The 65,963-nt window shown below is 39.8% G+C and overlaps 1 protein-coding gene across 1 annotated transcript; it reads left to right on the top strand.

Annotated features, from left to right (window-relative positions):
- The first annotated feature begins 17,237 nt into the window (after positions 1 to 17,237).
- Positions 17,238 to 54,572, top strand: TMEM236 (transmembrane protein 236). Its single transcript, XM_027073543.2, has 4 exons — positions 17,238 to 18,459; positions 30,594 to 30,666; positions 34,364 to 34,505; positions 50,691 to 54,572. The coding sequence occupies exons 1-4, from the start codon at positions 18,203 to 18,205 to the stop codon at positions 51,272 to 51,274; spliced, it is 1,056 nt and encodes a 351-aa protein (XP_026929344.1). The 5' UTR covers positions 17,238 to 18,202; the 3' UTR covers positions 51,275 to 54,572.
- The last annotated feature ends 11,391 nt before the right edge of the window (positions 54,573 to 65,963 follow it).

The raw sequence follows: 65,963 nt of genomic DNA on the forward strand, positions 1-65,963 counted from the left end.
TAGAGCTGTGAGAGCACTGGTGTGTGGGGTTATCTCCCTTTCCCTCTAGGGCAGGAATCACTTTCCTGGGGCACTAGTCCCTGCTGGGGCTGCTTGAAGGGTGTGGCAAGGCAGGAGTTGCTTTGCAGGGATATCTGCTAAGATGGGTGGTTTGGATAGGGCAGGACCATAGGGGAATGTGAGGGCAGGACGTGCAGTGCCAGCAAGATAGGCGGAGAGAGTTTGGACTGGTTCCCGCAAACGTATGGCTGTCTAAGCTGGGGGGAGGCAAGAGAAAAGGTGCCAAACAGCACTTTTATTCTTGGAGAAGTCTCCTGAAGATCTCGTCTCCTCGAAAGTATGTTCTGAGATTGGTAAATGAATCTCCTTTATGTAACACCCCATGTGCTTTTCAAATTGCTGTTTCTATGCTGTGTCTCAGCAGAGCTATTTAGTATGTTGGCTCTGTAAGGGTGGAAACTCAGTTTCCTCTTGCCTTCTGGCCCTCCCTGAACTAAGCCCACTGGTTTTTAAAGTACCTGGAATTAAGCTTCGCTAATTCTGAAAGCTCAGGAAGTTAAGCTTCCCTGGTTTTCAAACTAAATGTTATGGGGATTTGTCTTCCCAGCATAGGTCCCCAGTGCCTGGGGTGCCTGGGGTGGGTCTGAACCTCCCCCTTCTCCTAGCTTGTGGATTCCCTCCTATCTGTGGTTAGTCTCACCATGGGTGTGGTTCCCAACCGTGTCTCTGCCCCTCTTACTCTTTTACACGTGGCCTCTCTATGATTAACTGTGGAAGTTCTGTTCTGCCAATTTGGGTTGTTTTTTTTTTTTTTCCAGAGTTAGTTGTACACATGTAGCTGTTATCTTTGTAGGCCCATGAAATGAAGTGAGCTCATCCTCCTCCTCCTCTGCCATCTTCCTCTGAACTCTCCTTGACATTTGATTGTCTTGATGTTTCTTGTAGGAGGAAATTATTTAGCATTGGTCCTCCTGTGATTGAGTTATTTCACTTCACATGTTTTCCGGGTCCACCCATGTGTTGCAAACAGTAGGGCTTCCTTCCTTTTTCAACACTGAATAATATTCCAGTGTCTGTTATACCACGATTTCTAGACCCATTTCTATATCCATCCATCTGTTAATGAGCACGGGGGTTACTTTCACAACTTGGCTGTTGTGAAATGCTATAATGAACATGGGAATGTAGAAATTTCTTCAAGATCCTGATTTCAGTTCATTTAGATGAATACCCATAAGTGGGTTTGCCCCATCATGTGGTAGTTCTATGTTTTAATATTTTGAAGAACCTCCATAAGATTTTTCATAGTGGCTGCACCATTTTCCATCCCCACTAACTGTATACAAAGGTTCCAGTTTCTCCATATCCATCGTAACCACCTTATTATTTTGGAGGGTGGGTATGTGGAATAATAGTTATCCTAACAGGTGTTGTCTTATTCCAGATTTTAGGGGAAAAGGTTTTGGCTTTTTACCATTGATCGCAATGTGGGCTGTGGGCTTTTCATATATGGCTTTTATTGAGTTGAGGTAAGTTCCTTCCATACTTTTTATTTATTTTTCGAGAGTATCATGAAAAGATGCTGAATTTTGTCAAGTAATTTTTTTTTTACACTTACTTTAAATGATCATGTGATTTTTGTCTTTCATTCTGTCAATGTGATGTGTTACCTTGTTTGATCATGTGTATTGGTCCATCCTTGTGTCCGAGGGATAAATCTCACTCGATTAGGGTGTATGATCCATATACCATTACTGTGCTGTCGGGTTAGGTTTGCTAATATTTTGTTGAGGATTTTTACATCCATGTTCATCAAGTATATTGGCCTGTAGTTTTCTTGTGGTGTTTTGTCTGGTGTTGATATCAGGGTGATGCTGGCCTATACAATGAGTTTGGAAGTGTTCCCTCTATTTTTTTGGAAGAATTTAAGAAGGATTGCTATTAATTATTTTTAAATGTTTGATCGAATTTGATGGGGTCCTTGAGCAAATGGCTAAGATAGAATTCTTGAGATGTCTTTGGTGTAAAAAGGTAATTTTATTAAAGCACGGGGACAGGGCCCGAGGGCAGAAAGAGCTGCATTGGGGTTGTGAGGGGTGACTGATTATATACTTTTAAGTTAGTGGGGGTTAGGGATTAAGTCTCTAAGGAGAAAGCTCTAAGGCTTTCAAGACCTTGAGGGGCTAGCTGCTGTTAGGATAAGGTAACTTTTAGTCTTTAGTAAAACAGAAACACTAAGACAATGAGGCAGCCATGATTTCCCTGAGCAAGGTGACACTCTACATTTTGGGTGTCTGTCAGTGGGCCGCAAGCTGTAAGGAGATGGAATTTAAGCTACATTTCTCTTGCTTTTGTGTCCCTCATCATTTCCGCCCTGAACAGTTAGACCCTTAAATCTTTAAGGTTGTTGAAGGTGGAAGATCTCATCTTCTGAATCTTCTTCCTGCCGACTTAGGGGTGTAGAGATATCCCGTACCTATGGGTCAAGGTTGGTCAGTTGAGAATTTAATAGGAGTTAGAAAAGGCTAAGGCAGCTGTAGCTAGAGTTGATAACATATGGGAGTCTCCTTGAGCAGAAAGGATTATCTGTTGGCTTGAAGTTGTGGCAGCAAAGGAGTCTTGGCACCAGGTGGAGAGACATGGGAGAGAACAGCAAAACATGATTAAAATAACACAAAGAAAAAGAAGCCCACATAAGAGTCCTTTGATAGTTGACACAAATCTTTCTTTTGTCCAGGAATTGAACTCATTATTAAAGGAAAAAGAGAGATCATTTAAAGTGCCAATCTGAGTATTTGTCAGTTAGAAACTCGGAAATATTTTTGCAGCAATCTGGACTGTATACACAGCATTCTGTTTTTATGAGACCATAAGCTCTACCTTGTGCAGCAGCAAAAACATTAATACCATTTTATTTTGTAGAACTGTCCAATGCATTGGAGTTATTTTCGTGTTTAATAATGCAGTGTTATCTTGAGAGTCATTTAAGGCCTTGATTATGTAACAGGTGGTGTTAACTATCATACTGATTTCATTTTGCTTAGTAATTAATCAGGTAATTAATAAGAGGCACTTTTAGAGAAACAAGAAGTCTATAGGTTAATGGTTAGAGCAAATTACCAACCCAATAACTGTCAGAAGACTTTGAGATGTCTGGCCTGCGACATTCTCAGATGGAGTGGGGTTGGGCAGTGGGAATCAGATGGGTTTTGGTTGGTTGGTTGGTTGGTTGGTTTGTAACTCAAATGCCTGTGATGTTCCTTTTTTTTTTTTTTTTTACTGGTAGGTCTTTCATAGTTTTTATTTTTTTTTTTAATTTTTTTAAATTTTTTTTTATTATTATTTTTTTTAATATATGAAATTTATTGTCAAATTGGTTTCCATACAACACCCAGTGCTCATCCCAAAAGGTGCCCTCCTCAATACCCATCACCCACCCTCTCCTCCCTCCCACCCCCCATCAACCCTCAGTTTGTTCTCAGTTTTTAAGAGTCTCTTATGCTTTGGCTCTCTCCCACTCTAACCTTTTTTTTTTTTTCTTTTTTCCTCCCCCTCCCCCATGGGTTCCTGTTAAGTTTCTCAGGATCCACATAAGAGTGAAACCATATGGTATCTGTCTTTCTCTGTATGGCTTATTTCACTTAGCATCACACTTTCCAGTTCCATCCACGTTGCTACAAAAGGCCATATTTCATTTTTTCTCATTGCCACGTAGTATTCCATTGTGTATATAAACCACAATTTCTTTATCCATTCATCAGTTGATGGACATTTAGGCTCTTTCCATAATTTGGCTATTGTTGAGAGTGCTGCTATGAACATTGGGGTACAAGTTGTGATGTTCCTTTTGAATGGCCCATTGAGCAGCAGGCACAAAGATGTCTATACATGGGTTTTGTGACAATTTCTCTGAAGTTTACTACTAGTTGTCTAGTTTAGGCAAACAACAAACATTTAAAGACCATCAGAACTAGAACTTAACATCCATAAAGGTGTGTTATTGAAACATAATTTTTCTCTCTAATTAACCCTCATTTCCTGAGATAGCCAAATCAAGACTAATTCATTTATAGAACGAGTCCACTTTTAACAAAGAAGACCTAATTATTTACATAAGTTCAGCAAGAACGGCAATTGGTCATAGAGATCTTTTAAAATTTGCTCGGCTGGAAGTTTTTATAAGGAATCTCTAGATTGAACTTTTAGTAGCTTCGCCAGTCCAGGAGCCCCAAGCCAAGCACTTGCCATCAGACATGCCCGCAAAACCTGTAGCTTTGGGTGAATTTCTTTTCACAAGGTCCCAAAGATATTCTGAGGTTCCTGCACCTGCCAGGAAGTGACGTTCTTTACTCACCTGGTAAGGCTGCTGGGAACTCTGTAAACAAGGTATCAGGCCATCATTTCCAAGGGGGCTCTATGGCTCCATGTTTTATAAAGTCAACCTTCGTTCCTTAAAACTGGTTATATCTGAGTCTAAGCCTGTCTCTCTCAAATAGGACATCCCAGTCAAAGCCTTGGTAAAGTAATTAGTATTTCCAATGGTGACCTGTTACAAGGAAAACAGATTCTTACTGAACTTTTGCAAATACCTGTATTTGCCATGAAAGAAAGAATACTCAACTGAGAGCTTTTGAATTTCAGCGGGTTCAGGTAGAGAGAAAAGTGAAATGTCTCAGTTTGTTTACAAATGAATACTTTATCACATTTCTGTATGTTATGGGTATCTTAAGAGAAAGTTTCCCTAATCTGAGGAAGCAAACAGAGAACCAGCAATATTTCCAACAAGAGTCACAAAATCTATAATCCTTCTCAATTTATTTAGTCCCATGTTACTAATTTTTGTTCAGTTTGAATGCAGATTTTTAATTCTGGAAATTTTTACCCATTTGTTTTATGATCTTAAAGATGTGAAATACCTGTACTTGTCCTAAAAATCCTTTTTATAAATCTCCTTAAACATAAAACATATTTTGTAAGTGCATCAGAACAAGAACTATAAATGACAAAAGACTCAAAAATGGACATGGTCAACAATCTGAGGGGAGTGTTCATTATGATGCAGTTGACAAGGAAACTCAGTTATTTCTGTGACACATAGCACTCTGATAATTGGAATATCTGGTGATGACCAGTTATTCTGGTCATCTGGTGATGACCTTATACCAAAACATATTAAAACTTTAGGAATTATATATATAATTATATTTGAGCAGTTATAGCATTTACTCAAGCAATACAACCTAAGGTTTTCCATTATTTGTTTGACAGGGTTTTCCAGGTAACACATCAAATAAAGAGGCCCATTTGGTCAAAAAGATTTCATTGACAATTTAAATCCTGGGAAGTTTGTTAAAACCTTAGGAAGTTATAAAGCACATCCTAAATAGGATTATAGATCATTACAAATCTTATTTATATAACCAAGGTGGCAATAAGAGATTCTCAAGGCAAATATGTAGGGTATATAGTTGTTAGCAAAGCCTAGCTCCTTTAACATTGAGAAGTTTTAACTAAGTGATCAAAGACCTGACAAAGACAAAACATAAAGCTTTGGTTTCTCTGACAGACAAAAGAGAAAAGACTTTTGTTTACTTTTTTTTTTTTTTTTTTAATCAAGAGCAGATCCACAATCCAAGAAAACTGTCCTTTGAACAGAGAGAAAAGCAGAATTTTAATCTTATACCAGTGTATTTTAAAAATCCATTCATTTCAACCTTAGTCCACCCTAACCACCCAAAATTTTCCTTTCAAAAGATTTCCCTTCACCAACCTTCTACAGTTTTCCTTTGCATTCACATTTTGTCTCAAGCCATGTCTCTCTGAACAACCAGTTTCATTTAGGACAAAACTACTTTCTTTTACCTTCAACAAAAATGTATTTCCATTCCTTATATATTTTTTGACATATATCCTACTTTTCTACATACAGAGTTGTTTTCCTTACTTCCATCAGTCTTAATTACGTTTAAAAGAATTTTAACTCTTAGAAACCTTAGTCTCCAGTGAAAACTAAGTAGTAACCAATTGTGAAGTGTGACACCAGAATATTTTAGATGGAAAATTCATGAATCAACTAAGCACAAAGCAAATTTTCCAACAGCCTCAAATATCCTTAGTTTCTCTGCAATAAGTCAAAAACACAAACCTGTGTTTAATAACATGTCAGCATTTTATCCAATTTGGAAAAGACCTAGATGTCCAATGAATTCAATCCAGTTTATCATCCAAACAAAACCTTAAAGTTTTAGGTTACCAAAGCTCTTGAAAGCTATCTTAACAATTACCCACAAAAACTTTGAGAGAAACAAAAGGAACCATTATTCTCAGCCATCTTTTTTCTGACAAATTGCAACAGAGATATCCACGAGCTTATTTGACCTTAAAGAAGCCTAGGTAGAAAAAGTTTTGTATTTAATGCTGCTAACTCTAAAGACATGGCTATCTTAATTAAGCCAACAAACTTAAATTAGTTCAAATACCAAATGTGTTCCATTTGGGTCCACTTAAAAATTCCATCACTTTGGGGGCACCTGGGTGGCTCAGTCAGTTGAGCATCTGACTTCGGCTCAGGTCGTGATCTCGCGGTTGATGGGTTCGAGCCCTGCATCCGGCTCTGTGCTGATGGCTCACAGCCTGGAGCCTGTCTCAGATTCTGTGTCTCCCTCTCTCTCTGCCCCTCCCCAGCTTGCACTCTGTCTGTCTCTCTCTCTCAAAAATAAATAAACATTTAAAAAATTAAAAAAAAAAAAAAAAGTCCATCACTTTGTTCACCATGCCACTTTTTACCTCGGGCCCCAGTGAGGAAATCTGAAGTGGGTGGTGTAAGTCCATGACGGTGCCCTGCCCTCTTTGACAGCGAGGGGAGGAGGAGGAGCTGATGGTGCCAGAGGCTTGGAAGATACAGGCTGCATCCAGAATGGTGCAGAAACAGGAGGAAGGGAGGGGAAGGCAGAAGAGGCGAGGTGTCTTCAGGGAAGGCTGGAGGTGTTTATCCAGAGAACACAGGACAGAGAACGTGGTCTCCTTGTCCTAAAACCTGTCAGTTCAGACAGATTAGCAAATGCAGAATTTTTGTCCACCAAATGGAAACAGGCAGTCCATGTTGGGCCGGAGAAGACAGGGAACTTCCCTGAAACAAAAAGGAGTTTCAGCAGGTGCTTGGGAATATTCCTTACATTCTCCTTCCGGAGGTAGACTAACCAGAGACAACTGACTCCAATTATTATAGTCATTAACCCAGGGAATGAAGGAAGGAGAAGCTCCCACATACAGGTAGAGTAACCTGAGTCTATTAGGAAGGAGGGACAGTGAGTGAGAATGTCAGAGTCCCCTTCATTAGGGATGGCCTGTGTCTCCTCCAGCAACCTGGGTTTATTCAGAAGGGCGTGTTTAGACAACCCTCCAAATATATCAGGAGGGAGTTTATCAGCCTGGTTAGTGGCCAAACACACTCTGCAAGAGGCCCTCCATTCTGGATCCTGATTTAGGACCATGAAAGCCTGGGCATAGGGTACCTCAGTCCACTTGTCCTGTTCATTGCAGAAGAGATCTGATAGATTGTATTAAGGCTATACACTGTTACAGAAGATCAGTCCTTTCCTAAATTTTGCAATCTGAATTGATTCCAGTGGCTTAAAAGGCATCCCAAGGGAGAGTCCTTGGGGACTGAACAAGAAGATCCATGTTTCTAGAAAAGTTGAGAAGGTCCATTACAAAAATCACCCGTGACTCCAGGGTGGCGTCCCACATGGGATATGTCAGAGGTTCCTGGTGTCAAAGCGACCAGTGGCATCCCTCAAACAAAATCGCTCTGATCACCGACCAGCCACTAAGGGCCCCTGGAGAAGGGATGCTAGTCCCTTTGCTTCCCCATTGTATCCTAGGCTACAAATGGGTGCCTGGCGTATGGACCTAAGTGCCGTGACATGCCATGACATGCCATAAGACGGTGTGCTGTAAAAGGTCGTGCCTTAGTTTACCTTGTCTTGAGGAGCATGCCAGGAAGGTCATGCCTTAGTTTCCTTGAAGTCTATGCCAATTTAACCCATGGAAAACACTAGAAAAGTTCTATAAAGGGGAATTACCCAATTCTGTAATTTAAGTAGTTAGTAGAGGACATTGACAGAAAACAGTAGAGAGAAATCCGTCATTATCTAAGCAATGTTCCAACACATACAGTCTTTATAGACAATTTCCCTAGGAAATGGTTCCTTGCTGGGTTTTAATTCAATTGGGTACTGGTTTTGGCCGGCTCCCAGTGGAGGTCTCATGGCCAGAAGCGGCTAGTCCAGAGATGTGGAGGGGATCATATTAGACCAATAAGGAGGAAACCTCACATGGGAGTCTTAAGATTAGCAGCCATGCTAGTCACTTAGGTGGTTGTCTCCTGCCCAAGACAGACAAGTTTGTATAAGGACAGGAATAAAGAGAGGGCATCAAGTTTCTGGGTCTTATTACCATTCTGGCCAGGGTACTAACTTTCAGCCAAAAGGCAGGCTTTCTCCTCCTCCGTAGACTAGCCATGGGCTAGAGGATTGCAGCCTGGGCAGCAACTGAAAAAAATATTCCAATAAGTGTTCCATGAACTTGTTCCAATAAGACCGTACTCCTTGAAAAGCCCCTGAAATGAGAGTAAAGGAAGAAAAGAGAAAATACTTACCAAGTCTGCACCAAGGCTCAGAGTCCAGATGGAAAGACTCAAAGCCCCATGTAAGCATGCCAAAATGATGGGGTTCTTGAGCAAACAGCTAAGAAAGAATACTTGAGACGTGTTTAGTGCAAAAAGGAGATTTTATTAAAGCACGGGGGCAGGACCCATGGGCAGAAAGAGCTGCACTGGGGTTGTGAGGAGTGACTGATGATACACTTTTAAGTTAGTGGGGATTAGAGAGAGCATAAGTCTCTAAGGAATTTGAAAGCAAGGCTTTCAGGACCTTGAGGGGCCAGCTGCTATTAACATAAGGTCACTTTTAGTCTTTAATAATTCAAAAACATTAAGGAAGCGTGGCAGCCATGAGTTCATTGACCAAGATCACACTCTGCATGTTTCAGGTGTTTCTCACTGGGCTGTGAGCTGTAAGGAGATTTAATTTAAGCTACATTTCTCTTGCCTTTGTTTCCCTAGAACTCACCTAGGAAGCAGTCAGTCCTTGGCTGTTTGGGGGGAGAGGTTCTCGATGATTGATTCAATCCTAGTATTTGCTATTGATCTGTTTAGTCTTTCTGTTTCATCTTGATTCACTCTTAGGTTTTGTGTTTCTAAAAATGTATCCATTTCTTCTAAGTTGTCCAACTTTTTGGCATTATAATTGTTCATAATAGTTTCCTATGGTATTTTCAGTTCTGTGGCACCAATTGTAATGTCTCATCCTGCATTTCTGATTTTATATATTTGAGTCTTCTCTTTTCTTCATAGTTAGTCTAGCTAAGGGTTTGTTGATTTTGTTTGTTTTTTTAAAAAACCAACTCTTAGGGGGCTCCTGGGTGGCTCACTCAGTAAACGTCCGACTTCAGCTCAGGTCATGATCTCGCGGTCCGTGAGTTCGAGCTCCGCGTCGGGGTGTGTGCTGACAGCTTGAAGCCTGGAGCCTGCTTCGGATTCTGCGTCTCCCTCTCTCTCTGCCCCTCCCCATTCATGCTCTGTCTCTCTCTGTCTCAAAAATAAATAAACGTTAAAAAAATTTTTAAAATTAAAAATAAAAACCAACTCTTAGTTTTGTTGATTTTTGTACTCTTTATTTCATTTATTTCTTCTCTTTTATTATTTCCTTCTCCTACTAACTTTGGGTTTAGGGTGTTCTTTTTCTGCTTATTTGAGGTCTAAATTTAGATTGTATGTTTGAGATTTTTCTTATCACTACAAACTCTTAGTACTTGTTTGTTCTATCCGTTAAGCTTTGGTATGTTGTGTTTTTATCTTCATTTGTCTCAATATTTTAAAATGTCCCTTTTGATCTTCATATTTGGGTATTGTGTTTCTATATCGAAACTAGTCTCTTGAGCACAGTATGTGCCTAACTTCTTTTTTTGTCTGAATCCCCACGTAACTCTCCTCTTTGCTTCCTTAATGACTTGGGTGTACATATCTCACTGAGTTTCTGTTGAAATGACTTATGGAAATGTCTGTCCATTCAACTAGACAGTAAGCCTGTAGGGACAAACAGTATGCCTTGGTCAACTTTGTTCCCCAGAATAAGTGCAGAAGCTAGCATAGAGAAGCCACTCAGTTCATCTGTGAATTCATTCTGCAACGCAGTCAACGAATATTTATTGAGATCTTACTATGCGCCAAGCACTAATCTAGGTTTGAGTATATAACAGAGATCAGAATTGGTAAAAGGCTTTGCCCTGAGGAAACTTATGTTCCAGTTTGGGGAGCAGACAGTTAATATTTTAAGTAAGTCAAATAAACATCATTATTGTTGTTAAGTACTAAGAGGAAAAATTAGAGGAGGAAGGAGAATAGGAAATTGCGGAGGGGGATGTGTTGAAATTTTGGATAAGCAGTCTCACAGTGAAAGTGTCATTTATGTAAAAACCTCCAGAAAGTGGGGTAGTTGGCTCTTGGGATGTCTTGGGGGAGAATGGACAATGGCTTCATAAAGGGTGAAGCTTCTATGCCTGGTGGCCTGGTGTGTTTGGAGAACGTAGAAGAGGACAGTGAGAGGGAAAGTAATGGCAAATTAAGAGAGAAAGGTGGTTGGGGAGAGATTGTGTAAGGCCTTGGAAACTCTGGTAAATTCTTGGACTTTTACTCTAAACAAGATGGGAAGCCACTGGGTGGCTTTTTGGACAGAGAAGAGGTAAGTGAACTTACTCATTAAATGTTTTTTTTAAGAAATAAATGGGCCAAATATACATAGTACAAGAAGACATATATCTTGTGTGCCTTTGTAGTCTAAGTTTTAAAAGGAGTAATTTAGGTTAGAAGATTCCAAACCCATGATACCTTTAACAATGCCGATTTAAAAAATCTGCAATTAAAACAAAACAAAACTTGCACCACCCAGTGGAATTAGGGAGCACTACGTTTAGGCAAACCAGTTGGAAATTTTATTTTTTATCTATATTAACAAAAATAACTGGATAGTTGTCATTTCTGTGTACTTTGCAAAGATGTGGCCATGTCTAATAATATTGTTTTCAAGTTATTTTTATCTTAAGTAGGAAAAAATTGGAGAGCCACCACCTTATCAAGTCCTTCGCAGTGAAGATTTGGGAAATATAGGTTAAATAATTTTTGTGACCTTTGGGCTGAATATACACTAGTTAGGGTTGTGTCTAATTTAAATAGGGTTTTTTTTTTTTTTTGCCTTAATTTGTTACTTTGGAATATTGAAAGGCCAACCCAGATTGTTGTAGTCCCCTAAAAAATAAATTCTGAGAGGCGCCTGGGTGACTCAGTCTGTTGAGCATCCAACTTTGGCTGAGGTCATGATCTCGCAGTTCGTGAGTTCAAGCCCTGCGTTGGGCTTTGTGCTGACAGCTCAAAACCTGAAGCCTGCTTTGGATTCTGTGTCTCCCTCTCTCTCTGCCCCTCCCCTGCTCATGGTCGGTCTCTCTCTCAAAAATAAATAAACATTAAACAAAATAAAATGAATAAATAAATAAAATATGAGAATCATTGTAAAGAATGAAGTGACTTCCTTTTTCCTTTAATCTATTTCTGATCATTAGCTCCCATTTATATGCCACTGTGCACAATTTGTGTGATGGGAAGTCTTAATTCATCTTTCCTTCTTGAAAATTTTGAGATCTGGACACTTTTAATAGAAACAGTATTTCAGGGAAGCATGATTATTTTAAAAAGTACAGACATTGTCCACATTTTGTTAATTTCAAGACTAGAGTCCCTAAATTCCAGATATTAAAAGGGTCACAAAAGTGAATATGCTGTTGTGTTTGCTCTTACAGAGTTGTTTATTTAATAGCCCGAGAGATGTAATGATACTTTTTTTCCTACAATATAAATTGAATGTTGTCTGGACTGTGATAACATAACATGGGTAAAAGGGGTCTAATCAGACGGTGACATGATCTTACTGAATTCACGTCAAGTGATTTGTTTGGTGACGCCTGCCCATGAGGACCAGTACTGTGTTTTGGAAATACTCTTTGGGAATTGTAAATAGTCAGTAAATTAGGCCCAGGGACATGCTTTCACTTCTTCCCTAGGCTCTCTGTAGATCCAGCTTGATCTGTAGAGCAGTTTCACTGCCAGAAGCTCCTGCCTTTCTGAACATCAACACCATACGATCACAGGAAACAAACCACGGATATGCCAGAACATTCCTGGCTGTCGGTCCATTTTGTTTCACAGACCCTACACGGAAAACAATGAACAAACCTTGAGATTACAAATGATCTTACTGTAACAATTTAAGAGACTATAACAATTTTTGACTTCCTGCCTGCAGGAAGGAAATGACAGTTGGAAGTGTGGAGAACAGGTGTTACCCTGAACAGCATGATATCTTCTGCTTACTAAAATAAAAAACACTGCATCAACATTCCTACGTGGAAGTGAGTTCTAACCACAAGACTCAGTCTTTCCACCACAGACCCAGCTCCAGAAAACCAGATCTGTTTCCTACCAGGAAGTTGTTAAACCCAGCATTAAAGAGCAGAGTAAGGGACAGAGTTGTCTGAATCAGTCTTGGATGAATCCAAGGAAAGAATGTGGGTGGTGTGTGTGCAAATGTCCCCCCCTCCATGTCCTTCCAGTTACTGGCAGTGCAATTGCACGGCGGCCGCGTCAGGGGAATTAGAAGGGAAAGAATCAGGATTGGCCTAAACTGCTGTCAGCTGAAGGGTAGGTGATTTCAAACCCTGTCTCATCTTTTGTCTTTGTCTCCAAGTTCGGGGTCTGGCATTATTTCCTCCCAGGAGCTTAATGTTGCCATAATAGCGTTCTTTTTCTTTGCCAAGCTAGCTTGTTGCTCTGTCCCTGGTGAGGGAACCTTCTGTGCCTCCCAATCCGCTATGGAAATTTTAGACAAATAGACACTTTTGAAGGGCTGAGGACTTGGAAATAATTGAGGCTATGCCTTGGTGCAGAAAAATACCAGCCAGGCATCTCCAGCCTCCATCGTTATTGGTTCAAATCCATTGTGGAATATGCATTTTTGGGGACATATGGGTTGGAAAAAGTAGGGAAAATGTCCACACTGGGACCTATCAAGTCTTGTAAATGCACGCGAAGAAGCATGGTCTTTTCCTAACATGCTTCTTGAGATGGAGAAGCTTTGCAGTCCCCAGGGCCTTTGTTTTCTCTCTTATCTAGAGACCTTAAGGAGCTATGGCTACAGAGGAAGGGAACCTGGGGGCTAAAATTGGGATCGCACAAGGAAATTGAAGCTCCGTAGGCTGAGTGAGCAGACTGTATTGGGACGGGTAATACATAATTTCTCCTTCTGCAAGGTCCATGTGGGAACAAGAATCCCCTTGGAATAAAAGATGAGTTGGCCATTCTCCAAGCCTGGCACATTCCCCTGCTGCCTACCATGTCTCTTAGCCTTCATCTCCATCCATTCCCTCCACAAATATTTTTCAAGGGCCTGTTATGTAATACACACTGTGCTGAGAAACGATGAGATGTGGGTGAAGGAAGGTGTTCTCTGCCTTCAGAGAGCTTCCTGTTTTATAGGGGACCCAGTGTGCCTACAACATAGGGAGACAAGTGCTACAGCACAAGAGGGGAGGAATTCAGAAGGACTCACAAGGGGTTTTGACTCAAAGGAGGAAATGCTTCCTTCTGCTTGGAGAAGGAGAGTAAGGAAGGGTCTCAGAGCAGGGCCTGCAGGATGAAGGCTACTCTCCTCCCGTCCTCATGTGAGACCAGGAGAAGGCGATAAAAGTCAGCCCTGACTACCCAGCCGGCAAATAGTTATCCAAGGCTCTTCTCATCTTCTGCTTGCCTCTTGGCTACTTTGCTGCTCTTTTGTGCCGCCATTTAAGGGATAAGCGGAAGTGGAATTTATTTATTTTGCTTCTGCTGAGAAGTGAGGGAAAACAAATTGGTGGAGGAAAGATTTAAAAAATACAGCGTAAACATTTCACTAAGCCAGAATTGCTTTCTTTAATTGATTTCTATTAATCTTAATTTATTTTCTAACTTTTATGCTGGTCAAATATTACAGCTATGCAAATATTAATAAATCAAAAGTAAAAACCCCTCCACCCTACCTCACCCGTTCCCCACAGGAGCTCTGTTAACAGTTTGGTGAGTATATTTCTGGATTTTTAATTTATGCTTAAATCCACAGCTGTGATTTTATTTATTTATTTATTTAATTTAAATGTGTATTTATTTTGGGGAGAGAGAGAGAGAGAGACCGAGTACAAGCTGGGGAGGAGCATAGAGAGAGGGAGATACAGAATCCAAAGTGGGCTCCAGGCTCTGAGCTGTCAGCACAGCTGTGCTGACAGCTCAGAGCATGACCCAGGGCTCAAACTCACAAACCATGAGATCATGACCTAAGCTGAAGTTGGGCACCCAACTGACTGAGCCACCCAGGCACCCCTATTTGTTTATTCACTTATTTGTTTATTTTTGAGAGAAAAAGCATGATCAGGGGAGGGGGTAAGGGGAGAGGGAGAGAATCTCAAGCAGGCTCCACACCCAGCATGGAGCCCCACTCAGGGCTTGATCCCATGAACTGAGTGGAAATCTAGAGCTGGAGACTCAAACGACTGAGCCACCCAGGTGCCCCACAACTATAATGTTTTAAAACAAAAATGCGATTGCACCATTCACATCGTCATACACAGCGTCTGCAACTTTCTTCACTCTCCTACCCCTCACTGCATCACGAACATTCTTAGAACTATTTTTTTAAGCTTATTTATTTATTTTGAGAGAGGGAGAGAGAGAGAGCAAGAGAGAAAGAAAGACAGTATACAAGTGGGGGAGGGGCAGAGAGAAAGGGAGAGAGAGAGAATCCCAAGCAGGCTCCCTACCATCAGCACAGGGCCTGATGCAGGGCTTGAACTTGCGACCGTGAGATCATGACCTGAGCTGAAATCAAGAGTCAGACGCTTAATGGACTGAGCCACCCAGGCATCCCCAGAACTATTTTTCAAAGAAAATGTCATTGTATGATACAGAGAAGTTTGCTGTAGTAATATATGGATATTGCTTTGAGTCAATACAAAAATCAATTTGGCCAAAACTCACCTCCTCTGAGAAGACCTCTCTGATCAACTCCGCTTTGATTTTTTTCAACCCTTTCTTCTGAATCACCCAGTAATTTTACGTATTGTTTTTGTGTAATATTGGCTCCTACACTCTTTTTTTTTTTTTAATATTTATTTATTTTTGAAAGAACACAAGTAGGGGAGGGGCAGAGAGAGAGGGAGACACAGAATCCAAAGCAGGCTCCAGGCTCCGAGCTGTCAGTGCAGAGCCAGACGCGGGGCTCAAACCCACGAACTGTGAGACCATGACCTGAGCCCAAGTCAGACGCTTAATGGACTGAGCCACCCGGGTGCCCCTTGGCCCCTACTCTGAAATCTATTCCTTTGTGTTGTACTCAAGCTCTTTCAGTTGCAAAGAACCAAGAGCCTGTTTTTAAGAATACATGTGAACTGGAATGTTCCACAACGGAGGGACTGGCATTTTTTGATGTGCTGGCATCTCCCTGTCTTCTCACCCTCTGTGTACTCACTCTTCTATTCTCTCACCATTTGGCTTCCATTTGTTCATTCAGCAAATGAGTCCTGAGTGTCACAACAGGCCAGGGTGACAAGCATGTATAGTCTGGGTTGTTTTAATCCTGACTCAGAGTCATGGCCTCCCTTCATTCCACTGACCAAATTCTCCCTATGTGTCTGAGTTCACATTTCCAAGCAGCAGCAAGTGGCCCAGTTATGGAGGGACATTCTGTAGCCCAGAGTTCCTATTCATCCAGATGTGGCTGGAGAAGCATCCTGACCTTCCAGGATCACACCTTCTCAGACCTTACCTGTGCATTTGTAACATCTCCCCAGTCAGAATGTAAGTCAGGAAGGACTGTGTCTCTACATGGTCTGCTCGTAGAAAGTGTTCCATGAACAGTGTTAACACAGGTGCTTGTTCCATTACATGGTGGTGGGCTTATTGTCGGTAGAGGGTGGGAATCACGGCCTCCCTCCTGTTCTGACAAAATACTGTTATCAGTGCAGTTCATCTTGTGGACAGCAACAGGTCCCGTCACACGAACGTTGTCTTTGAAGGTAAAGGTGAAGAGAGATTAGGAACCAGAGGAAAATTCTAGGTGAGACATACAGAGGGCGTGTCATTCTTACATTCCCCTACGTGGGCATAAAAATTGAGCATTTCAAATGGAATTATAGACCCAGGCAAGAGTCCTTTTGCATGGAGCCAGGCAGTTTTATTCAACAACTGTCTTCAGATGCTCAGGTCACAATTCCTATTAATGTACAAAGTCTGTGGAAGAAATTGCCCTACAGGATAGCACTGATGATTCGAGACAGAGGGCCAGGAGGTTAGAATATAATTTGTATCTCGTCTCTCTTTAATAGAAATTTTGTTCAAGTCCAGATAAAATAGCTGGAGGATGCGGCTGCCTAATTCTGCAGCGGGAAGGCAGGAGGCGTTAACCCTCAGAGCTGCCGCCAGCGTCCTGGGTTCACTGGGCAGCCAGGCGACGCATGGCCCCTTCTGCAGAGGGCCCGAGGGACCCAGAAAAATACTGGTTTGTGTCAGTCTGCCAGCAGGCACAGGGCAAGCCATCTAAAGAGGCAAGCATGTGGAAGGAATCAGACTCGGGGTCTGTTGGTCGGGTGCTCTCCTCCCCCCTCTTCCTTCACTGGTTGTAGCCAAGGCTCTCCCTCCGGGTGCTCTGTGGCTCCCCACTGCCTTCCCTCCTCCAGGTGGGCGCTGCTCCTGCCCTTTCCTCCACACCAGCACTCACTTCCTTTTCCAAATGATGGAGTAAGTGCTTCCTCTGTCCGGACGACGTTGCTTTTTCACTGCCTGCCCCCCCCCCCCCCCACACCACCCCACACCAAAACCCTTCATGGAATGTTTACATTCTGACCCAAAGCCAATCCTAACATCACCTGTCCCTACTTCCTGCCACATGACACCAGATTCTCAGAACCACTATGGCCTCCTGCCTTTTGTGTGTGTGTGTGTGTGTGTGTGTGTGTGTGTGTGTGTGTATCTGGAATGTCACTGATGCCCCCAAAACCTGCCTCCTCGTCCTTCTCTTTCCCTCCCCTTCACACAGCCCGAAGAGGAAGTTCTCTGCGTTAAGTTACCATAGCATTTACGTTATACTTCTGACCTCAGTTATTTTGGTTGTTCACGGGTTTCTTTTCTCCACTGGGCTGTGAGCATTTTTAGGGCAGAAACCTACTGTCCTTCACCTACCTTCACACCCCAGAACCTAACAAAAGCAAAGTGCTCGTCATAGGAGCTCAAAAGTTTTGGAAGGAAGGATATTCATGGAGATGATTGTTGCCTTTTAAATATTTGATATGCTTTTGGACTCGATATAGGCTGCTGTTAATATGTTAATCCTGATAACAGGTTTCTAACATCACCATGTTCGTTTCCTGACCAGCAAAAGAAGAATGTTAACCTGTGCCACAGTGGCAATTTATATGCAAGAATCAATAGTTCAAGTACCAGGAAGAAGTGTGGTTAGGAGGTTGGCAATGTGAATCCAAACTCCCTTCTCAAAGCACTTTGAAGGAAAGCGAGGGGTAGTCTTCTACGATGAAGACACAGGTTTGGAGTATCTCTTTTTGCCTGGATTTGCTTAAATATAAAAATAGGGGATTGGATTACAGCTCTTCTTCTCCTTTAAATCTAAAATTAGGTGATTCCGGTGGTTCTACTTAACAGGTGTTTAAATATTGCATAAATTTTTCTCTGTGCTCAAATTAGCAATCAAAGCTACAAAGACTTGCTTTTTTACCAGTGCCTCGAAAACATATTCAGAAGTTCATTTGACCCTGAATAATGGCTGTGCAAACACATTAAGTGGTCATTTCCACAACTGTTCTGTTTCTTTAAGAGACCTCACTTGTTAAGCTGGAAGATCATTGAACCATATGAGGGTCAATAAAAGAATAAAAAGTCACCGGTTGGTGATTTCGGTACAAGGAACTTAATCGTAGTTGAGTATCTGTGTCCATATGCTGCTGGCCATCAAAAGGGGAGTGTTTGATCTTCAGCAGCTTGCCCTTCCTCAGGATGGTTTCTGGAAAACTGATCAAGCTCCTGGTTTTTGAGCTTTTCGAGTTTGCTGCTTTCTCCATTCCCACGCTTGTGATTGTGGAACAGTTTGCCACCACCTATCAAACAACGACGGGGAGCCCTGAGAAAACACATTATTGGCTGATTGTTTCCTGTTCGATTGCCTATGTGGCTTCAGTGACTCTGCTGATTTGGGTTCCCATAAAAGTTCTCTTATACAGGAAGCATGCCTTTTCCAAAAAAATTAAAGGATGGTAAGTAAAAGGATTCTTAAAGCAAGGAATCTCTGTGATGCTTTCATAGAGAATTTCTCAGGTGCTACCTGTAGGGATGTTAGCATAGCACAAATGTACATAATGTATATGCACATTATGATTAATGAGAAGTCATTGTCACCATTTCTATAATTGTATTGCTATTATGGTATCTTCTATATTTTTATAGGGGCCTTTTTTACTGCCTGTTAGCAATAAATTACATGTATTCATAAGTTCGTAGTTAGCATGAGTCTATGATACCCTGAGTACTATATGTTGGCCCTAATTCCTTTGTTCACTGAATTGCATAAAGTTATCACAGCTAATTTATAGAAATCTTAATTATAGAATGATAATATGGAATTTTACTTTTACAAACATTTACATTACTTTACGAAACAAAGTAATGTCTATTTTGAAATGTCTAATTGCATTGTTTTTCGGGTCTGAAGCATCCTTTGGCCTTTAGCCAACTAAGATTTTTAACTGGTTCCTTTGCTTAGATTTTTTATTGTTATTATTATTTTAAATATAATTTATCGTCAAATTGACTAACATACAGTATGTAAAGTGTGCTCTTAGTTTTGGGGGTAGATTCCCATGGTTCATTGCTTACATATAGCACCCAGTTCCTTCGTTTAGATTTTTAAAAATAATACTTTACTATGTTAGTAAATTTTTTTTACCCTGGTGGTGGGGGGGACTATTTCAATAATAATACAGAAATACTTTAAATAAATTAAGATCTAATGTTGCTTTAACTTAACAGTTTAGCTAATGTTGTATCACCTGTATTGAGTACAAATTATTTCAGATTCTAAGATATTTTTCCTTTCAGATCTTTATTTATTTAAAAAAATTTTTTTAATTTAGTGTTTATTTATTTTTGAGAGAGGGAGAGACAGAGTGAGAGTGAGAGAGAGGCAAACACAGAATCCGAAGCAGGCTTCAGGCTCTGAGCTGTCAGCACAGAGCCTAAAGTGGGGCTCGAACTCACAAACTGTAAGATCATGACCTAAGCTGAAGTCAGATGCTTAACTGACTGAGCCACCCAGATGCCACTATTTTTTTAAGTTTATTTATTTATTTAGAGAGAGTGGGGGGAGAGCACAAGTGGGGGGAAGGAGAGAGAGAGAGAGGAAGAGAGAATATCCCAAGCAGGCTCTGCACTGACAGCACAGAGCCCCATGTGGGGCTCGAACTCAAGAACTCTGCGATCATGACCTGAGCCAAAATCTAGAGTCAGATGCTTAACTGACTAAGCCACCCAGGCATTCCCCTTTTGGAACTTTAGATCAGATTTCTACTCATCTAAGATTTCTTAGTTTTCTTTGATAAGTTAACCCTTCTTTCAGGCTGATCTTTTATTTTAAAGTCAAACAACATCAACCCACTTGAAAAGCAAGCAGCAGAGATTTTAACAAGGGCAGAAATGTAAAAATAATAGATACAGAAATCTAGCTAGATATACTGTCGGGAGGATGCAGACCTGGAGAGCCGAAGTGTGGAGTTCAAGAGGTCCTTTAGGTGTTGATTTAGGATGTGGCTCCATGAAATTTGCCTGGGGGACTTTCAGTTCCCTGAGGGCAAAGATCTTGAAGGGTTTCCGGAAGTAAACCATTTGGTTTACACTGCGTTTATCGGTGCAGTTTAAGGATTTTCCAAACCTTGACCTGAATCCTCAGGATATCTGTCAAGTGGAATTGGAGCTCAGCTGGGCCCTCCACTCCTCATATCACCTTGGAGTTGCTTTGACTGTCCAGGACTCCTGGCTGGGCTGGGAGTTTTGAGGGAAGAATGGAACACCCAAATGACCAGTGGCTTTCTATTAGTTTACTCCAGCCCCAGAAGGCACTCCTTGATTCTTTTTTTTTTTTTTTTTTTTTTGCCATTGACTCAAACCTCTGGGATCCTAGGTTCTGAATATCATTCAGGCAGCAAACCTTCCATATCAGTTATTACCATCATCATCATCAAGTTATAACTGCTTCTTTACTGATCACGTATGTGCTTAGAGATTTATATGTGAATTTCATTTCCTTCTATACCATCTTGTGAGGGAGTTATTTTCATGACTTTATCATTATTATTCCCAAGGGGAAACTTATTATCAGAGAAGGGTTATGCAACTTCCCTGGTCAATAACTAGTGAGTGAGAGGACGAGACTTTGGACCTCTGTCCTTCTGACTCCATATTTGGTATTTCAGCCACTGTCCTAAACTGCCTCTTTGAGTGACAAGGTCTGAATCTACTGGAGGCATTTGAGAGTAAGGAAGGCAGTGTGGTCCTTCATTTATTTCTACTTTCCAGTGCACGTTCTGCTTTATAAATCTGGTTCACGTGTCCCCCTTGGGCTAACATGTCCTAGGCTGTCCCAATTACATCTTTCAGTGAATTCTTCAGGGAAACACTCTTCTGGCCTTTCGTTTTCCTTTGCAGGTGTGGCTGGCCCCAGGTGTTCTAAATAGATACACTATAGGTTATCTGTAATTTCAATGAAACTGTGAAATTATTTCCTCATAGCCTCATTCATGAGCGCTGTCATATTGCTGTCTCTTACTGTAGGTTCCTATGGGCGTTGTTAGCCCCATGAATCTGGTATTTAGGAGAGAATGAGTTATCCAGCTAGTAGAGTGTATGTCCTGGCCACACAGCTAAGAGGTGCAGACCTGAGTTCAAATCCCAGCTTTGACATTGACTGCGAGGACTTGTATGAGTTATTTAAGTTCTTTGAATTTTAATTGTCTCGTGAGCAAAATGGGGACAACCTCGGTTTTTCACCTGAGTGCTGTTTTAAGAAACGGAATAAGATTATGCAGATAAAGTTCCATGCATAATACCTGGCACATGGAAAGGATTCAGTGCATATTATTGTTATTACCTCAGGCTGAATTTAGTATTTCCATTTAAAACATGATCTTGTTTAATCCTCTGAATGAGAAATAGTAGAACTGATGATAAAACTGATTAAACTGAAGAAAATTATATGCCATCAGTGATACTCTTTGAACTTAGAAAATCTTGGAGGTCTCTTTTATCCTTCGAGCAAAATGAAGGCCAATAGCGTGATATCAACGAATATCTTATAAAGTATTTGGCATATATACAGTGCTTTTATGTTTTATTTTTTCACTTGACCTGCACACCAGGGTTACGAGGTTGACCAAGGGATTTAATTCCTATTTTGTAAGGAAGGAAACAATGTCAGAGAGCTTAAGACATACACACTAAATCAACAGTAGAGCCTGAACTTTAATCCAGTGCTCTTTACTTTTGTGGGACACTTCCTCATTCTCTTTAGAATGATTGTTTCTTTTCAGGGATGCCTGTCTTAATTCGTAATAGGCTAGGGAGATGATTTGAGGAATGAGGAAAAGCTATTTATAAACACACCAAATTGTATATCCCAGTAAATGAGAGAAATCCTTTCCTGGGGTGTTAATGAACATGCGAAACCATTGAACTATAGGGCTAGCCTGCAACTGGGGAAGATATCAGTGAAGAGGGTCCCAGGGGATAGGATAATGATGGAGAATTTGTGGGGATTCTCAGAATGCCTTGGGACCCTGGGCTGCGTTTCAGGAATTCTCTCAAGTCTTTCAGCATATAATTACTTTAGATCGTGACATGTCAGGAATTCTGGGCAGTGCCCCCTTGGAAAGACCCCAACATTTTGGACTGCATTTTGCCTTGCTTAAGTCCTTAATCCCTTAGACAGAATTTGCTGTCGATTCGTTTAAGACAGTGGTAGTAACAGTAGTAGCTGTTGTAGTTGCAGTAAAATAAAAGCAAGTCTTTGTCGAACAGCTGCTATGTACCAAGCATGGGTGTAAACACATTGCCTATATTATTTTAGTTAATTCTCTAACCTTTATGGGTAAGAAGACTTACAGTGCCCATCTTACAAATGAGGGAACTGAGGCGCCGAAGTTACACAACCACACAGCCAGTGAGCCGTGGAGCCCACGCTGACTTCAGGGGGGTCTGTCTCCGCAGCCTGGTCTCTTGAACACCTTACTGTTCCACAGTGGCACACACAGGGCATGTGCACAGCACGAATAACATCTGGGCACTGCCGGACGGGCTGGATAAACTGAAGGAAGTAGAACTTGCCCTTTTCAGTCCCGGGAAGGTCATCTGTTAATCATCGTGAACTAAACACGGGCGCTTAACAGCACTCCCATGTCTCCCAGTGGACTCTCCTCTCCTTAACTACTCAGTAGCAATGATTTTCCGATACTTGACGACAGGCTTTTTCTTCCTTGCCCCACCGTATCCAGTAAATCAGAAAGAGTATATTTACACGTGCTTTTCTCTCCCACTTTGTGCAATAAGTCACCAAATTCCATTAATTCTCCCTCTTTCGTGTCTCTGGCATCACCTCTGTGTTCTCCATGACTGTTTTCTTCACCCCAGTGAGGCACTAACTTCCAGGACCATCATACATGGCCATGGTTCCCCACGTTTTCATACATTCAAGTCCGATGTCACATCATTTGTCCTGACGATTTTGTTCAGGGAAGCATGAAGAACATTTTCTTCACTGATGCTGGGGCTCTGGTAGCCTTCACCAGCTGGTGTCTTGTCCTTTGCTTCTTTTCCCCATCCCCCTTCCTTTGCAGTCCTTGTTGACAGTAAAAATCTTCATGAAAAATGTTTTCTGCACATCAGTCCTGCCCCTTAAAAATCGACTCTTCCCCTTGCTTGTACAATGGTATTGGCATTATACCATAGAATCCTAAAGCTCGAAGGCACCTGAGAGTTCTACAACACTCTTTCTTACGATGCGGGTAGACAATGGACCTCTTATTTAAAATCTTTTTTTTAATTTTTTAATGTTTATTTATTTTTGAGAGACAGAGTGCAAGTGGGGGAGGGGCAGAGAGAGAGGGAGGCACAGAATTGGAAGCAGGCTCCAGGCTCTGAGCTGTCAGCACAGAGCCTGATGCAGGGCTGGAACCCACAACCCATGAGATCATGACCTGAGACGAAGTCTGAAGCTTAACTGACTGAGCCACCCAGGCGCCCCTGCCCTCCCTTTATATGCCAGTGAATTTGGCCATGGCCAGGAGCTCTATCCATTTCCCCCTGCCCCATTTTTCCCTTTTGATTGCTTTGCAAGTACTCTCATTGGCTCATAATATAAAATGCCACTTATATGATGATCAGTCCCAAAACCGTGTCTCCAGAGGTGACTTTCCTGAGCTCACTGTGTCTATATGAACGTTTTTCAAATGTTTAAAAGTATACACATCTCAACTACATCCCATGGCAGTCTGCGAAGTCTTCTCTTCTCCAGTGTCCAGGCTTTATCAGGTATTCTTGTCCTGTGATTTCTGGACTTTTTTCCCTTTTGGATATTTCCTTGGGATGATGACTGGCTTCTTAATGTCCAGACATGATCTCATTGATACCCAGCTGTCCTGTTGATGCAGCTATTGGTGTGAGGTATTGACTTCAACTGCAACAGTGTCACTTTCATAACTGAGTCTCATAACTGAGACTAAAACTCCTAGAAAAACTTGCTCTTGTCACATGGTTACCTCATCTTGTGCTTAGGCAACTTCCTGAGCCTGTAAGTGCCATAAAGCCAGACTGTGCCTTACGTGTCTTTCTGTCCTTACAACTGAGTGTAGTTCACACATTTAACAAGGGCTTGGATGAGTGGGTGAATGGATGAATGCAGAACTTGGCTTGTTGCATGAGCTCACTGGGGTTAGTGTTTTTTGTTGGGAAGTTAATGGCAGATTGTGGGAAGCCTTGAAAGACAAGGAAGGAAGCCTTGACTTGAAGAGCTAGGCGATCGAGAATGTTTAGGAGTGTCTGAGCAGAGTGGTTTCCCAAGTTATTATCTGATGCATTCCGTTCCCTGTGCTTTCCCTGTGAGAAATCTCATGGTCAGAATTCTTGCTGCACAAATAGGAATCTTTAACTCACCGTGGCTTGAACTCAGGTCTTTCTTCGTGGGCCTACTCCTGGGGGAGACCTTCTTCCTGATGCTTTACTACAGACACGCACAGAGCTCTGTAGTGCCCTAACTCATCTTCCATCTGGACTTACACCATGTCTACAGGTCCTTCTCCTCAGCCGTGTTGTGCTCTCATTGAAGCCTTGCACTAGCCTTAGCGTGAGTCCCCCTTCAAAGATGTGTCTGTGGCATTTCCAGCATAAATTTCATTGTATAGATTTCCTAGGATTGCTGTTGCAAACTACCACAAACGTGGGGGCTTAAATGATAGACATGTATTATCTCCCACTTGTGGACGTTAGAAATCTGAGACCACGGTGTTGGTTGGTTCCTTCGAGGGCTGTTGGGAGAATCCGTCCCAGGCCTCTCTCCCAGCTTCTGGTCGTTCGCTGGCACTCTTTAGCATTCTTTAGCTCATAGACGCATCACCCTGATGTCTACCTTCATCGTCGCATAGTGTTCCTCCCTGTATCTCCTCACATAGTCTTTCCTCTGTGTGTATCTGTCTCCCAATTTTCCCTTTTCATAAGGACACCAGTCCTGTTGCATTAGGGCCCACCCTAATTGTTAACTTATTGCCTCTGGAAACACTATTTCCAAATACAGTCCCATTCTGAGGTACTAGGAGGTTGGGACTTCAACATGTCTCTTTTAGGGGAACGTAATTCAACCTGTGACAGTCTGCCCTCTGGCCCTCCCCCAAATTCATGTTCTTCCCACATGCAGAATAGATTCACTGAAACCTAGCGGGGCAAATGTCATTAAATTGTAAGGCTTGACAATAATCCTCTGTGGCTGGACGTTCTGCCCTCAGGATGGGAGAGCCTTTCCTTCCCTGGCCTCTGGGTCTAAGGAGGGAGCCTCTGGGCCTGCAGTGGAGCCTCTCAGGCCCCTAGAGCCATCTCAGAGGATAATACACATTCACAGCCAAGTAGCTCCACCAGCCCATTTCCTGCCTGTTGCATCCCAGAAGTCTAACAGCCTTCCTTCCTTTTGTCCCATCTCTGTCCCCCGTTAGTCCAAGCTGGCAGTGCCAATATTTCTGCTGAGATAGGTGATTGGGTTCACAAGGCACACCCTTAGTATCCTCTCTAGAACACACCCTTTCATTTTCTACAATATGGATAGACTGAGAAATATCCAAATCTTTAAGTTCTGGTTCCTTTTTGCTTAACGATTCCTTCTTCAATTTATCTCTCTCTCTCCTCTTATATTTTACTAAGTTCTGGTTCCTTTTTGCCTAACAATTCCTTCGTCAATTTATTCCTCTCCTCTTGTATTTTGCTATCATCAGCAGTGCCTTCAGTGTTTTGCTTAGAAATCTCAGCTAAATATCTGAGTTTGTCGACTGTGGGTTCTATTTTCTACCCAGCAGAACACAGTTCAGCCAAGGTTCTGCCACTTTCTTTTTTAAAAAAAATTTTTTTTAATGTTTATTTATTTTTGAGACAGAGAGAGACAGAGCGTGAACGGGGGAAGGTCAGAGAGAGAGGGAGACACAGAATGTGAAACAGGCTCCAGCCTCTGAGCTGTCAGCACAGAGCCCGACGCGGGGCTCGAACTCACGGACTGCGAGATCATGACCTGAGCCGAAGCTGGCCGCTCAACTGACTGAGCCACCCACGCGCCCCTCTGCCACTTTCTAGAAAGGATCACCTTTCCTCCAGTTGCCAACAACATGGTCCTCCTTTCTGCCTGAGACTTCACCAGAAACACCTTGAACATTCACGTTTGTAGCATTTCTGTTTGGGACAATGTGCGTATTCTCTAAGATTGTTAGAGGCTTTTCTACATCTCTCCTCTTTTTCTCTCCTAGCTTTCACCAGAATCTCCTGTAATGCCCATATTTTTCTAACAGTCTCTTCTAGGCCGTCCAGCCTGTTTCTATCATGTGTCTTCAGACTCTTCCAGATTACCCATTACCCTGTTCCAAAGCCACTTCCACATTTTTAGGTATTTGTTACCAGTAGTACCCCCTACCTATAGAGCAAACTCTGTATTAGTTTTGTAGCATAGCCATAACAAAGTACTGGGTGACAAATGTGTTGTGTCCCTGTTCTGGAGGCTAGTCGTCTTGAGATCAAAGTGTCCGTTGGTTCCTTCTGAGGGCTGGTGGTTCACCGGCACTCTGGCATTCCTTGGCTTACAGATGCGTCACCCTGATTGATCTCTGCCTTCATCGTCACATGGTGTCTTCCTGCGTTTCTTCACATAATCCTCCCTCTGTACATTCTCCAAATTTTCCCTTTTAATAAGGACACCAGTCGTGTTGGATTAGGGCCCACCTTAATGACCTCATTTTAACTTACGAGCTCTGGAAAGACCATATTTCCAGATAAGGTTACACTGTAAGGTACCAGGAGTTGAAACTTGAACATAATCTTTGGGGAGGAACATAATTTAACCCACAACACTTATTAATAAATTATAATAAATCTATGTTAGCAGTAAGTCAAGATGTTAAAATACAGATTATCATTATTTCTGGATACATAAAATGCAGAACTTGGATTAGAAACAGGTTGCATCTTCATTTTCCCTGTAGCCTCTAACTGAAAACTAGCATTTCTTTCCATTTTGCATGTTGGTAACAAAGCACACTACAAGTACCAGAACCTAATAACTTCATTAAGTAGATCTTTTCATATCATATATGTTAGATCTTTTCATACCACATTACAATTGTTGCAGATACTTCTTAATATGGCTAATGATCTTCACTACCTTGACATTATGAATGATTTCAGTTTCCACTAGCTCTTGAGCGTTCCAAAGAAAATAAGGAGACAACATGTTCATAGATGAGCACGTATATTCCTGTATAAAATTTTTAAAAGAATTTGGAATACTGTATTTCAACATAATTGCTCTGTTTTTATTTAAAAAGAAATCTGTTTTGAAAAAGGTCCGTAGGATTTACCAGATTCTCAGAAGTTTCACTGCACAAAAAAAGGCTCAAAAAACGTGGTTTTAGCTAGTGGACTGTTCCAATCATCAAATGCTTTCTGGTTTACTGCAAGTAGAATTACTGAAAGTACGTGTCACATCCATCCTTCGCTAACATCATAGCTCATTTACCATCATGTCTCATCTCCAAGAACTTCCTATCCAGTTTCCTGTTAATATGTCTATTCTTGCCTAGCAACGTTTTCTCCATAGAGCCAACTGTTATATTTTTAAAATGTAAAACACATCTTATCACTGCCCTGCTCAAAAATCTCCAATGATAAGGGGTGGGGTGAATGAGGAGTTAGTGTTGAGTGGTGAAACCATTCAGATAAATTTCCTGCCTCCACGGAACTTACTTTGAAGATCAGCAAAGAGGAATGTGTGAAACGATAAACAAGAAATAATCAGCAGAACTTCAGGTAGTCATAAGGCCGCAGATATATATAATTTGGAATGACAACAGGGCTCCAACATGGAAGATCCAGGAATGGGGGGCATCTGGCAGAAGGTATAGACAGTGTACAACTTGAAGATTAGGCAAGCTTGATGTGATCATGACACAACCAGAAAGCCAGTATGGCTGGAGTTAAGTGGGTTTCCAGGGAGAGGAAAGTCATTCTAAGTGAGAAAGAGACTAGGAGAAAGAAGAGAAACCACGTCATGTAGAACATGTAGGCTCGGGTAATAGGTTTCAAATTTGTTCCAGTTACATTGCTTACCCACTGGAGATTTTTAAAAAATATGTAAGATGCACAGATGTGTGTATTTTGTGTGAAATACATGTAGCACAATTTACCAACTTAACCTTTTAAGTGTACGTATCAGTGGCATTAAACTCATTCACACTGTTGTGCCATCACCACCATCCGTCCACAGAACCTTTTCGTCTTCATTCTTGTCTCCACTCAACACTAACTCCTCATTCACCCCACCCCTTATCGTTGGAGATTTTTGAGCAGGGCAGTGATAAGATGTGTTTTACATTTTAAAAATATAACAGTTGGCTCTATGGAGAAAACGTTGCTAGGCAAGAATAGACATATTAACAGGAAACTGGATAGGAAGTTCTTGGAGATGAGACATGATGGTAAATGAGCTATGATGTTAGCGAAGGATGGATGTGACACGTACTTTCAGTAATTCTACTTGCAGTAAACCAGAGAGCATTTGATGATTGGAACAGGGATGTGGGGTCTTTGTTCAGGCATGTTAAATCTGGGTTGCCCATTAGACACCCAAGTGGAGGTGCCAGAGTTGGGCATACAAGCCCAGAGCTCAGAAAAAAAAAATGTCTATGTCTATGTCTATATCTATGTCTATGTATATATATGGAAGTCCTGGGTAAGTGGTTGATATTTAGAGCCATGGGAGGGGCGCCTGGGTGGCTCAGTCAGTTAAGTGTCTGATTTCGGCTCAGGTCATGATCTCACAGTTCATAAGTTCAAGCCCTGTGTTGGGCTCTGTGCTGACAGCTGAGAGCCTGAAGCCTGCTTTGCATTGTGTGTCATCTTCTCTCTTTCTGCCCCTTCCCCACTCTTTCTCCCTTTCTCTCTCTCTCTCTCTCTCTCTCTCTCTCTCTCTCTCTCTCAAATGAAAATAAACATTAAAATAAAATTAAAGCCATGGGATTGCTTGAGACAATTAGGCATAAAGAGGAGGTGCAGGAGTAATCCCTGGGGCACTCTCACCTTTTAGAGCACAAGCTGAGAAGAAGAGGGCTCCATGAAGGCTCCAGCCAGAGCCAGGTGCTGCAGGAACCTGGATCTGGGCTCAGAAAAGGAGGCAAAGCTACCTCTCAAAAACCCCATTGTACCTCTGGTTTTAGCAGGTCGTGTTGAGTCTGGCTAGAAGACGGGTCTATCCTGCCATCTAACTTATGTCTATACCTAGAACATCTAAGACCAGGATGGGATTGACAGAAGCATGGCAGGACCAAGGAGAAATCGTTAGTTATTTGAAAGAGTTCAGCACTTTTTGTACTTCGAAACACATTATCATATAAGTGTAATTAGTAAAATGTGTATTTAAGGAACGGAAATGTAAATATTTCATCATAGAAAAGCTTTGAGCATCTTTTGTCTTCCTATCAATTAATAATGCTAAGTGAGCATTTTAATTCTTTCTGTCATAAGATAGAGTATTATATATGTATTATATCTCAATAACTCTTTGATTAATTGTTCATGAAGGTTTTAAGAAGTGGTCCAAAAACCACTGTGAAAAAAACCAATGGTCCAAAAACCAGTGTGAAAAATCATGTGATATATATGTATATATACATATATATCACATGATTTTTTTTTAGTTCAAGTAAGAAATATCCACATGTTTTCATTTGAAATCATTCTTGGTGGGGTGCCTAGGTGGCTCAGTCGGTTAAGCGTCCAATTTCAGCTCAGGTCATGATCTCGCAGTTTGTGAGTTTGAGCTCCATGTCAGGCTCTGTGCTGACAGCTCAGAGCCTGGAGCCTGCTGCAGATTCTGTGTCTCCCTCTCTCTCTGCCCCTCTCCCGCTCACACTCTGTCTCTCTCTCTCTCTCTCTCAAAAGTAAATAAACATTAAATTTTTTTTTAAATGAAGGCATTCTTGGTACAGCATCTCTAAATGTCTTCTTTAAAAAAAATCAATGTTATTATAGGGTATAATATAACTTAAGAAAGGCATGCTCTTGGGGTGCCTGGGTGGCTCAGTCGGTTCAGCATCCAACTCTTGATATCGGCTCAGGTCCTGATCTTGCAGTCATGGGATAGAGCCCAGTGTTGGATGTGGCACTGAGCCTGGAGCCTACTTGGGATTCCCTCTCTGCCTCTCCTCCCCTCAAAGTAAATAAACAAACATGGAGAAAAAAAAAAGTCACATTCTTTTTTTCAGTTGGTCACCAGAGCTGAAACTTTTTGGCAGGATTCCAGTTATGGAATTATGGAAATGTTGAATGTCATTTGTCTTGCACGGTGATGCTCTTGGAAGTCCATGGCTGGCTAGTTATTTTTTTCTGGAACAAAGGTGGTGAACCTTTGTTCTAGAAAATATTCTGGGTTTTGCATGTGTTCCCCTTTGCCATACTGAAACATTTGGGAAATGGAAATGGGGAAGTAGTAGCTTCTTAGAAAAATGAGAGATGAATGTAACAGGAACTGCTAAATTAGCAAAATGTAACCGGAACTGTTGATCTTGTACATTATTGCTTTTGCTTATTTTTTGTCCTTTGCTAGGAGACCTGTTATGATGATGTGTGTTATACTCACCACACTTCCCAGCTTCAGCTTTTCTATCGCAGGGACTGAGGTATGGATTTTTTCTTCATTCTGCAAGATTTTGAGATTTAAAAATTTCCTCTATTACCGGAATATTATAGAACGGTGTGCCCGAAATTTTTCCTAAAGTTTATTCTATCCAGTCTTCTTCCAAGCTGCAATATGAATATTTAAAGTACTAAGATCACTTTTCCCCCTCTGTGATTGTGAAAGAAGGTCTAGCAACCAGTTAAAAAAATATCTTCTATGTGTGTGTGTGAAAGAAAGGAACGTTATTCCAAGATCATAAAAAAGCAAGGAATTTAAAAGTAGATTCACATTTGCTGCTTTTCACCTGTTTTTCGAGTGTCCTCAGTTCTAAACAATATCCAGAGGGAATACCCCTCACATTCTAAGACCTTTAATAATATATCCATTGCCTAAGGATTTGCACATGATATTTATTTGAAAATAAGCTTGACTTCATGTTTTGACTAAATGCAGCTTCAAAAGGATTCTGATAGACAGGCATCTACAGGACAGTAATATTAGAGGCAGAACTTTCAGGCTGTGAGAATTTTATTATCTGACAAGTTCAAAGAAGAATGCCCTATTAACCTTATTAATTTGCACAATGCTCTGAAAGATGTAATTTTCACGTCTCCAAAGTGAAAAAATTAAAGTACTTTATATTTTACCTATATGTCAAGTAAGTAGTTATTAAGTGCATATCACATGCCAGGCACTGTGCTAGGTAATGAGATACAACACTCTGGAAATGTGAGAGTTTCTGGCCTTGAGTAATTGCTTATTGATAGTAGAGAGAAAAACAGTCAGCTATTAGAATAGCTATGATAGGTGTCATGAGGGGAGGGAGTCCTGGGTAGTGTATGACGTCATGAGATATACATGATTGTGAGAATGTGTCCTAGATGCTACATTTGGACAGTCTGTGAATGTATAGAATAACCTTGGAAGGCTCTATAGATGTGCTTTGCATCACACAGCAATATGTGAATATTTTAATCTAGATTTATCATTTTCTCCTCCCTCCTCCCAAAAGACTCTGTAAAGCACTTAGGAGGTTCCCAAGACCTTTAAAAATTCAGTGTACAACCTTCCCCCCACCTAGCGTACAACCTTTTAAGGAAACCTATTATCCTAAAATGATGATACATTTGTAGTATGATTGCCCTTTTTGATTCTTTTCTATTACGTCCTTACCCACTATTGCTTTTTTCCTTCTTTAATTTTTTACTCAAGTGTGACACACAAATCAGAAAGTGCATAAAACATACAATGTACAATATTAATGTAATACCACAAAGCAATCCCCTGTGTAAACACTACTCAGGGTCAAAAAATAAAGCTTTGCTAGTTCCCTAAAAGCCACCCCTATGTTTTTTGCAATGATTTCTATCTTAACTTCTAATTCCATAGATTGGTTTGTCTGTTTTGAATTTTTTATAATTGGAGATAAAATTATATACCTTTCTATCTCTCTATTTATATCTGTCATTTATCTCTCTTCTATCTACCTAATATGTGTCTGGCTTCTTTTTTTCACAAGTGTGGGTCATTCAGGCTTTTGTGTACAATGGTATTCCGTCGTTTTCATTCTGTGGAGTGAATTCATTCATTTCATTTTCTGAATATGTTACAATTTATTTATCACTTCCGCCTCTGATGCCCACTTCAGTTGTTTCCGGTTTTGGCTATTATAAATAATGCTGCTGTGAACATCTTTGAGTATGTCTCTTGATGCACATATGCAAGAATTTCAGTTAATGTGCAGGAGTATAACTGATGGGACATAGATAGTCAAAGGTTCAACTGTAGCAGAAAATGCCAGTTTCCCAAAGAGATTCTACTAATTTAGACTTAACGCTAGCAGAGAATGAGCATACCCGTTGCTGCATATTCTAGCTACTGTACATTCTAAGTCTTTTAGCCATTCTGTTGGGCATATATTCTTGAATCTCATTATAGTTTTAAATTGTCATTCCCCAATATAATGAAATTGAGGGGCACTTGGGTGGCTCAGTTGGTTAAGCTCTTGATCCTGGCTTAGGTCGTGATCTCACAATTTGTGAGATCAAGCCCTGCGAAGAGCTCTGCGCTGACAGCATGAAGCTTACTTGGGATTCTCTCTCTATGCCCGCTCCCCCTGCCCTATAAATAAATAAATAAACATCTAAAAAATTAATGAAATTGAGCACTTTTTTCATCTTGCCATTTTTTCCCTATCGTGTTACTTATCTTTTTAAAATCAATTCAGAAGTTTTTAATATATTCAGATCTCAAGCCCTTTGTGATTTTATATATTGCAAATATAGTCACACTTTGTGACTTAATATTTTAATGGTATTTTAGGTGAAGAGTTCTTAATTTAAAATAGTCCAATTTACCAGTGTTTTTTTTTTCATGGATAGTAATTTTGGCAACTTGAAGAGATTTTGTCATAGTGCGAATCTGACCCTCAAAGTCCTGAAGCTATTCCCCTATATTATACTTTGAAGCCTATATGTTTTACCATTTTCTTTTCTTTTTCTTTTTTTAATTTTAAAAATGTTTATTTTAGAGAGAGAGCAAGAGCACAAGCGGGGAAGGGGCAGAGAGAGAAGGGGACAGAAGGTCTGAAGCGGGCTCTGCGTTGATAGCAGAGAGCCCGACGTGGGGCTTGAACCCATGAACCATGAGATCATGACCTGAGCTGAAGTTGGACACTTAACCAACTGAGCCACTGAGGTGCCCCTGCCATTCTCTTTTAGATTCACAATCCATCTGAAGCTAATTTTTGTATATGTTGTGCAGTAAGGAGTCAGTTTTTTACCTCCAAATAGCATCCAATGCATTGAGCACTATTTATTAAAAAGTCTGTCTTCCCGCATTTCTCTGCACTGCTGCTTCTGTTATAAATCACTCTGTATATATACATGGTCTATTTCAAGCCTTCTGTTTTGGCAGTATCATTTTTTTTTTAGTCTCATTTTCCCTTTATTGCATATGGAGATTTTCCCCATATACAATTATATAGTCTGAATAATGATATATATTTATTTTCTTCCCAATACTTGCAGTGTTTATTTCTTTCTCTAGCTTCATTACACTGGCTAGGACCTCTAGTACAGTGTTGCATAGAATTGATCAGTGTTTATTTCTTTCTCTTGCCTCATTACACTGGCTAGGACTTCTAGTACAGCGTTGCATAGAATTGATCATGGTGGCACTTTCGTCATCTTCCAGATCTCAGAGGAAAAACTCTTAACATATCACCACTAATATGATGCTTGCCATAAGTTTTTGTGTAGATACCATAATCAGATGAAGGAAGTCTCCCAAAACCTGGCTGGGTTTACCTGGGCTCTCTCTTCTTGGAGGACCCTGAACTCCAATATCTATCCCCCTAATTCTTTGACGTAGGGACTCTCAGAGGCTCTGCTTAGCAGTAGGGTTGGAAGAAATTGCCCATCTCACCAGTACCAGGAGCCTGCTGTTATATTTTGGTGCGTATTTACCAAGCTCTCTCTTGAACTGAAAGCTCTTCCATTGATAAGAATCTTTATTACATCTTTACAAATCCTTCAACAGCTAATGGGATTGATTACCTGAAAAGCTGGAAATCAAGCTTCTAGTCTTTTAGTAAATGTCTTTGTAATTAATTTAATGTTGCTTCCAGACTACTAAAAGAATTTTAAACAAAGACAGCACAAAAGAAGTAATGCTTCTAAATGGTTTTCTGAAAACAGGTTCAAAAGAATATTAATGGTTCTGCGGATACCTTACCTGATACCTTACCTGATCTGCCAGTTTCTCTGGTTCTGACTTCCTTGATTGTGGTGGATATTATTGAAAAACTCAGGATATATTCTCTTAGAAGGTGGCAAAATTGTAAGTATTCTTTTAAATGTAATATTTTTAAAAGTTTGACATACTGTTTACCTTTCTGTCGCCCAGTTATCTGTTGACATGTTTAATGATACCTTTTCTTACCTCTAACATTACAGTTAGAAGATTAGAAATGAAGATATCTAAATATAATTATTTTAAAAACTACTTTGATAGCTAAATAGTTATTCTTATTTGTATTTTGGTAGTACTGATAAATTAATAAACTTAGCAAATATTTAATAAGAAAAACCTTAATGTTTACTCTAGCAAGAAAATAATCTAAGTAAATTATTATAGATTTAGATTTTTAGAAACCTTCTTAAAACCTTTCAGTTTAGATGAATAAATATAGTTTTGGATATCTTTGATAGAAATTAATGTGACTACTGAAGTTATGTCCTAGAGAATTATGTGTCTTTAATTGTAGATTGTCAAAAAGCTAAAGATCACACTACCAAAACCAAGATATACCACATTCCTCCAAAGGGATCAGTCAAAACTAAATATAGGTTGGTCTTAAAAAAAAAACAAAAAACGATACTTTGTTAATTGAATATTTTGTTCAGTTGGTCTTAATTTTCTTCAACTTTCACTTAATTTCATGTGATAGTATCTGTGCTTAATTTATAATATGTGTATGCTATCGTTATTGGATGACCAAGATTTTATACGTGAAATGGGTAGGTTTTGTCGAATCACTTCCTGGTGGGGTGGATGGGTTAAAGCGAGTGAGTCACAGGGGAATTCTGGAGAGTAATAGAGTTGATTCCTACCTCCAGGAAGGAAAAGACCAGAGAATCACTTATGGGTCATGAGCCACCACCCTTCCGGTCACTCTTACTCCTCAAATTGAAAAATAAAGCTGAGTTGGAGGCCACCAGGAAATCTGAGATTCTGAGCTTCATATTTTGCACTTTGTCCTTAGGTGGGAGACGATGGTTGTTATGTTTAACATAACACAGGTGACAAGGTAGCTAAGGTGGCAGGCAGCTAGTGGCCATCTAATGAGGAAAAGGTACCCTCAAGTTACATCTGCCCTCCAGAGTCCAATGTATTTATTTCAAACTGAGGAGATTTGGAATTGCCACTTTCTTTGCTACTTCTCTAGATTCCTTCTCAATGCAAACCTATCTTGAAAATGGATTGTTTTTAAAAATTCTTCCGTGTTAATAACCTTCCATGTTAATGTGAACATTCTGTATAAGTTCTTAGTGAACATTCTCTCTCTCTTTTTTTTTAACGTTTATTTATTTTTGAGACAGAGAGAGACAGAGCATGAACGGGGGAGGGTCAGAGAGAGAGAGGGAGACACAGAATCTGAAACGGGCTCCAGGTTCTGAGCTGTCAGCACAGAGTCCGACGCGGGGCTTGAACTCACGAACCACGAGATCGTGACCTGAGCCGAAGTCGGACGCTTAACCGACTGAGACACCCAGGCGCCCCATGAACATTCTCTTTTTAAAAAAATGTACATGTAAGGGCACCTGGGATCAGTGGGTTGAGAGTCCGACTCTTGGTTTGGCTCAGGTAATGATCCCAGGGTGGTGGGATCGAGCACTGCATTGGGCTCCATGCTGAGTGTGAAGCCCACTTGGGATTCTCTCTCTCTCTGTCTCTCTCTCTGTCTCTCTCTCTCTCTCTCTCTCCCCCCTCTGCTTTTCTCCCCTGTTCTCGCTCTATCTCTGAAATAAAAAATTAAAATTAAAAATGTACGTTACATTTTTTGGAACAAGTTATATTTTAAGTGATGAGTTTGGTTGTTAAAGGAGAATTTTCTCTGTATCCAGAAATGACAATGACACTGAGCATTGAAACAAGAAAACCCCAAAGAAGTCAGTCTTGGAGATAAGACCTGAGAACATTTTATACAATTGCTTTTTCTTATTTGAAGAGCCTCCTTCTTGAGCTCTTCACTGCCCAAACTTGAGCGGGCTAATGTCTGGTTGAATAGCTCTACCCTTTAATAACGTCCCACTTTAAAAAACTAGCATTCACTCAAAACACCTTTGCAAATATTAATTATACATGCATTTAATTTTTGTACAAGCTTTTGAACTCAAATAGTCCCCTTTACTCATTTTAACCATGCATACTAACAAAATGGATTATGTGAGCTTTGAATTTAGGGAGTGTTATCATTTATCCTCTGGAACTTAATACATAAAGTCATAAACATGTGAATTGTAATACATAAGTCTGAACATAAACCAGTAGGCTAAAAATATGCTGTTGTTGCATGTGGTACTTTAGAATCCAAGAGGTTGGGTAGGGGTGGGTGGTGAACGAGCTTTAAAAACATTTGGCTCCCTTTAGAAAAGGTTGGGAAAGGTAATATATTGTGCTCGGTCCAGAGAGTTTGAAAGGCATACCCATCGGTCAACTTGTAACAGCCATGATCCTATAGTAGAGGAAACTAAGGTAATCTGCAGTGCTTGGATTTGTGGACCCCCTTGTGCCATCCCATCCGCCTTAATTCCAAGCTACAGAAGCTTGATCTTTGTGTAGCTTTTCCTTTACTAAAATTTTAAATACAAGTTATTCTATATTTTAAAAAAAGGTGCTCATGCTTAAAGCAGTCTTAACGGGATCAAGGAGGCCTTTCCACTAACTTTCTGTTACCAGTTGAAATATCTCAGTATCAAGTGATGATCATGTCAGAACATGTCCATGCATTATTTCACATAGCCTGCGCCTCACACGGGAATATTTTCTGGTACCTAGATCTCTGAGGCATGGCAGTCTCGCAGATGTCATACCTAATAATGGCAAGTCCCAGTCTTGGGAACAAATAGTAAGAATACAGTGTATCACCTGAATGTCCCCAGCTCATATTAGTATGTGGGTATTTCTATTTGAATTTTGTTAGCTCAGTCCCAACCAATGAATGACTGGGCCCCCATCTTTCTTCCTCTTCCATATTGTTCCCTCTCCCAGAACTGAGGTGAGTCTCCTGTAGTCTCATTTATTGGTCCAGACTGCTGAATATTCCATCGCTCCTGCTTTTTTTCCATTCATCATCGTTACACACAAACAACTTGGCCTGCTGTTTTCCCACCACTCTTGCCTGACTCTGTGTTCTAAACACTTTTCGTCCTGCTATGACTTGCCTCCCAGGAAATATCCTAGTTTCTCCTTACATCAGTCTTAATCTATATTGTCTGAACCCCAAATCATGGTCACTATTAGGTCCCCTTTGCCCCCACCCAGATTCCTTAACCTCCATAAAAACCCGCGAATGCACACAGACACACAAACAAGTCAATGGTTGGATGCAAAGTTTCAGTTCTACCTGTAGGGACTCACTTGAACAGCCTAAGCCTGCCTCAAGCACCATGTTATAAGTGGTAGAATAGAGTATCATAGTTAAAGTACTATGGGGCTACACGTGAAGAAATATTTCATTTTATCTAAGGTGTCGGAGGTCAGAAAAATACTAAAGGGAATATCTGGGATTTGTAGGAGTTTAGGCAGATATGGTGAAGAAGGCTTTCTACACAGAAGGAAGATTGGGCCTTAAGAAACTCAGGACTGCATGTAATAAATGGGCAAAAATAACCAGTTGGATTTAACAGTCTGAATGGAAAAATCTATTATTGAGGTGAAAGCTGCCTTCTTAAAACCAGCCACTGTTTGTTTCTCAAGTAGTAAACTTCGGAAACCTACAGAGCGGATTTGTAGGGGTCCGTGGGCAGAAAGGGGAAGCTTAACCAGAGTCACTGGTGCTCCAATTCCTACCTGAACCACATCGGCACAGCATTGGTTTGTGTCAGATTTCATTTGGGGAAAAAAAAAAATGGTTCTTCTGCTAAATGTCTGAAAACCATTAATCTTGGACCTCATTTAGATGCATAAGCTGTAGCTTTCGGTACAGGGCAGTACGGTAACTCAGGTGGCCAATTCCCTACTTCTCCAGCCCATAGCTCCCTGAGAATCATGATGCTGTCCTACCCAGAGACCAAGTGCACCCTCATCCAAGGTCTTGTGACGGCTGCTGTTTTGGGGATATGATACAATGCTACACAACACGCTAACATACACCACATTACAGCAATGCAGATAGAGCAAACCCAACCTGGTGGGGCACACACAGGTTTTGAGGCCCAATACGTATGAAAAACCAGATCCATTTTTTAATATTCCAGTTTGAAATTGTTTTATTTCTAACGTTTTCTGTTTCCCCCAAATACATATTTATTTTAAAAGATCGTCCAATACTCATAAGCAAAAAAAGAAGAAAATGGAAATCCACCAGGATTCTATAAACTACAGATTGATAGCTGATACCATCATCAGGGGCATGCTTGACTCAAGGAAACCTATTTTGTATCTTTTTTTCTTAAAAATATGTGGTGGTATCATCGTTTTTTATTAGTTGAATAGTATCCCGTTGTATTAATGAACCGTGACTCATTTAGCCATGAGTTTTTAACTAACCCTGTTGTTGGACAACTAGATTTTCTTTTTTCCTGGTTTTTAACAACTGTTCTATGACTCTTGTTCAGAAGTAAAAAGGGTTGCAGAAAAAAAAGGAGAAGGATGTGGTGAGAATGAGCAGGATGATGTGGTTTGAGTCGAGCAGTGGGGGTGAGCCATATGCATGGGCGCACAGGCATGGCTGGTGCAGGTGGTCGGTGTCTGGGGGACCCGGTGCTGTGTATGTGAGTTACAAGCCACTCCGAGGTGACCGGCCAAGCAGAGGCCGGGGACAGAGAGAGTTAACTGTCACTGGATGACCACAGAGTGTCCTCGGAAGACCCTGAGCATCTGCACATGCCCAGACTCCTTGGCAACGACACTTGCCAGAAGAAACGGGACTATTGTGGGCTGGCTGCACATGCAGACGAATACAGAGGGGGGTCCTTCATAGGGGATTTTACAAACGGGCGTAGCACGATGGTTTGGCTGCCTTGGGGGTATGTGCACAGAGACGACTTGCTAGAAGTGAGATCGACAGGCTATTTGGGCGGAAAACATCAGAGCGCTGCACACGAGGTGGTTTCCACTGTCACATCAGTAAGAGGTGCCAGGTACGATGTTGGCAGCGTAAGGTTTTCAAATAAATCTGCTCGCGGTGGCCCCGGCCCAGTTCCTACTGTGTAGTGTTCTTAATACCCAAACACCTGGGCCAAGGGCCGCAGGACCTCAGCAGCCTAGATAATTACTTCTTTAGGTTAAATGCCTAGGTGTTGCAATTTCTGGCTCAAAGTATATTCAAGCTTTAAGGCTTTTGATATGTGTCCTTTAAGCAAACGTCCCCCTCTAAAGAATGCCCTGCTTAGCATCTAAACAGCAGTGTAAGAAAACACCTGTTTCTCCTCAACCTTGTAACTTTGGATAATTTATCCCTTTTCATCTTTGCCAGTGTTATAGGCAAAAACGGTATCTTATTATTTTAATAATTTCCTTAAGATAGCAGTTGTGTTGAGCATTTTCTCGTGGATCTCTTGGCTGTTTGTATTTTTAAAACTCATATATTTATGTCCTTGATCTGTTTTTCTGTTGATACATCTATTCTTTTTTGTTGTTGTTTTTACTCCTGGTTCATGAGTTCTGTAAATAGTAAGGCCATTAAATTTTGCCTGTCAGAAATGTAGCATATATTTCAGTTATTTGCCTTTTAATTTTTTGATATAGGAAATTTCTAATTTTGACATACTCCATTCTGTCACTATTTCCCAGATGGAGTCTGTCTATGGTGTTATGCTTTAAAAGTATTTTTCTCACTCCAAGGTGGTATAAATATTTACTGAATAATTTCTCAAAACTTTTTCACATGTAAGTGTTTCATAAAGAAAAGAAGTTGGATTCTCTGTAGGATATAATACACTCATTAATTTACACGCACCCAATCAATCAGAAATGATAATCAGTGTATTTCTTCCCTTGATCTGGCAACGCTTTTAGACCCCTGCCTCTGTTGTATTTCTGTCCATTTCTTCTGGCATTTCCAACATGAAGAAAGGACTTAATAGAGCACTTTAAAAATGTCCATGCCAATCATAGCAACACCTGATAAACTGAATCAGGATGGGACTTGGACGTGCTTAGATTTTTAAAAACAAAACCTCATTGGATTCTTGGTGTGTAGTCCCAATTAGGAACATTGGTTTTCACTTTGGCTGCCCATTCGAATCACCTAAGAGACTTGAAAATTTTTTAACTCCCAGACTGAACCCCAGATAATTAAAATCATAATTTTGGTGGGGGGGGGGGGAGCGTAGGGCCAGACACATGTGGTCTTCAAAGCCCCCCAGGTGATTTAGACTTGTGACTATGATTTAATGTGTGGGCAGAAAGCAAGCAGGGGCTGTTTATACCTGTTAATGCCTGAAAGCCTTAACTAGGAACTGTGAACTAGGAAGCAAAGTTACCTGCAGAGAGCAGTGTGGAGGGACAGAGGGAGAGAATCTGTAACAGAATGGGTAAGGTTTGGAATAACTGCTCAAGGTCAAGGACAGGGGGATGGAAGGATGACAGAAGCTTAGGGTTCAGTGAAGAGGGGAAACCAGGAATTTGTCCTGGGACCACTCGAGATTATGAGTCGATCATTCTTCCAGTATGAGGATCATTTCTTCAATGATCCTGAGAAATCTGGGCATTGATGGTAGAAAAGATGGAACTGTAGGACTGAGCCAGGTTTAGGAGTCTATAGAGCAGGAATGGAAGGAGGAAAAGGAAGGACCTATTACTTTCTGAGTTATTCCTTCTTACTGAGTTAACACAGTTTCTTAAATGAATGACGGTGATGAGTTTCATCCTTCTAAGCTATTTCCAGTGAATCATGGACCGCCTGTGAACATACTTGTACACGCGAGGTTAGTTTAAGGCCTGGCATCCGTAATTTTTAAAAGCTTCACAAATAGTTCTGATACCCACCCTGTCTGAGAGACCCTGGTTGTAGGAAGTATTGGGAAATGTGACATATAGCGAGTTCAAAGCTGAGAGCCCAGATCCAAATTTCCAGATTCCCTCAAAATGGAACTCAACACTTTGACCAAAAGGAATATAAGAGATGCCACAGACAATCAAGGGGGGGGGGGGGAGGGGGAAGGATGCTGCTTTTCTCTGAATAAAATGAATGGCACTTTGAGTTCCCCTTTGTTTCTTTTTAAGAAAAAGCTTATTATACAATATGAGCCCCGCGTGTGAGCTGGGCTTCCATAATGTATTTTGCAATGTGTTTAGAGAGTACGTATGAGGAACACTGTGTTTCGGGGCCATGCCAAGGAGGGGAACTATTTCCTTTCATACCCTCCGTTTGCTATTTAGAATAAGGAAGTTTCAGAAAAGTAAGTTAGTTCTAGGATTTTCCCCGCCTTCTTCAGAAACAAGTAGCTATTTACCAGACCCGCCTGAGAGAAGGGTAGAATTTCTGATTTATACCTTCTAATGAAGTACCAGCTGTCAGGATTAGGTCAGTGTGTATCAGTCCAGAGACTATATTGTAGCCATCCTCATGCCAAAAGACGTAGGACATCAAGTGCTGTCACATGGTGACCCTTTGATTAGGACAGCTTTACACGATTGTAACAATTTGGCATTTAATCGGTACTTTCTTCCTGCACGGGGCGGGGGGGGGGGGGGGGGGGGATGAACAATTTTAGTATACAAAGTGAGACTCTTGAGAGTTGCAAGAGATTTTTCCTGAGTAAGTATTTTAGGGAGGCTGATAGAAATAAGGGGAACATGAAGAATTCAGCATGCATTACTGTGTCCTAGTACCAAGACCCGTTCCTTATATCATTATTAATCAGCAAATGTTATGGCTCAAGGTTGAAAGTAAAGGTACAGGTCACTGTTTTTCAAGTTCTAGATTTCCTTGTCTTGGAGTGAATAGAGTAAAATAGGTTGTTGAGCTGACGGTCTGCATAATGTGCAGAAATCTTGGTCGTTTTGTGTTTACATCATAGGGTCCTTTGTATGGTGCACCATTTTGCTGTGGGTCCGCTAGTTTAGAACCCCAAGTCCCCCTGTTTCTGGCCGGGGGTGGTGTTCTTAGTGTGTTTCCTGTGAACTCACAAACCCCATTCTTCTCGGAAGCACATATCGGCATTTAAAAAAAAATTTTTTTTTCAATGTTTATTTATTTTTGGGACAGAGAGAGACAGAGCATGAACGGGGGAGGAGCAGAGAGAGAGGGAGACACAGAATCAGACACAGGCTCCAGGCTCTGAGCCATTAGCCCAGAGCCTGACGCGGGGCTCGAACTCACGGACCGTGAGATCGTGACCTGGCTGAAGTCGGACGCTTAACCGACTGCGCCACCCAGGCGCCCCAGCATTTTTGTCCTCTGACTGGTGACTCCTCCCCCTGCCGGTGCCTGGGAACCCTTTGAAATGTCTTGAATCAGGCTGCTGCTTGTGCTGTCTCCCGCTGATGTGTGCCCCAGTCCCGCTGGGTGATGCAGGGGACACGTCGCACCGGCGGCTCCTGGGCCCAAAAGCCATGTGACGTCTTCTCTCACACCTGAGCTGCTCAGGTTCCCCGGGCTGCCAGGACCTCCGAACATCCTCCAGAGCTCCTTAGCTGAATCAGTCGTGTGAGCTCGCTTGAAGTGCTCTCTCCAGGACCCGGGCCAGACAGCAGTCTTCATGGAAGACCTTGTGCAGGGCTCCGGAGTCCTTCTTCCTGTTGAACGGAGGGTGGTGTGTGCTTGCAGGCCTGGTTGTCATGTTTGGGCTTGCTCGCCTTGGTGTGGATTTCCCCAGCAGGATGCCCATTGCTCCCTTATGTCGCCAGACTCCAGAACAGGAATGTCTCCCGCCTTCTATACAGCAAATCTTTATGGAGGATCTGTTACATACATACCAGTTGCTCGGCCAGGTCCTAGGGGTACAGTGGGGAGTGAAAACAGCCTCTCTTTTCATGGAGCTGGCAGTTTAGTGGATAGAATAGCACATCAATAAACTTCACTAGCAAATGCACACAATTAAGGCAGAGGGAGTGCTCCAGAAACAGGCTCATTCCCCTATGTGTTCATTTTTGTCACCCGGCTTGGGTTCGTGCTGGGATTCCAAGCTTTGGTCTCTACTCAGGTGCTTACTAGTACAGGCATTTCAAACCATTTCAAGTCTAGAATTATTTATATTTGGAAATAAGATAACTATATGCTTTTTAGCATTTTACTTTACTATTTATGTTTTATTGAAATATATTCAATATTTGTATAATATATAATTGTATATTGGTACATATTATATACTTATAATTGTCCATGTAATTAATATACTGTAATGATTCATTGTTACATTATTATATATAATATATATGTCTTGTCCAGATGAGTCTTTGAACTAATAATGGAGGGGAAGATGGTCTTTAACTTATCCAGCCTTCCAGCTGCTTTAGACAAAAGAATTTTCTCAATACTTTACATTGCCTAAAAATCCAGAAATGATACATTTATTTGTTCCCATGCCAGGCAGGGAACTGGCAATGAATAGGGCTTTTGAATGTACTGGAAAACAGTACAATACTTTTTCTAAAGAACAGTCCCTGGGCTCTTCCAGAATTGATGATGGTTTGAATATTTGTCTTGAATTTGTTATTATTATGAATTATTATTTGGTGAAGATTTGCATACCATTTGGAACACAGATAGGAGTAGGCTGGTCAGTGTTGAGACAGCTGTCCTTCCAGTGGGGGTGGGGAAAAGCCCTGCTTTGTACCATTCGCCAACGTATCTGGTGTAAGTGTTCCTTCCGCGACCAATTTCAAGCTACCAAGGTGACGTCACTGACCCCTGACCATGGAATTGGGAAGAGATGCATACGATTGGCTCATTAGATATTGCAAGCTGTCTCTGCCTGCCTAGGATATATCTGTGGGGTAGCATTTTGATTCATTGTGATCCGAACAGGCAAGTATGCAAATTAAACCTTTGACCTTGTTAAGGCTCTGTAGTGTGACACAGTTTCTCAAACTTTTTGACAGCACCCCCTCCCCCCCCCCCCATAAACGGGACAGTGGGTAACAGTAACAGTGTAACTATAACCAAAGTTTAACAAACTGTGATCACTTTTACTATTTACTGTATTCTGATATTTTATGTTCTATTCTAATTCATTTAATTCATTTCTGTTCCATTGTAACTCATTATTTAGTGATTGCTACATTAATTTATACTATGTTATATATATATTATATATATACATATTTTAACATTTATTTATTTTTGAGAGAGAGAGACAGAGCACAAACAGGAGAGGGGCAGAAAGAGAAGCAGGCTCCAGACTCTGAGCTGTCAGCCCAGAGCCCGATGCGAGATTCGAACTCACAAACCGTGAGTTCATGACCTGAGCCAAAGTTGGACGCTTAACCGACTGAGCCACCCAGGCGCCGCTACATTTGGTATATGGAACACACACACAGCTGTTTCTATGTGTCAGGCGCTATTTTAAATGTTTTATGAATATTGACTTGCTCAGGCCTCATAACCACCCTGTGAGGTGGGCGCTGAGTTTCATCATTTATTACTTGGCCATGAAGTTGCTCACTTGTCTTCCAGACCTCAGATGTGCTGCTCAAAGGAAGCAAACTATACATAGTGCAGTTGAGCTTAGTCCATAGACAGTGTCAAAATAATGATGTATGTAAGTGCCCTGTTTGTATTTTAATTTATTACATTTTTTCCCTTTGTCTCCAAGACTGTGACGAAAAGTACTTTGTGGTACTTAATATGCTTTAAAATATTTGTAATGACTATTAATTTTCTTATTTGCTGAATTTTTTTTCTCGAAATGTTATGTCTAAATCATTAGCATTTCACTTTCTCTAGAACACTTTTCTCTCAGGAAAAATAGATTTTGGGTGGGGCGTCTGGGTGGCTCAGTTGGTTAAGCACCTGACTGCAGCTCAGGTCATGATCTCACGGTTCATGGGTTCGAGCCCCACGTCGGGCTCTGTGCTGACAGCTCAGAGCCTGGAGCCTGCTTCGGATTCTGTGTCTCCCTCTCTCTCTGCCCCTCCCTGCTCAGGCTCTGTCTCTCTCTCACAAAAATAAACATTAAAATTTTTTTAAAAAAATGGATTTTGGGGACTGTTAATCAAGATTAGTCTTATTTTTTTCTGAATAGTTGTTTAATTTGATTTTCTGGTTGCTGTGAGTGGAATAACAGTCTCATTTCACAACAGCTGCCTCAGTGGCCTTGAGATCCTCTTTGCTGATGTCTCCATGTCCTTTCTGGTTCCTCTGCCTTCCACTCTCCATCTCTTCAGCAGTTTTCTGTTTAGCTTAGAAGAAAGTCTGAACCCCTTAGCACGGCCCATAAGGTGCCACACAGTCTGACTCTGCCACTGATAGTGTAGCTAAGAGATCAAGTTCTGATCTCCCTCCTTGCTAGCTGTGTGACCTTGGAAACAAATTGCTAATCTCCCTGTGCCTCAGTTTGTTCATCTTTAAGGTGGGAATTTTTCTACGGATTTAATGAATTAATGCATTAAAAGGGCTTAAAACAGTGCCTGGTAGGTAGAGAGCACTTACTAGGTTTCTAGAACTCTCCTCTTCTTCCCTCTCTGTCTCCCCAACTCCTCACCAAACTTTCCCTCTTTCAATGATTCTGGCTGAAAGATCTTTACACATGCTCTTTCTACTATCTAGAAAGTTCCTTTTTCCATTCTTCACCTAATTCATTCCTACCTATCCTTCAGGTCTCTGCTTAACTGTCACTTCTCAGCTGAACCTTCCAGACCTCCAGTCTCACGCAGATCCATAGGATAGTCTCTCATCAAAGAACTGACCTTCCTTTTAAAGCCCTGCCACATTTTATTGATTTGTTTTTATTTATTTTTTATTATTTTCATTTAAATCCAAGTTAGTTACCATATAGTTTAATAATGATTTCAGAAATAGAACTTAGTGAGTCGTCACTTACGTGTAACACCCAGTGCTCATCCCAACAAGTGTCCTCCTTAATGCTCCTCGTCCATTTAGCCCATCTCTCCCCCACCCCCCACCCGCAACCCTCAGTTTGTTCTCTGGACTCAAGAGTCTCTTGTGGTTTGTCTCCCTCTCTGTTTTGATCTTATTTTTGCTTCCCTTCCCTTTTTCTCATCTGTTTTGTTTCTTAAATCCCACATGAGTGAAATCATTTCCTTCTTTTTGATTGCCTAGTAATACTCCATCGTATATACGTACCACATCTTCTTTACCCATTCGTTAGTCGAGGGACATTTGGACTCTTTCCCTACTTTCCTGCCACATTTTATGCTTCTGTATTGATTGATGTGATCACAGGTAACAGCATGGTGAAGGTGGGACTCTCCCCACATTAGTTGCTACATCATTCTCTATGCCCATGTGAAGCTTGGTACAGGACTCTACATAATCTGTCTGCTCATAACAGACGATTGGGAGCCTGACTCGTGCATTATTAGTATCAGCCTCATTCCCGTCATGTTTTTAGGCGCCTTTCCTTATGATTCTCTCTTCTTTTATTTCTTTTCTATTCTCTGGATACATGCTCACTTTAGAAAATCCTTCCCTACTGACTTGTTATGTGGTTCTTAGGTTTTCCCTGTAAGCTATCCAAACCTTTTGAGAAACAAGTTGGAAATAGAAAGACATCGGTGTGCCTGGGTGACTCCCTCGGTTAAGCTCCTGTGGCGATCTTGCAGTTCGTGGGTTCGAGCCCTGCATCGGGCTGTGTGCTGACAGCTCAGAGCCTGGAGCCCGCTTTGGATTCCGTGTGTGTGTGTCTCTCTCTGCCCTTCCTACGCTCGTGCTGTGTCTCTCTTTCTCTCTCTCAAAAATAAATAAAAACAAACAAAAGAAATAGAAATACATCAGTGTAAAGAATCAAGTAAAACGGATGTGCGCTAGCCACTTAAACATTTATCTGTGATCAAAATTACATTTTCTTAACGATTTAGCTTGTGCAGTGAAGGCAAAAAGTTCTTTTGGCAACTGGCATTAGATGTAGGGAATGACACAGAATGGATGCCACTTTCTCTTTTTACAGGGAAATGTCAGCCTCTAAGAAAGCGAGTCGATCTCTTTCTTCGTGCTTATATCTTTTATGGATTTTGCCAAAATATGTGTCGTTTTGCCCACAGTAGAATACTAACAACAACAAAAGAATTTTAGCTGTAAGCAGAAATTTAAAAAATAGTAATTTGGGGGAAACTAATCACTGAGCCAAAAGGAATAGTATTGGGTACACGCAAGTTTACGTTGCTCGGGGGCAAGTCTCTTGTCCTACTCTTAGGACCATACAGTGCCTTGGCTTCTTCAACACCGCCTTCCCTTCTGGGAGGCCAGCAGAGCTCTCCAGTGGACAGTTGTAGTTCTTCTCACGTGGAAAGAGGACAACAGAGTCCCTGTACCCCTAACTATAACCTAGTCTCTGTTGAGGTTAGAGAGATAGGAAGCTCCCAGCCCAATTTCGCCCAATACACATGGACTGGGACCTTCGTATTTTATTAGAAATGAACTCTTGAGGCACCTGGGTGGCTCAGTCACTTGAGCATCCGATTCTTGATTTCAGATTAGGTCATGATCTCACGGTTCATGGGTTCAAGCCCCATGTCGGGTTCTGTGCTGACGGTGCAGAGCCTGCTTGGGATTCTGTCTCCCTCTCTCTCTGCCCCACCTCCCCCCTCTCAGAATGAAGAAAAAAAAAATTTTTTTTTAAAGGAACTCTAGCTAAGAATTCATTGTTCCTCCCATGGCTCCCACAGATATTAAGATTCTTACTGTTTAAAAATGTTCATGTGTCACGTCTAAGATTGCCACTTCCTGGCATTGATACGATGCTGAAGTTACATTCATCCTCAAAAGCCTAAATTATACACTGCACTATTTATGTTGACAAAGGAATATGAATTTCCATTCAGACAGTTTTATCTATTTAAAGGAGAGTTCTCCAGGACATGACATACTCTAAGAAACATAATTTCCATGTAAGTTTTTTCTTTTGTAAAATGAGAGGTATAATTGATGCCAGTGGGCATCTGAGTTTAAAAAAAGATAATTTTAGGATTTTTTTTAACGTTTTTCATTTATTTTTGAGAGACAGAGAGAAAGCATGAGCAGGGCAAAGGCAGAGAGAGAGGGAGACACAGATTCCAAAGCAGGCTTCAGGTTCTGAGCTGTCAGCACAGAGCCTGACATGGGGCTTGAACTCACAAATGGTGAGACCCTGACTTGAGCCGCAGTCAGCACTTAACCAAGTGAGCTATCCAGGTGCCCCAAATTTTAGCAATATTAAAATAATAGTAATTAGTATATAATTTTCTTTCTTACTTGACTATTATTTATTAAAGTGATACTCATTCATGCTACTGTCATCTAAACTTGGTAAAGAAATTTCTAAAGGTGCCATCATTTATTTATAAGTGATTCATATCAGAAGTAAATGGGGGTGCCTGGGTGGCTCAATCGGTTCAGCCTCTGACTTCCGCTCAGGTCATGATCATATGGTTCGTGGCTTTGAGCCCTGTTTCAGGCTCCGTGCTGAGAGCTCAGAGCCTGGAGCCTGCTTCAGGTTCTGTCTCCCTCTCTCTCTGCCCCTCCTCCACTTGCACTCTGTCTCTCAAAAAATGAATAAATGTTAAAAAAAAAAAAGTAAATAATATTTTATCAAGAATTTAGATTTTTTTTAGTTTATCAATTTACTCAATTCACGCTTAAAATTTTAAAGTAGTTAGTTATATGCAAAGGAAACCGAGGTTTGTCCTTTAAACAACTATTTAAAGTTATCAAATATTTTATTAGTCATTAATCATAATAAGTTATCTCTTTTAAAATGTTTTCACCTCAATATGGTTCAACAAATTTTTATTGACTTCATGTCTTTAACCCTTAGAGCTATGAAGTCTAATGACTCCTTTAAATTTTGTCTTATCAAGTAATATGACAGCTCAGCATGTTGGCAGAGTAATCTTTCCTTAAGACCAGATAAATTCTTAGTAAAAAAAAAAGAAAAAATGGTGCTTAACTAGATAAATGTTTGAAAAATAATATGCTACACCTTTCATATCTAAAAACCATCATGAATACTGGTAGTAGGTCTTGAGATTTGAGGATCCCTTCATAATTCCCCAACCTCAACACCCATGTGCGCACAGAAACGCACATGCGTGAATGTGCACACATGAGCACAAACACATGCGCAATGTGATATTCATGAGAAAATATCCTACTTATTCAAATGAGTGTTGCGTTGGTCAGGCATAGCCTTGTGTCCACAAACAAACTGCTTTAGTCTAGCCAATTGCACTGACTGTTTCAAAAACTTTGGGGAAAGAGAAACTTAAAAAAATATGGGATTCAGGGGTGCCTGGGTGGCTCAGTCTGTTAAGTGTCTGACTTCGGCTCAGGTCATGATCTCACAGGTCTTCAGTTCAAGACCTGCGTTGGGCTCTGTGCTGACAGGTCAGAGCGTGGAGCCTGCTTCCGATTCTGTGTCTGCCTCTCTCTCTGCCCCTCCCCTGCTCACGCTCTGTCTGTCTCTCTCAAAAATAAACATAAAAAAATTAAAAAACAAACAAACCGGGGTTCAGAGTGGCACCCTTCACTAGCACATTAGTTAAACATTCCCTCTTAGCACCAAACTCCAAGGCCAGACATCTGAGTTGTAGTGATCCCTGTGGCCTTCTTATAAGAAAATGACAACGTTGGACCATTGGACTTTGATTTTGTGATATTTGCATGTTTTATAATTAGCACATGATGTTTTGCCTCTAGGCAGGTGATAGCAGCCATAAAGTTGAGAGGTTGTCACTTGGGGTCAAACAAATCTGGGTGTGAATTCCAGCCGTGCTCATTACTAACTGTGTATTTGAATTCCGTTGTCATTTAACCTCTTGTATACTTTCTATATTTATAAAATGGGATAGTAATGTCTATTTCTCAATTTTTTTCTGAGGATTAAGTGAGATTATATGTGAAAGTGCTTAGCTCAGTAACCAAAAATGGCTGGTACTGTGAAATGATAAAACTGACTTGGGATCCATATCTAGAAAAATACAAAAACATAACCTTTTTCTGTCATTATGGTACCTATTGTTATCTGAGGTTATGTGTGTAAAACAGACCTCAGAAAGAGAAGGCTTACAATTTTATCTTATTTTAAATTTAACTAAAAAACTGAAATTTAAAAATTTACATAAAGTTGAAATACAATTTTCATTTACATAAAATTAAAAAAAAATTTTAATGGCCATGAATCAATTAATTTCTTGCAGGTGATGAAGTTAGATATGTCTATACAACCACTTTGCACCAAGTAAAAACCGTGATGGACCAAGTGAAGCAAAAGGAAGAAAATACTTCGTCTCCGCAGCCAGCCAGGAGGACCGAGGCATCACAGCCATGGGGACAAAGCACACAGAGCCCCGCTCCAGCTCTGGGAGAACCCCAGGAGCCCTCCTTCCACTCGGGAATCCTGGGAACCATGTCCCATCAGGACTACCGTGCCCAGATCACCCTGTGGAGCTTTCTGCTGTGGTCTGACACCATAGAAATGGTGCGCGTGGCTGGCCACCCTGCTGTGTATAAGTCAGGCTGGCTGTACCCAGTCTACATATTCAGTTTTATTTCTCTCCTTCGGATGATATTAACTCCTCAGAACCCTCTTCAGAATTCCCTGGGCATCTTTCTCCAAGACTTACCCTTTATTTTTATTAGACTTAGTTTAATCATTGCCCTGGGAACTATCACACCCGTATTGGGCCTTTGTAAAAACATACTAGTGACTCTCTCTCATGTTTACTTCAATTACTTATCCAAATTCAGAGCTTTCTCTACCTTTGAAATGTCTTCATTTTAAAAAGAAAATGGAATAGGGCCCCCTGGGTGGCTCAGTTGGTTAAGCATCTGACTTCGGCTCAGGTCATGATCTCATAGCTCATGGGTTTGAGCCCTGCGTTGGGCTCTGTGATGACAGCTCAGAGGTATAAATTTTTGTCCTATGGAAAGAAATGAGGAATACATTGTAGAGAATAAACTGTTTTTAATAAGGGTAGCTTATCGCTTTTTGAAAAGTATATTCAACTGATGTTAAATTTAAGCGACGTTTTATTCTTATAAGTTAACTCACCTGGATCTCTAGAAAATGTTAGTAATTTTAGTTAGTTATGTATACTGCACTTTTTCTAAAAACAGTCTTCATTAAAGCCTTAAAAAAATTAGAACATGTTTTCCCACTAAGTCCAAGAATGATATTTTTATCATTTATATAAATTAAAGAGCTTTGCAAGAATGAATTAGATAGAACTATTTTTTTTAGAAAATATACCTGATGTTATTAAATAAGTTTTAGATTATACTTGAAAAAATTTGAACGGTAGAGGCACCTGGATGACTTTAGTTGGTTAAGCGTCCAACTCTTGGTTTCGGCTCAGGTCATGATCTCACAGTTCATGATCTCCAGTCCCGTATTGGGTTCTATGTTGCCGGTGCAGAGCCTGCTTGGGATTTTCTCTCTCTCTCTCTCTCCCTCCTTCTCTCCCCCTCCCCTGCTCGCCCTCCCTGTCTCTCTCAAAATAAATAAATAGGCATTTTTAAAGAGATATAAAACATTTATTAAAAAATGTTTTTGATCTGTAGTTTTAAGGTCTCCTTCAAACATGGAACTATGTTCTTTAATCCGCTGTGGCAAGCGACTTTTATGTAATTGACTGATTTCAGCATAAACAGCAACTCAGTTTAACAGATGTTTGGTTCAGTTTAAGGCATAGCCCTTTGCTCATACTGAAGTACTAATATACATATTGTTAAATGTAATGAAGTCTAGGTACATCAGTAACACCTAAAGTTTTATCATAGAAAGAGGCCATAAATTGAAGGTGTGGATTTCAAAGAATATTTTATTTGTGGAATTTCATACCATCATAAAAATAGTCACAAGCCCTGTTTAAAAATTTTTTAATGTTTATTTATTTTGGAGAGAGAGACACAGCATGAATGGGGGAGGGGCAGAGAGAGAGAGAGAGAGAGAGAGAGAGAGAGACAAGAATCTGAAGTAGGCCCTAAGCTCTGAGCCGTCAGCACGGAGCATAATGTGGGGCTGGAATCACAAAGGGCGAGATCATGACCTGAGCTGAAGTCCCACACTTAACCAACTGAGCCACCCAGGTGCCCCACAACCCTGTTCAAAATTAGAAGTTCAGGTTATGAACACAACAGCAAATGCATCTGTGCTGTATGTGATAATATATACTGAATGCCTTGATGTGAAGTAATCAGACGCATAATTATATCATTTGTCTTCACGACCTGGTGACACTTGTGGATATTCAGCTCCCAGAACGATTTGAAAGGCTTATGTGTGCAGAGTAATGTGTCAAACTAGCCAGTCTCTTCAATGATCTGTGGCAACAAATACGGTAAGAATGGATAACAGAACTTGCATGCTAGCCCTTGTCTCCGTCAAAGTCCCCAATCTCGCAGATCCCCTATGCTTTATGGGTTTTCTTCCCACTATAAGAGGTCTGTTTATGCTTCTTTAAAAGCTTAGCTTCTGGCTTTATGGCTTTGGGTAAGTTCTTTGACCACTGTAAACCCTAGTTTCCACATCTAAAACCAGAGCATAATAATCTTACCTTAATAGGTTAGAATTGTACTTTAATAGGTTGACGAGGATTACATGAGATAGGAAATGCTGTCATCCTATTGTCTGGCAAACAATAATAACTTGATAAACTAAGTATTTCAAATGTGCCACATTAACCATTTTATTTATGAAAAATAATATGTAAAATCTCAAGGTCACCTTAGGTTATAATTTTTCACCAAGTAGCATGAGGTCCAAAAATGAGCAATCTACTGAATATACAGATTAAAGTTGATATGAGTATTCACTCGTCAGGCATTTGATTGTCCCTCCTGAGTTCTTATAGTGCTAATTATAGTGCTCTATTAAGACTTTATTTGAGGGTTTACTTTTCTGAGTTCCCCATTAATGCTTAAATTCCTTAAAGGAAGTCCTGATGGTGTCTTGTGGGTTTCCCTCTTCATCTGTCAATCCAACAGGCACTTATGATACTTAGAACTCTAAAAAATTGAGAATTCAAATAATCTCTTTCAAATTATGCCATGATAATCTTTTTTAATTAAGAAAAACGTGTAGGTGAAGTAGTTGATTCGTAATTTTCTTAAATCTGAAAACATTTGACATACATTTGTATTTATCTTTATATTGGAATTTATAGAGTGACCAGTGGTCAGACAAACTCTAAAGTATTACTTACTGGAATTTAGAATGTGTTTTGTGTTTAATAGTTGAATATGGATATACCTGGCCTACTGGGAAGTCACAACACTTTATACAAACAGTAAAGAGATGTACATGTAGAGGAAAATTATTGAGTAACAATTTAATATTTTATTTCAAGAGTATACACTGGTTTATAAAGTTCAAGTCTATGATAGTCTTTCATTTCAATGCCTTTCAGAAGTTTTAATTAAAAAATTTTTAAATTGAAGAATGGTTGGCATACAATATTAATTTTAGGTATATAACATAGTAATTTGATATTTTATATACATTAAAAAATGATCACTGTAATGAGTCTAGTTACCATTTGTCACCGTGAATAGTTATTACAATATTATTGACTATATTCTCTATGCTATACTTTATATCCCCATGACTTATTTATTTTATAACAGGAAGTTTGTACTTCTTAATCCCTTCCACCTGTTTCATTCATTTTCCTACCCCTTCCCCTCTGCCAACCACCAGTTTGTTTTCTGTGTCTAAGAGTCTGTTTCTGTTTTGTTGTGTTTGTTCATTTGCCTTATGGATTTTGCATGTAAGTGAAATCATATGGTATTTGTCCTTCTGTGTCTGATTTATTTCACTTAGCATCATACCATCAAGATCCCTCCTTGTTGTTGCGAATGGCAAGATTTCATCCTTTTTATGGCCGAGTAATATTTCATTGTATACATATTACTTTCTTAAATATATGACTTTTTAAAAATTTATTCATGTATTGATGGACACAGACGGCTTCTATACCTTGGCTATTGTAAACAGGGCTGCGATGAACACAGGGTGCATATATCTGTTTGAATCAGCGTTTTCATTTTCTTCTGATAAATACCAAGATGGAATTGCTGGATTGTATGGTAGTTCTATTTTTAATTTTTTCAGGAAGCTCCATACTGTTTTCCATAATGGCTGCACAATATACATTCCCACCAACAGACAGGTAGGCTCCTATTTTTCCACATTCTTACCAACACTTGTTATTTCTTGTCCTTTTGCTACTAACCATTCTGATTGGTGTGAGGTAATATCTTACTACAGTTTTGATCTGCCTTTCCCTGGTTATGTTCCCTAGTGACGTTGAGCGTCTCTTCATGGGTTGGCTTTTCACCTGTTTGCCCCCTGTATGTCTTATGTCTTCTTTGGAAAATGCCTCTTCACCTCCCTCCTCTGCTCATTTTTTAATTGTTTATTTTTTTGATGTTGAGTTGTATTGGTTCTTTACATATCTTGGGTATTAACCCCTCATCAGATATAGCATTTGCAAATATCTTCTCCAATTTGGTAAGTTGCCATTTCTTTTGTTGATGGCTTTGTCCAAAAGCTTTTCTGTTTGATATAGTCCCATTTGTTAAGTTTTGCTTCTGTTGCCCTTGCCTAGGGAGATAGTCCCCACCCCCCCAAATATTGCCAAGACTCATAGCCAAGAGTTTACTGCCTTTGTTTTCTTTTAGGAATTTTATGGTTTCAGGTCTTATATTTATGTTTCCAATTCATTTTGATTTTATTTTTGTACATGGGTTGAAAAAGTCATCCAGTTTCATTCTTTGCTATGTACCTGTCCAGTTTTCCCGTCATCATTTATTGAAGAGACTACCTTTTCCCTTTGTATATTCTTGCTTCCTTTGTCATAGATTAATTGACCATATAATTGTGGCTTTCTTTCTGGGCTCTCCTATTCTATTCTATTCTATTCTATTCTATTCTATTCTATTCTATTCTATTCTATTCTTTCTATTCTTTCTATTCTATTCTATTGATCTATGTGTCTGGTGTGTGTGTGTGTGTATCGTGCTGTTTTGATTATTAAAGCTTTGTAGTATAGTTTCAAGTCAAGGAGCATGATAATTCCAGCGTTGTTTTTTTTCAAGACATTTTGGTTATTTGGGGACTTTTTTGCTTCCATACAAATTTTAGGACTATTTGTTCTATTTCTGTGAAAAATGCTGTTGGTATTTTCATAGGATTATATTTAATCTTTAGGTTCCTTTGGTAGTATGGATATTTTAACAATATTAATTATTCCAATTCATAAGTACAGCATATCTTTCTTTTTTAAAAATATAATTTATTGTCAAATTGGCTAACATACAGTGTGTACCCTTGTGCTCTGGGTTTTGGGGGTAGATTCCCATGGTTCATTGCTTACATACAACACCCAGTGCTCATCCCCATAAGTGCCCTATTCAACGCCCATCACCCATTTTCCCCTCTCCCCCACTTCCCCCATCAACCCTCAGTTTGTTCTCTGTATTTAAGAGTCTCTTGTGGTTTGCCTCCCTCTCTCTCAGTTTTTAACTATTTTTTTCCCTTTCTCTTCCCCCATGGTCTTCTGTTAAGTTTCTCAAGTTCCACATATGAGTGAAAATATATGATGTATATCTTTTTCTGAGTGACTTATTTCACTTAGCATAATACCTTCCAGTTCCATCCATGTTGCTGCAAATGGCATAATTTCATTCTTTCTTATTGCCAAATAGTACTCCAGTGGATATATAAATCACATCTTCTTTATCCATTCATCAGTTAATGGACATTTAGGCTCTTTCCATAATTAGGCTATTGTCGAATGAGCTGCTATAACCATTGGGGTACATGTGCCCCTATGAATCAGCACTCCTGTATCCTTTGGATACATTCCTAGTAGTGCTATTGCTAGGTCGTAGGGTAGTTCTATTTTTAATTTTTTGATGAACCTCCACACTGTTTTCCAGAATGGCTGCACCAGTTTACATTCCCACCAACAGTGCAAGAGGGTTCCCATTTCTCCACATCCTCGCCAACATCTGTTGTTTTCTGAGTTGTTAATTTTAGCCACTCTGACTGGTGTGAGGTGATATCTCAGTGTGGTTTTGACTTCTCTGATGATGAGTGACGTTGAGCATCTTTTCATGTGTCTGTTGGCCATCTGGATGTCTTCTTTGGAAAAGTGTCTATTCATGTCTTCTGCCCATTTCTTCACTGGATTATTTGTTTTTTGGGTGTTGAGTTTGGTAAGTTCTTTATAGATTTTGGATACTAACCCTTTATCTGATACATCATTTGCAAATATCTTTTCCCATTCCATTGGTTGCCTTTTAGTTTTGTTGGTTGTTTCCTTTGTAGTGCAGAAGATTTTTATCTTGATGAGGTCCTAATAGTGCATTTTTGCTTTTAATTCCCTTGTCTTTGGAGATGTGTGAAGCAAGAAATTGCTGCAGCTGAGATCAAAGAGGTTTTTATCCTGCTTTCTTCTCTAGGGTTTTGATGGTTTCCTGTCTCACATTTAGGTCTTTCATCCATTTTGAGTTTATTTTTGTTTATGGTATAAGAAAGTGGTCTCGTTGCATTCTTCTACGTATGGCCGTCCAGTTCTCCCAACACCATTTTCTAAAGAGAGTGTCTTTTTTCCACTGGATTTTTTTTTTCCTGCTTTGTCAAAGACTAGTTGTCCATACATTTGTGGGTCCAATTCTGGGTTCTCTATTCTATTCCATTGGTCTATGTTTTTGTGCCAATACCCTACTGTCTTGATGATTACAGTTTGTAGTAGAGGCTAAAGTCTGGGATTGTGATGCCTCCACTTTGGTTTTCATTTTCAATATTCCTTTGGGTATTCACGGTCTTTTGTGGTTTCATACAAATTTTAGGATTGTTTTTTCTAGCTTTGAGAAGAATGCCAGTATAGGGGCGCCTGGGTGGCTTGGTCGGTTAAGTGTCCGACTTTGGGTCAGATCATGATCTTGCAGTTTGAGTTCAGGCCCACATCAGGCTCTGTGCTGACGGCTCAGAGCCTGGAGCCTGCTTCAGATTCTCTGTCTCCCTCTCTGTCTGTTCCTCTCCTGTTCTTACTGTCTCCCTCTCTCTCAAAAATAAAGATTAAAAAATTTAAAAATAACAATAAGACAACAAAAAAAGAATGGCGGTGCAATTTTGATTGAGATTGCCTTGAGTGTGTAGATTGCTATTGACATTTTAACAATATTTATTCTTCTGATCCATGAGTATGGAATGTTTTTCCATTTCTTTGTGTCTTCTTCGATTTCCTTCGTAAGTTTTCTATAGCATATCTTTCTATTTGTTTCATTTTCAATTACTTTCATCAACACCTTATACTTTTCAGAATACAGGTCTTTCACTTCCTTGGTTAAATAGGTATTTAAAAAAACCTGTTCCTAGGTAGTTTATCCTTTTTGGTGTAATTGTAAATAGGATTGTTTTCCTTAATTTCTCTCTCTGATCATTTGTTATTAGTGTACAGAAATGCAACAGATCTGTGTATATTACTTTCATATCCTGCAACTTTACTGAATTCAAGTATTAGATCTAGTTATTTTTTGCATAAGTTTTTAGAGCTTTCTTTATATACTATTATGTCACCTGCAAATAGTGACAGTTACAGTTCTTTACCAACTGGTATGCCTTTCATTTCTTTTTCCCATCTAATTGCTGTGGCTAGGACTTCTAGTGATATGTTGAATAAAAGTTGCAAGAGTGGACATCCTTGTCTTGTTCCGATCTTAGAGGAAAAGGTTGCAAGTTTTCACCATACAGTATGATGTTAGCTGTGGATTTGTCATATATGTCCTTTATTATATTGAGATATGGTCTCTCTATACCGACTTTGTTGAGAGTTTTTACTCATAAACGGACATTGAATTTGGGCAATAGATGCTTTTTCTGCATCTATTGAGATGATGAGATGATTTTTATCGTCATTTTGTCAATAAGGTATCATATTGGTTGACTTGCAGATATTGAGCCATCTTGGGAAAAATTCCACCTGATCATGGCATAAGATCTTTTTAATTTATTGTTGAATTCAGTGTGCTAACATTTCTTGAGGATTTTTGCATCTACATTCATTAAGGATATTGGCCTGTAATTTTTTTTTTTTTTTTTTTTTTTTGGTGTATCTTTGTCTGGTTTTGATATCCGGGTAATGCTGGACTCCTAGAATAAATTTGGAAGCATTTCTTTCTTTTCAATTTTTTGGAGCAGTTTCAGGAAGACAGATGTCAATTCCTCATTTAATGTTCAGTAGCATTCACCTATGAAGCTTGGATTTTGGTTTGTTGGGAGTTTTTTGATACCAATTTAATTTCCTTATTAGTACTCAGTCTGTTTCAGATTTACTATTTCTTTCTGTTTCAGTCTTGGAGGGTTATATATTTCTAGGAATTTATCCATTTTCTCTGTATTGTCCAGTTGGTTGTACATTAATTGTTCATATTTTCCCCTTATAATCTTTTGTATTTCTGTGAGGTCTGCTGTAACTTCTCTTTCTGATTTTAGTTGAGTCCTTTTCTTTTTTTTCTTTATGAGTCTTGCTAAATGTTTATCAATTTTGTTTATCTTTTCAAGGAACCAGCTCTTAGGTTCAATGATCTTTTCCAGGGTTACTTAGTTTCTGTTTCATTTATTGTTGGCTTTTATCTTTATTATTTTCTTCTTTCTGCTACTTTGGCTCTGTTCTTTTTTTTCTCAATTTCTTTAGGTGTAAGGTTAGATTGTTTATTTGAGATTTTTCTTGTTTTTTGAGGTAGGCCCATATTATTGTAAACTTCCCTCCTAGAGCTGCTTTTGCCATATTCCACAGATTTTGGTGTTTTCATTTTCCTTTGTCTCAAGGTATTTTTTTCTATTTCTTCCTTGATTTATTAATTGATCTACTGGTTGTTTAATAGCATGTTGTTTACCTTCCATGTGTTTGTGTTTTGCTAGTTTTTTTTTTTTTTTCTTGTAAATGATATCTAGTTATACCATTGTGGTCACAAAAGATGCTGATATGGTTTCAATTTTCTTAAATGTATTGAGCCTTGTTTTGTGGCCTAACATGTGATCTATCCTGGAGAATGTTCCATGCATACCTAGAGAGAAAGTGTACTCTGATGTTTTTGCATGGAATGTTCCGTACGTATCTGGTAAGTACATCTGATCTAATGTGTCATGTAAGGCCACTGTTTTCTTAATGATTTTCTGCCTGGATGATGCAAGTGGGGTGTTAAATTTTCTTACTGTTATTGTGTTATCATCCCCCTTTGGTCTCTTACTATTTGCTTTTATTTATTTTTTTTTTTTTTGGTGCTCCTTCCTGGGTGAATACATATTTATGTATTCACATAAATGATCCCTTTATCATTATGTAAATGTTCATCTTTGTCTCTTGATACAGTCTTTGTTTTTTTGCTACCCCAGCTTTCTTTTTGTTTTCATTTGCAAGGAATATCTTTTCCTATCACTTCACTTTCAGTCTGTATGTGTCTTTAGATCTGAAATGAGTCTCTTGTAGATAATATATTGATAGGTCTTTTTTTTTTTCTTCATTCAGTCACCTGTGTCTTTTGATTGGAACATTTAGTCCATTTACCTTTAAAGTAATTATTTGTATGTAGATACTTATTGCCATTTAAAAAATTGTTTTCTGGTTGTTTTTGTAGTTATTCTCTGTTCTTTTCTTCTTGATCTTTTCTCTTTGTTTTGATGCTTTTCTGTCATGTTACGTTTGAAATTCTTTCTCTTTCTCTTTTGGGTGTCTATTATAGGGTTTTGGCTTATTTTTACCATGAGATTTATATTTAGCACCCTTTGTGTATGTGTACAAGTCTATTTAAGTTGATGGACACTTACGTTTGAACACATTCTAAAACAGCTACATTTTTACACCCTCCCTAATGTTTTATGTGTTTGATGCCATATTTTACATCTTTTTACTTTGTATATCCCTTAACTAATTATTGTAAATGTAGTTGATTTTACTACTTTTGTATTTTAACATTTATACCAGCTTTATAAGTGGTTTATCTACTACCTTAACTATATGTTTGCTTTGATCAGTAAGATGTTTTTCTTTCATAATTTTCTTACTTCTAGTTATGACCTTTCTTTTCCACCTAAAGAATTTCCTTCAACATTTCTTGAAAGGCCAGTTTAGTGGTGATAAACTTTAACTTTTGTTTCTTTGGAAAACTCTTTATCTCTCTTTCAGTTATGAATGGTTGAGTAGGATATTTTTGGTTGTAGGTTTTTTCCCATTCAGCACTTTGACTATAACATGCCAGTCCATTTTGGACTGTAAAGTTTTGGCTGAAATATCAGTTGATAGTATTCCCTTGTACATGATAAGATGTTTCTCTTGGGGCTTTTAAGATTCTTCCTTCTTCCTTAACTTTTGACATTTTAATTATTACATGTCTTGGTGTAAACCTTTTTGGGTTCATCTTGTTTGGGGCTCTCTGCTTTATGGTACTGGATGTCTGTTTCCTTTCCCAGATTTGGGAAGTTTTCAGCTATTATTTCTTCAAATGAGTTTTCTGCCCTTTCTCTCATCTTCTGAAACCCCTATAATAAGAATGTTAGTGTGGTTGATATTATCCCAGAGGTTACTTAAACTATCCTCATTTTTTATTTTCTTTTTTTCTTTTTGCTGTTCAGTTTGGGTGATTTCAACTACCCTGTCTTCCAGATTACTGATCTGTTCTTCTGCATCTTCCAATCTGATGTTGACTCCCTCTAGTGTATTTTTCATTTCAGTTATTGTATTCTTCAACTCTGGTTAGTTGTTTTTTTACACTTTTTGTCTCTTTATTGAAATTTCACTGTGTTCGTTGATTCTCTCCCTAGTTCAATGATCATGTTTATGACCATTAACTGGAACTCTTTATCAGGTTGATTGCTTATCTTGATTTTGTTTAGTACTTTTTCTATAGTTTTGTTGTTTTGTTTGGAACATAATCCTCTGTTTCCTGATTTTGCCTGACTCTCTCTGTTTCTATGTATTAGTTAGGTCAGCTACATCTCTTGGCTTTGAAGAAGTGGCCTTATGTAGGAGTTGTCCCATGAGGCTCAGAAGTAGAATCCTCCCAGTTACCAGAACTAAGTGCTCCAAAGGTCTCTCCTGTACGGTTTGTGTGTCCCCTCCTGTTATAGCTGTGCTATGACTGGTGACAAGGCTGGCCCCAGTGTGACTGACCAAGAAGCCAACTGTGGCTACTGTGGGTACGCTTGTGTTTGAAGCTAGCCCCTAGTGTGGCTGGCTGCAAAATCCAGATGCAACTATTGTGGGCACACTGATGGGTGGGTCCCCCTGCCCCACGTGCATTAGGAAGGTATTTCAGTGTTTCACAAACAAACATTAATTCATGAACTCTAAATCATGCTGCTCCATGTATTTTTTTAGGACTGCCATGTATGATTGTGGTAGTCCGTGGAAATGGCACCCCTTCTGATTGAGCAGTGTACAACATGCACATCAGTATGCAATGGCTCTGAGAAAAGAAACTGTTATTCCAAAGTGAGTTCCCCTCTTGGTGAGTGTTGAGCCAAAAGACAACCAAGCCAAAGAGTAGGGAAAGGAAGGGCTTCACCTGCTACAAGTAAGGACAACACCAGGGATATTTCCCCAAACAGTATCTCCTCAAGCAACAAGACTGGAGAATTTTTAAGTTCAGGGTGGCTACATATTTATGAAAGGGCGTGTGAAATGGGGAAGATAGCATGGAATTGGACAAAAGTCATCTGAAGGTGACAGAATCCAGGCTGAAGTTATGAGGGCCAGCAAGGGTCACAATTATCAATTCCAGGTGGTCCCGCATCTGACTGCTCAAAGAGGTTTAGATCCTGCGAAGATAACTCAAGTGCATCAGGCCAATCTTCACTTTTGAATCAGCACTGGGGGCTTTACCACTGATTAATTGTCACTGATATAATTAAGCTATCCCCTGGCCTGATGGTGGATGTTTGTTCTTACATTCTTTTGTTCCCTGAAAATCATTAAGTATTGAGGCCTATTCCTCTGCAATTTCAACATATTCCAGAACTTCTACAAGAAATGTGCTTTGAGCAAGTAGTGTCAGTCAGGCATAGTTCACAAGATGGATGGGGACCTAAATTGACTAGTAGTATGTCAAGAAAGTCATGCCTTGTCTTTCTTTTTGAGGGAACTACTAACTTTCTGCTTGCAAAGCCAAAGTATCTGTGGCTAATAGTTTTAGCAACACTAAATATTTATAAACAATCGACAGTTTACAAGAGACTTCACATATAAGCCCATATTTATTCTGAAGGTTATCTTTTTAACATTTACTTAATTGACTCATTTAACAAATTGGAGTACCTACTATATTATATATAGTATGTTTTTTATGATTAAGTAATACACACACACACACACACACACACACACACACACCAAAAGCCTTGGTGAAACTGACAAAATTTAAGAGTAGTTTAGGCTACTTCCCATTTCCAGTTCTGCATGCAAGGAGCTTGGAAGTTGCCCCCTCTGTCCTAACAACAAGTAAAAAGATAAACAGACTGGAAAAAGCAGCTCTTCTGGGATTCATAAGGGAAGACAAGATACCTGGCCAACCACTGCCACCAAACTGGAAAGACAGACAGGGAGTCACAGCTTCCCAGAGGAGAGGCTCACCAGCACCCAGGTAGGAAAACCTCAACTGTAAATGATGACTCGTTGGAGGCTCTATGTAGATAACTGAGTTAAAACTCCTGAAGGACCCAGTTATGGGGGGTTTCCCATAATATTTTAAGAGTACCTCCAGGAGCTTGACCAAGTTTCTATAGTAAATATTGGAGAAAAATCCCCTCATGTTTCCACCAGGGGGAGGGGAAAAGGAACTATGTTGAAATTAGCAGAGCACTCTATGCATCTAAATAAAGCCTGTCTTCAGGAGGAACTAGTTAACCAGAGCCCAATATGCTGGGGTATTATCAGAGCCTAGCTGACCTGAGGGAAGGGAAGTACCCAATTCCAGCCCACTCTGTCTTGTCAACAATAAGGGAAGAATATAATACAGAAACTCTTGTGAAGTTCACAGTCTGGAGACATAGGCTCACTAAAGACCGATACTTGGTCGTAAATTATAAAAGGCTTTCCCTTCCTCCTCCCCCACACTTCACTACCATATTACTAAAGGCTTATTTACAGAAGTTCCTTTTACCTGGTATATCATGCCCAGCTATTAAGAAAAAATTACAAGGCATATCAAAAGGCAAAAAAAAAAAAATGTTAAGAGATAGAACAATCAAAACCAGATATGTCAGGGATGTTGGAATCATCAGGCCAGGAATTTAAGACAACTAGGGTTAATATGATGATGGATCAAATGCATACAGTATACAGCATGCATGAACAGGTGGGTAATATAAACAGAGAAATGGAAATCCCAAGAAGGAACCAAAAAGAGGTTCTAGAAAGAACCATGTAGCAGAAATGAAGACTGTATTCATTGGGCTTATTAGTAGACCAGATACAGCTGAGGAAAGAATGTCTGCATTAAAGGATATAGTAATAGAATATTTGAAAGCAAAGGCTGAAAAAAATGGAACAGAACACCCAAGAACTTTGGGACTACTGCAGAAGGCATAAGTCCTGAGTATTAGGAATGCTAGAAGAAGAAGAAAGAGAGAAAGGAACAGAAGAAATATTTGCCACAATGATGACTAAGAATTTCCCCCCAATTAATGTCAGACACCAAACCCACAGATTCAGGAAGCTCAGAAAACACCAAGCAGGATAAGTGGCAAAAGAATTACACCTCCGCATATCATTTTCAAATTACAGACAAAATATCCCAAAAGAAGCCAGAGGAGAAAAGCAGCTCACCTGTAACGCCCAACTTCTCATAAACCATGCAAGCAAGAAAAGAGAGCAGTGAAATGTTTAAAGGGTTAAGAGAAAAACTATCAACCTAGAATTCTGTACGCTGTGAAATCATTCTTCCAAGGTGAGGAGAAATAAAGACTTTCTCAGACTTATAAAAATGGGAAGAAGTTTTTTGCCTGTAGACCTGTCTTGAAAGAAACACTTAAAGAAGTTCCTTAGGGAGAAGGAAAAAAAAAACATATAGGCCAGAAACTATGATACATATAGAAAGCAAATGACTAGATAAAGGTAAATAAAAACTGTAAAAAAATTCTTAACTGATCTAATAGATAACAAAATAATTATTATGTATGCTTATGTGTATAGCATATACATACATGTTATACAATTATACATAAGTGAAATGAATGAAAGCAAGGGTATAAATAGTGGGAGGAAGGAATTAGGATTTTTTTTATTATAAGATACTCACATTCCTGTAAAGTGGTATAGCATTATTTGAAACTGTACTTGGATTAGCTGTAAATGTATGTTGCAAACTCTAGGACAACCTCTAAAAGATTAAAAAAGGAAGTATAACATATGCTGAGAAAGGAGACAAAACGGACTCATATAAAATGCTCAATACCATAGAAGACAGAAGAAGAGTGAAACACAAAAATAGGAACAAAGAAAACAGTAATACATATGATAGAACTGCAAAGAGAAATAAATGGATCCCCTATTATAGGCAAAGACTTCAACACCCCCTCTCAGAAATAGACAATCCCAGCAGGCAGAAGATCAGTAAGGATGTAGTTGAACTCAACAACACTATCAGTGAACTGGATATGATTGACATCTATAGACTATTTCATCCAACAACAGTATAATGCACATTCTTCTCAAGCTCACATGAAACATTCACCAAGATAAACCACATTCTGGGTCATAAAACACACTTTAACAAATTCAAAGGCATAAAAACCATAAAATGTCTGTTCTCATAACACAAATGGAATTAAACTAGAAATCAGTAACAGAAGAATAATAGGAAAATCCCACAGCACATGGACATTAAACACACTTCTAAATAACACATAGGTCAAAAAAGAAATCTCAAGATAAATTAAAATATTTTGGAGTAAATAAAAATGAAAACAACTTATCAAAATTTGTAGGATGCAGCAAAGGCAGCGTTTAGAGGAAAATTTATAGCATTGAATGCATCTATTAGAAGAGAAGAAAGATCTAAAATTGATAACCTCAGTTTTCACCTTAGGAAACTAGAAAAAGAAGGGCATGTTAAGTCCCAGGTGAGCAGAAGAGAAGAAATAATAAGAATTAGAGCAGAAATCAATGAAATTGTAAACAGGAAATAAATGGAAAAAATCAAATGCTATTTTTGAAAAAATCAATAAATTTGATAAGCCTGTAGCCAGGCTAATTTAAAAAAAAAAGAGCAAAGGTGCAAATTAGTAATTTCAGAAGTAAAAGTGAGGACATTACAGATCCCAATGAAAATAAAAGAGTACTATGAACAACTCTATACCCACACAGTTGATAACCTAGATGAAACGGTCCAATTCCTTAAAAAAACAATCTGTCAAAACTCACACAAGAAGAAATAAATGATCTCAATAGGCTCATATCAAAGAAATC

Source organism: Acinonyx jubatus, chromosome B4 (assembly GCF_027475565.1).
Source record: "Acinonyx jubatus isolate Ajub_Pintada_27869175 chromosome B4, VMU_Ajub_asm_v1.0, whole genome shotgun sequence".
Classification (NCBI taxonomy): Eukaryota; Metazoa; Chordata; class Mammalia; order Carnivora; family Felidae; genus Acinonyx; species Acinonyx jubatus.

Bases quoted from the DNA above. Each gene is read 5' to 3' on its own strand.
- TMEM236 (XM_027073543.2), top strand. From the start codon at position 18,203: ATGGTTTCTGGAAAACTGATCAAGCTCCTGGTTTTTGAGCTTTTCGAG. The intron at 30,667-34,363 runs GTATGGATTTTT...TTCTGAAAACAG, and splicing joins TTTCTATCGCAGGGACTGAG to GTTCAAAAGAATATTAATGG. The intron at 34,506-50,690 runs GTAAGTATTCTT...AATTTCTTGCAG, and splicing joins TCTTAGAAGGTGGCAAAATT to GTGATGAAGTTAGATATGTC.